At 41.7% G+C, this 72,089-nt stretch overlaps 2 protein-coding genes across 3 annotated transcripts in view; both read right to left on the bottom strand.

Annotated features, from left to right (window-relative positions):
* Positions 1–6,686: 6,686 nt before the first annotated feature.
* On the bottom strand, positions 6,687–52,128 carry LOC144593982 (cytosolic 5'-nucleotidase 1A-like). The gene is made up of 7 exons (XM_078400125.1): positions 51,997–52,128; positions 51,535–51,702; positions 43,181–43,310; positions 39,379–39,501; positions 36,132–36,316; positions 20,244–20,276; positions 6,687–6,986 (listed from the first exon to the last, which is right to left on the bottom strand). The coding sequence occupies exons 1-7, from the start codon at positions 52,126–52,128 to the stop codon at positions 6,687–6,689; spliced, it is 1,071 nt and encodes a 356-aa protein (XP_078256251.1).
* An 11,587-nt stretch (positions 52,129–63,715) lies between these two features.
* Positions 63,716–72,089, bottom strand: part of LOC144593575 (cytosolic 5'-nucleotidase 1A-like) — a 15,707-nt gene continuing 7,333 nt past the window's right edge. For both annotated transcript variants that reach the window (XM_078399337.1, XM_078399338.1), the window contains 2 exons: positions 65,800–65,984; positions 63,716–64,957 (listed from right to left, as the gene is read on the bottom strand). In XM_078399337.1, coding sequence (XP_078255463.1) covers positions 64,592–64,957; positions 65,800–65,984 — 551 coding nt within the window. In that variant the 3' untranslated portion in view covers positions 63,716–64,591. The remainder of the gene's footprint in view (positions 64,958–65,799; positions 65,985–72,089) is intronic.

Here is a 72,089-nt window from a genome sequence, read left to right on the forward strand (position 1 = left end):
AGATGCCACCTAACTGCAGAAACTTTGTGATGATGAAAGGAGTGGATGTGATAGGAGGCATTAGATGTCACCACATCACCACCTTTAATGATCACTGACTTTGTAATATGATTCACGATTCATAGCTTGAACCCCTCTTTTGAAGATGGCTCCAGTGGGTGTGGTGGGTGGGTGGAGGAGTGAGGTGCAAAGTTGCAGTTCTGAAGATTCTCCACCATTACATTGCTGCTATTGTTGACTGTACACCACTTTGTTTTCCGGAAGCGAACAATGTTTGCGAGTGAAGTTCAATGGCTTTTAGGTGATGAGGTTGCCATGTTTAATTAGTTAGATAGTGTGTTAATTATGAGATGTAGGTGATAGCCATGGAGTGCTCAGGGCAATGAAGTCTCACTGATAGGTTTTGTTGGTTAGTGAACTAAGGGATTTGGTGCACTGACTATTGTGTTAAATAAATGATTCAGTCAGTCTGTCAGTCACGCCATTTGTTGATGCATTCACTAATGAACCATTCCATGAGTCTGAAGTTACGGAGTTTATTGTATCAACATATTAAGATATTTGGATCTGTGCCCACATTTCCATTGATGACTGTCTGGTTCCATTGTTATTTTTACCTGTGCTTGCAAGACCACTACCTCTCTCCAGGTAGATAACCCCTTTCACTGATCATAGCCTCAGGTATTTCTGAGCATGGTGCCACTGTTCATGTTCAGAAAGATATTGAATGCTCTGGACAGTCTTTCAACACCTGCTGCAACTGCAATGTGCTTCTCTTTAAATGATGCCCTGGGTTAATGTCAACTTGGGCTGTTCTCAAGATATTGTGCCCTGAGGTGATGTGCTGAAGCAATCAGCAGTGTACTTAACCCTGGCTCGACAATGAAATCACGTTAATAAGCAAGCCACTTTGTTGCACTGTCTGCACTACATTGAGAGGGCAAGGTTACGTCAGTCGTTGTGCTCCCATCATTCCACTATCCAATTTAGTCTGTATGGGTTTCATAATATTTTGAGTTATTTTATTGCATATAACTGGGATCTGAAAAAATAAAAAAAGTACAAAACTGGCAATGGAAAGAGAAATGACATGTATAGAAATACATTTCATCTATATAGTTTTTCTTTAATCTTTATACTTTTATTTATGTGCGTGCAGACAAATATTTTTCTGTGAGCATCTGATTATCTCCCCATATGTGCAATATCTTGTTCTATTCCTAACAGCCTACAGGGAGTTGTGCATTGGTGACTTTTGCAATAATAATTTCCAGGAGTTTCTTACCCCACTCAGCCTCTTCACTCAGGACAAACACCACATTTGGAACAATGGCTTGTTTGTATTTTCCAATAAATCAATGAATATCATTCGCAGTATGAATATCTGCATCATATGAGGCCCATCTATTCTTTATGTGTACACTAGAAAGAACATTTTCATGTCTATTGCACCAATGGCATTTTGCTATCTCCATTCACACAAGACTTTAAATGCTTCCGACAACTTTTCCCTGAGGACAACAAGTGAATCATGATTCTGATCCAAATTCAGATTGTTCCCATTTGCTTAACTGATTGCAGTCAAAATCATTAAATTGCAAGGCTGTGGTACTTGGTCAATAATTTTGTGTTGAAAGAGAAGTTTGCGAATGGTCATTTAAAAAAAAACTTTGCCGCGCATGATACAACCGGTCAGAGCAGATGAAGCTTCATCTTCATTCACTGTCTCTTAATTGCAACTCCACAATATGCTTTTGTTGGATCGAGACAAAGAGGCCATACATATGTTATAAATTAGTCTTCTGTAATTGCCTCTTGGCGGTTATAAAGACATATCACAATTGATGATTTAATTTGGAACAAAAGTAAAGATCCAATCTGGACATTTACTGAAGGCATTGTTATTTTTACCATTGTACAACATGTTCCCTTTATTTCAAAATCCACATACTGGTTCTAGATTTGTAAATCTTATATCCAATTAATTGCTAGACTTAATCAGCAAAGAGCAATGCAGTGAACTTAATTTTAGAAATCTAAAAGAGACAAAATTAGAATTTGGGAAAAGTCCCAGCTAGCATGTGTTGTTCAATGGACACGATGATAGATTATTTGGGCATTTATCTCACTGTTGTTGTGAGGCTTTGTGTGAAGGTTAGTTGTTACACTTCCTCCATTATGACAGTGAACAACTTCACCAAACTGATTCTGCGGATGATCTATTTAACGAGGAAAGTTTGGATCACATGCATTCACTAGAGTTTGGAAGAGTGAGATAAAATCACAGTGAAACATACAGAACTCTGAGTTCAGATTGCCAAATTGGATAGAGAGTTGACATTTCTGTTGGCTGAGGGTCCAGTATATCATTTGGGATTGACAGGAGGATGGTGAGCATGTGAAATTGTGTGCCATTGAAGCAAAGTAAAAATTGTAGGAGATAGTGCAACAACTTAATAGAAAGTGATGAAGTTTATTTTATGCAATTAAATGTATTTATGCTTTTGATACACAGGAAAGGGAAACATATTAGAAAGGTTTTACATGGTAAGGTTTTGTGAAGGAGCTAAAGGTTTATGCAGGTTAAACTTTTTAAACTAAAGAACGCTTTCAAAATGTTGGCTAGGATGTTTTCTTGAAAGCAACAAAGAATTTTTCTGAAATGTGGTAGTTTAACCGTAACCATTAATGATGATACATTTCGATAGCATGAAAATGGATATCCAGGAATTCAACTCTAATCATCTATATACTAAAACTCTTGTTCGTTTGTTTGTTTGTTCATGAACTCCAGCCAAAACGGTTCACGATATTGCGCCAATTTTAGGCCCACCTTACTCACCTTTGGTGCTAATGGAAGTAGTTTAATTGAAATCGGTGTTATATTTTTTAAGTTATTCACATTTTAAAGTTTAAATCTATCTCCTAGGGAGGGAGGTGGGAGGGAGGGAGGGAGAGGAGGGAGGATAAGGGGGGTGGAGTGGGGGGAGGGGAAGGGGAGAGGGGAAGGGGGGATGGGGAGGGGGAGGGGGAGGGGTGGGGGGTGGGTGGTTGGGGGGAGGAGGGTTGGGGGGAGGGGGAAGGGAGTGGGGAGAGAGTGGAAGGGGAGGAGGGAGGGGAGGAGGGAGGGGAAGGAGGGAGGGAGGGAGGGGAGGGGAGGAGGGGGAGGAGGGAGGGAGGGGAGGGGGGAGGAGGGAGGGGGAGGAGGGAGGGAGGGGGGAATGTTGGGGAGGGGAGGGGGAGGGGAGGGGGAGGGGAGGGGAGGTGGGAGGAGAGGAGGGAGGGGAGGAGGGAGGGGAGGGGGGAGGGAAGAGGGAGGGGGGGGGAGGACAGGGCGCTGCACCAGTGCAGGAGAGGTTTGGGTTCAATGGGTCCACTTGGTCTAGTAAGCATTAAATGTTCTCTATAACAATACATTGCACCGTCTCTCCCTCTCTGAAATTCATTTCCAATTGAATTGCCGCTGCACATTTCATGTGAAAAGAAAGCTCTTTTAAAGTCCACACTGATAGTGGGGTTGTGAGAAACTGGGTTCATGGGACTGAAATGAGCTGCTAAACCTACAGGGTAAGGTCTTTGACCAATGAAGGTTCAAAATTAGGGGGGGAAAAAAAGCCGGACTAAGATCAAGAGTAAATCAAAGGGATGAATGCAATGTTAATGGAAAAAAAGTAATGAGTGAAAGAAAATTGTGATTATCAGCTGGGGACTTAAAGGCAAAGACATTTAAAAATATTTCCATAAAAATTGTTCAATTGCATGAGTTCAATTTTAATACCAAGCAAATTGCAAAGGTAGCTACAGATGTAATTGCAGAATGTATCTCCCTGCATTGAAGTTAATGCAATTTAGATGTAAATCCAGCAAGTATTTTAAAGGTTGTGTAAAATTTATTTTACAGTTTAGAAAGAAACACGTGGGGAGCACTATCTTCTGTGCCTATATACTTTGTAAGTAAATTTGTGTGCTGAGAAATAAAAATGAGTGTCTTTGGTTAGAAAAATCTACCCAGTGCATGACAGTGCTGCTAAGTTTAAAAATATGATACTGTGATTCATAGCTTTCTCTTTTCATGCCATGGGAAAAATATACTGGTCAACACTTCCTACATACATATATAAGTTGATTTTATAACGCTAAGGCAAAATCATCACAAGTACAGGAGAATCTTGGCTGGTTCCTTAAAGCACAATTTACGTTAATTTAGAATTCAATCATATTGAAGACCCAAACCTAGAAATTGGATGCCTTCAAATATAGAACAAAAGTCTGGTGTTAAGCATGCCACGTGCTTCTAATCTAGCAATGACGCGCAGTGCAAGATCAGGAAATTCTGAGACAGGTAAAAGTAACCTGGAGAGTGTAGGAAGGAACTGCAGATGCTGGTTTAAACCAAAGATAGACACAAAAAGCTGGAGTAACTCAGCAGGACAGACAGCATCTCTGGAGAGAAGGAATGGGTGACGTTTTGGGTCGAGACCCTTCTTCAGACTGGTAGAAGTAATCTGGAGGGACTTGACCAGTGGTAACTCATGGTTTTAATGTGTTAGTTGGAAGAAATTTGCAAGCACTTCTATTGTCACAACAAGGTGAGTTAAACATTTGAATCTGGCTTATAGATGACAGCCTCCACTGGCTCTCTGGAGCACTGAGCCAGCATCTGGAGTTCCTTCCTGCACATCATGATTGAAGTAACCTATCCCATTCCATCCCTGCATTCTGCAGTTTCTGACACAATTATACAAAAGGTTCCACTTCCAACACATCTGCAGCATCCTCCGGTTGGATATGAACACATTCACCCAGTTCCAGTATTACTCATCTGTCATTGCCTAAGAATCAGCACCGGTGGAATCGTTTTCTTCTCTCACATTATTAACTTTGGTCTTCTCCAAGAAGCTATAATTGGCCTTCTCCAATTACATAATTTTATTCTGCCTCTTGGCAACATCACCTGAAAACACAGTGTCACTCTTCACATGCAACCACACCCAGCTTCACCTTTTCACTTGTTTGCTCAACATTGTTTAACACCATGGGTGGGCCAGCTCACCCACTGAAAGTCTTGTCCCAAGCCTTGTTTACTTCTAGAATTGACAATTCCATTCCATTCCTATTGTACTATTCATAAATTAGCAGTCATCCAAAACACTGCTGCTGTGCTAACTTGTACACAGCATGGTCATGCACCACTAATATGCAGTGTGAATTATGCTGCCTCCTAGTTTTGAATCTCTCATGCGCTCATGCCTCTCTCACACATTGATCTCCAACTTTACTTTCCTCTGAGACAACTGTGCTCCTGAAATTCTGACCTCTTCATCTATTGGAAATTTAAAAGCTCCATGTATCCTCATCTAACGGAAATTTAAAAGCTCCAGAAGTATCTTTCGCCACCAAAGCTTGAAGCTCTGAAATTCTTAATACAAACCTCTCTCCCCTGGCAATTTTATTTTTCTACTTCCAGAAAACCTCCCCGTTTGACCAACCTACTTGAATTTCTTCATGCACCCCTTGGTATCATATTTTGTTTGATAATACTCCGATGAAAGACATTATAAATCCAGGTTGCTAAAATAATTGAAGATATTTCTGATTCTTCAATGTGACTGTTATTTGTTCTGAAAGATGAGTAGAAGGGTGAATATCGCAATGTTGATTTGGTACTTTCTCCATGATTTAATTCCAAATTCATAAATACTTAGTTCTTGTAAAATTAGTGACTTGGATTGAGAATCATTAACACTTGGCTACGTTACAACCAGGTCCAATATTAATACAATAGCTATATGAAAAACTTGAATTTTTGTAAAATGCTTTATTATTATTGTTAAAACTTCAGAAATTAATTCAAATTTGCCATATAAGCATTACTGTAATTTATTTCTTGATTTCAGCACGTAAGAGTTACATGATTTGAGATTTGAGACTCAAACAATGCAGGTTATTACGACAAATTGTCCAATTAATATCCAGTTAATTTTTGAGGAATAAACAATCTGCTGATGGAATTCAGCAGGAAAGGCAGCCATCTGTGATGGGAATGGACAAATCATATATCGGGTTGGGAGCCTAATTTTAGAGGTGAAATCAGGAAATTTATAGTATATTTCTTATCAGATTTAACTTAATTGTGCTTCTAAATATTCTGATTTTAAAGAAACTCTAAACCAGGAAAGAACATAATTCTATAATCTGAATGAAAATTCATTATTTCAGAAGATTATATTTAATTTTCTTCAACATCTATCACCATGATAAGCTTCTCTCTTTCCAAATAACACATAAAAACTCCCACAGGCAACTAATTACCCCTTTCAGATTGAAACTCACTTTTAAATCAAAGCAAAAAAACTTAAGGCAGACATTGCCAAGATACTATTTAATATTATACATGAATAATTGTTCCAACCATTTTAGAAACCATTATTATTATTGACTTCGTAAATAATGTTAAGATTATTTTTGTATTTAATGAAGCCAGATAGCCAATGCAAAATCAATAATAAAATAACATTTTAACAAGAGCAATGTTAATATGTTTTTTTTACCTTTGAATCTAATAGAACTGGACAAAACACACAGCTACAGAAACATACGGTAATGTAGCTTTAATTTTCCTTGCTGTGTACAGTTGGTATTCATAAAAACCACATGAATAACTATGAAAAGAACTATCCCATCCCTTAACGAGGCTTGCTTTGCATACCAGATGTCTCGGTAGATGGGTGGAGTGATTGTTCATCAAGGTAAATATGTGGGCATATTTTATTTAACAGTACCGTTGCTGATAAACCAGATAAGATGAATGCCTCGTCAACATCCAGCCCCCAGCTACGAATTGTCTTCAATGCTTTTAATCCAACTGCTGAACCGCCCTTTTTTATGATCAAGTATACTCGAATTGGGCAATCCATACGTTGATTTTTGGCATAGAACTTTTTCTGGATTTTTCCGATTGCTTCCAGAAATCCTACGAGGAGACCCTATTTGTGAAACAGGTGAATTACAATTTGGAGAAACAATATGTGTGCAATATTTTCCACTATGTGATCATTTACTTCAACCTCTGTTACATTTATACTCCATCACTTTAGATAATCCTTTCTCTTACTCTCTGTAATCCCACCTCCCAATTAAATACATTTAGTACATAACAATAATAAAGCATTTTACCAAAATACAACTTTTTCATGTAAGCCACATATCATTTTTCTATTGACAAATTTTGAGAGGATTGATCATGGTTTTTCAAATGTCAATAAGGTCTGTTTTTTTTCTAACTGTGCAGTATCAACCCACACATTTCACTACAAATATTTCCTTTTCCTTGGGGCAAAAACTTTGCTTCCATTCAGTAGGAGCCAATTCTGGACGGACCACCATCAGTTTTGTCGAAAGTTCCTGAAATCCTGTTGCATTGTGGAGAAATTGGACTCTTTTATTTCCATTTTAACATATTGACATCAATGCTGTAGCATCTGTTCAACTTCAATAGTATTCAGAAGTTTTCAAGACATTTAAAGCAAAGAAAATGTACTGGACATAAGGGCTTTAAGTCAAATGTCTTTTTGTTATTACTTTTAAGTAATATTGTTCTTTTCCAAATGCACACCTTCAACCATTAATAGTTTTACATAAATAGCAAAAGTTCACAAAATCTTTACATAAAACATTGTGATGATACATTTGGGGAATATTCCAATTACTCCATTAGCACTTTGAGAGGAAATGCAGGAGGTCAAAAAGAGATAAGTGTGTGAAGATCCATCATTGCCAGGTTCTACTTACAATTTCACTCTGGAATACTGATCAGTGGCTTGGGAAGAAGGCTGGAATTCCAATTGCCCCCAAATAGTTGCTGAATGCCAGAGAGTGTGGGGCAAGCAGTAGAATATCCAGATTTGTAATTTATTTGTTTCCAGGGATAAGTTTTGCAGCCCATCTAAGGACCCAAAGCTACATCCCTGTCAGAATGAAAAAACACAATCCTGGATTGAAAAACTAAAGACACAACTTTAAGTGAGGAGCTGGCACAAAGGGTAATTTTTTCCTAAAAAAAACAATATCCTAGTTACTTTTAAAGAGAGTGTTATCCTTTAATCATGTGTCTGAATATAAAAAGGAAACAGATTTACTTTTGTCTTCATTATTTACTGTGATTGATTATATTTATAACAATTTTTCAATTAATGTTTTTAAAATAAGTAGTGTATGGTACTCTAAACTGAGCAGATGACATTCTATTTGCCATGACTTGGATTTTCTAAGGTAATAAATGAAAATAGACTGCTTCATACAGTGTTTTGGCACACCAGCTTGCAGCAATACTGTGATTTTCAAATATCTTTGGTACATAAATAGAGTCAGAGAGAGAGGCCAAGAGTCAGTCATACAGCATGGAAACAAACCCATCGGCCCAATTTGTCCACACCAACCAACATGTCACATCTACATTAGTCCTACCTGCCTGTGTTCGGCCCATATTCTATTAAACGTATCCTATCCATATACCTGTCTAAGTGTGTCTTAAATGTTGCAATAGTACCTGCCTCAACTGCCTCCTCCAACAGCTCTTTCCATATATGCACCATCCTATGTGTAAAAAAGTTACCACTCAGGTTCCTATTAAATCATTTGCCCCCTCACCTTAAGTCTATGTCCTCTGGTCTTGATTCCCCTACTCTGGACAGAGACTCTGCATTTACCCAATCTATTCCTCTCATGGTTTTGTACACTTCCATAAGATTACCCCTCATCCTCCTGCACATCATCTCCTGCAATTCCCAAAGATCCAAGGTGACACAGATTGACTTCATGTTGCCCTGCTCTTCCTCAAACGTGGAGATATGTGCAGCTTATTTGCAAATACTGGTGGCACATCATGCAGATTTCCTGTCAGCTGCCTTGATTCATGATCCTTGGCTCATACTCCATCTTGTCTATGTTTGGCAGACACAAAATGCTGGAGTAACTCAGCGGCGGGACAGGCAGCATCTCTGGAGAGAAGGAACTGGTGACGTTTTGGGTCTATGCTTGGACTGTTAGGTCATGGCGTAGCAGGTTAGCTACAAAGTGTGGCAGGGCTGGGTTACAGTCAATGTACTGAATCAATAATCACCCTTGTTCAATCTGTAATGTCTGTTGTCTTCAACAAAAACAGAAAATGCTGGAAATACAGCAATTCAGACAGCATCTGTGTAGAAATACAGCTTCTTTTCGATGTCTGTAATCTATATTCATTTGCGTGTTTATGCATGTATGTGGTGTATCCATAGTAGTTACATTTTGAGAAATAGATGTGTCTTTTAATGAGGACACCTCACATGTGGGCATTAACCAAATGATTGAAAGAATGATTGTAAACTACAGAAACATGTTGTCTGCCATTGTAGTCTGACCATGTTGTCTGCCATTGTAGTCTGACCAAGCAACCTCAAGGGTCACGGGTGAAGTGAATAGTACATATTATATTATATTATATATCATATATATATATATATTATATATTATTATATTCACCCTGAGCTGGGACGACACCTTTTCTCATTGAAGCAATGCTAGTATCCTGGCATTACACTCGAAAATTACCTTTTTAGTTTGTTTTTGAATGCACATCTATTGCTGGCCTCAACGGATGTGGCTGGTTGTCTCGTTAGCTGTCATACCTAGATGTACACTGACAATATACATGCACAATGGTATTTTCAAAATGGTCCACACAATAAAATATGGTCAAGGATGAACTTTAGTTAGAACAAGGTGGGTAATTTTGTATGCATGCATGTACACTGATGAGCCAAAACATTATGACCACCTGCCTAATATGCTGTTGGTCCTCCGTGTGCCGCCAAAACAGCGCCGACCCGCCGAAGCATGGACTCTACAAGATGCCTGAAGGTGCCCTGTGGTATCTGGCACCAAAACATTAGCAGCAGATCCTTCAAGTCCTGTAAGTTGCGAGGTGGAGCCGCCGTGGATCGGACTTGTCGATCCAGCACATCCCACAGATGCTCAATCGGATTGAGATCTGGAGAACTTGGAGGCCAGGGCAACTCCGTGAACACTTCATCATATTCCTCAAACCATTCCCGAACAATGTGTGCAGTGTGGCAGGGTGCATTATCCTGCTGCAAGAGACCACTGCCATCAGGGAATACCATGGCCATGATGGGGTGTACCTGGTCTGCAATGATGTTTAGGTAGGTGACACGTGTCAAATTGACCTCCACATGAATGGCCAGACCCAGGGTTTCCCAGCAGATATTGCCTAGAGCATCACACTCCCTCCACTGGCTTGTCGTCTTCCCACAGTGCATCCTGGTGTCATCAATTCACCAGGTAAACGGCGCACACATACACGGCCATCCACGCGATCTAAACGAAAACGGGACTCATCGGACCAGGCCATCTTCTTCCACTTCTCCAAGGTCCAGTTCCGACACTTGTGTGCCCAATGTAGGCGCTTTCGATGGTGGACAAGAGTCATCATGGGGACTACGCAGCCCCATACGCAGCAGGGAGCGATGCACTGTGTATTGTGACACATTCCTCCCGTGACCACCCTAAAATTTTCTGTGACTTATGCCACAGTAGACCTTCTTCGTTGCCCTGACTGTTCACTTGCTGCGTAATATATCCCACCCCTTGACAGGTGCCATTGTAACAAGATAATCAATGTTATTCACTTCACCTGTCAGTGGTCCTAATGTTTTGGCTCATCAGTGTATAATAGCTCAGCCACAATAGCTCAGCTTCCACAACAATGTGACATTTTCCCACCAGCCATTTGGCAAAATTCCTGATACTGGCACTCCCGAATGAATTTAATGCTGGTGTTTTATTGGTATTCAGTATGATAAGGACTGTGTGAAAGTGTTGTGAAACATGACCATTGATGCTGTATAAATCTTTTACAACTCTGGCATTAAAATGGAGCCGTTGTAGGTTTTGTCTGGTCTGACTTTATAGGAAAGCTTATTGCATCCAGTCCATGGGAGACACTGTCCAGTCCATCACAGGTACTGAGTGATCGCGATGGGATGCACTGCCTCAAAAAGGCAGCCAATATCATCCACGGACCTTACCACCCTGTCCACACTCTCATTTCATTCCTACCATTAGGAAGAAAGTACAGGAGTCTGAAAACCATGACCAGTAGCTTCAAGAATAGCTTCTTCCGAGCAACCATTAGACTCTTGAACATGACACACTGCTGCCTGTCTTTGGTTGCACGAAGGACATTACGTTTTTGGATGATTTTGGGGATTATTAATTCATTGATTTTTTATATATTATATATTACTTATTCTATGTGTAGTATGTTTACAGGCCTGTTAGGTTACTGCAAGTAAGAATGTTATTATTACATTGTCAGTACATATGCCAATTAAACACTCTTAACTCCTGACTTGAGGAATCTGAAGATAAAGAGATGTTCTGTATTAATATTTCATCTCATTGTGAACAAAAAACTACAGGATGAGGATGACTAAGTAAAAATCTATATATAGAACTCAGTGTATTATTCTAACATTTTGATTTTACACAACTTATTTTTAAGTTCAGTCGTTACCACAGCATAGATCCAACAGAACAACTGAAAGATTAGTTCTTGATATTGTAAGGTTTAGGAAAATGACAGGTACAAAGATAAACAAGACAATATCCGTGCTTTGAAGACACAAAGTGCTGGAGTAACTCAGTGGTCGAACAGCATCTCTGAAGAACATGGATCGGTGATGTTACCTGATTATGTTCTCCAGAGGTGCTGCTCGACCCGTTGAGTTACTCCAGCACTTTGTGTCTTCTTTTGCAAACCCACATGTGCAGTTTCTACTCTTCTTCCTATTGTCCTTGATTTTACCATCTTAGAGGCTCAAGAAGGGAATAAGAAGCATTTCATATTCATACACTGTCAAATAAGATAACCCCCAATAAGCCTGGAGGAGATGCTGAACCTGCAAGACCTTGGCGTTCCAGGCAGCGACTTGATTAATTGCCCTGCTTTATTCAGAATAATCTATTTGGAATTTTTCTATCTATCTTAAAGGATAGTTAAGATAGATAGATAGATGAGTTAATACCTCACCCAAAAGACAATAAAAATGTCATATAGCATTAAGAAGATCAGCTATCACAGAACGAAACAGCTGGGTCAAAGAAAGATTCAAGAAATGAAAGTTAAGTTGTTGGCAAGTGAACTTTTGCAAAATTCAGATTTCAAATCCAACTACTCCTGTAGTGGGGCTAAAGACTCCCTTTGAATTTCCCGAGTGAAGAAATGTTCCAGTCCCCTGCCAGGTTACAATATTTTAGTTACTAGCCTGAAAGGTGCCTCGTCATCCTTCTTCTTTGAGAAGGGTGCTCTACATTGTGTGATTGTGTCTCACCCTAACATATGGCACCAAAAGAAGAATGGGTGCTAGAATGACCATAACTAAGGAACTTGGGATTTATTATGCCCTAAAGGCTGAAAGAAGGTGAGACAGAGGGAACGAAGATTTTAAAAAAGTCCCAAAGGCCAGGTTTGAGTATCTACCGTGAATTTCAGAGAGAAGCAGCAGCCAGAAGCAGCAAGAGCGAGTATTGGCTGAAAGAAGGTGAGTCAGAAGGTACGAAGATTTAAAAAGAGTGCCAAAGGCCAGGTTCGAGTAATTTATAAATTAGCCCCAGAGTAATTGATTAAGTAGCAGATAAAAATAAGTGCAGCTGCAGCAGAGCGGCCTTTTTGAGGGGAGATGCCTTGGTGAGTAAAGTGCGAGTCTTTGGCTCGAGAGTTTTCAGCGAGGAGACTACGCTCAAAGGTGGAGAAGGTCAGAGGCACAACCAGTTGAGATTTGTCTACTGAAATAATGGCAGGCAAGTTGCTGCAGTGTGACTCTTGCAGGATGTGGGAAGTCAGGGACACTGCTGGTGCCTCTGACAACTACACCTGTGGAAATTGTGTCCAGGTGCAGCTCCTGAAGGACCGTGTTAGAGAACTGGACAGCAGCTGGATGACCATCCGGGAAAATGAGAGCTTCCTGGACAGGACCTACAATGACATTGTTACACCAAGGATACAAGACGAGTGAAGGTGGGTGACGATGAGGAAGGGAAGTAAGTATGGAGTGCAGGAGACCCCGTTGGCTGTACCTGTTGAGAACAAGTACACCCTCTTGGAAGCTGGCGGGACAGATGACAGTTCCAGTCCTGGCGGCGGACAGGTCTTTCAAATCCTGGCACTGTGGCTCAATCAGAGAGACCTACATCAGGTAACGCCGTCATGGTAGGTGACTCAATAGTGAGAGGTTCGGACAGGAGATTCTGTGGCAACAGGCGAGACTGAAGGATGGTGTGTTGCCTCTCTGGTGCCAGAGTCCAAGATGCCTCAGACCGATTGCTGGGCATCCTCAAGGGGGAAGTGGTGCAGCCGGAAGTGGTTGTGCATGTCAGCGCAAACGACGTCGGGAAGAAGGGGAAGGAGGTTCTGCAATGTGTTTAAAGATTTAGGAAGAAGGCTGAAAAGCAAAACCTCTAGGGTGGTTATCTCTGGTGTGCTTCCAGTACGTCGTGCTGGTGAGCAGGAACAGGGAGATAGGGGATCTGAATGTGTGACTGAGGAACTGGTGCGGGGGAGGGGTCGACAAATTGGAAGTATAAGGATGGAGTTAAAGGGAAAGAGAGTACAGGAAAAGTTACGAAAAACACCCAAATTAACGGGACGGAAAGTTCAAGAAGGGATAAGAGAGTTAAGTCAGGTGAAATAGGAACCGGTGTGAGAGGAGAAGTGAATACCGAATTAAAAGTGTTATACACCGATCAGCCAAAACACTATGACCTGATAAGCAAAAACATTCAGACTACGTGCCTAATATGCTGTTGGTCCTCTGTGTGCAGCCCCATACGCAGCAGGGTGCAATGCACTGTGTATTGTGACACATTCCTCCCGTGACCACCATTAAAATTTTCTGTGACTTGTGCCACAGTGGTCCTTCTGTCCGTTCGAGCCAGATGGGATAGCTTTTGTTGCCCTCGCGCATCGATGAGCCTTGGGCGCCCAACACCCTGTCGCCGGTTTGTGGTTTGTCCCTCCTCAGACCACTGTCGATAGGTACTCACCACTGCTGACTGGGAGCACCCCACAAGCCTTGCCATTTCAGAAATGTTCTGACCCAGTCGTCTGGCCATAACAATTTGGCCCTTGACAAAGTCTCTCAGGTCTTTACTCCTGCCCATTTCTCCTGCATCCAACACATCAACTTCAAGAACTGACTGTTCACTTGCTGTTCACTAATATATCCCACCCCCTTGACAGGTGCCATTGTAACAGATAATCAATGTTATTCACTTTGCCTGTCAGTGCTCATAATGCTTTGGCTGATAGGTGTATATGAATGCGCGAAGTATAAGAAATAAATTGGATGAGCTTGGGGCTCAGTTCGAGATTGGTAGGTATGATGTTGTGGGAATTACAGAGACGTGGCTGCAAGAGCTGGGAACTGAATATTCAGGGTTATACGTCCTATCGAAAAGACAGACAGGTGGGCAGAGGAAGGGTGGGGTGGGATAGCTCTGTTAGTAAGGAATGAAATTCAGTCCTTTGCGAGGGGTGACAGAATCAGAAGAAGTAGAGTCATTGTGGATAGGAACTGAGAAATTGTAAGGGCTAAAAGATCCTTATTTGAATTATCTACAGGCCCCCAAACAGTAACCTGGATACAGGGCGCAAGTTGCATCAAGAGTTAAAATTGTAATGTAACAAAGGTAATGCTACATTGGTTATGGGAGATTTCAATATGCAGGTAGACTAGGAAAATCAGGTTGGTACTGGACCCCAAGAAAGGGAGTTTGTAGAGTGCCTCTGAGATGGATTCTTCGAGCAGCTTGTACTGGAGATTAACAGGGAGAAGGCAATTCTGGATTTAGTGTTGTGCAATGAACCAGATTTGATAAGGTAACTCAAGGTAAATGAACCATTAGGAGGTAGTGACCATAATAAGTTTTAACGTGCAATTTGAGAGGGAGAAGGTAAAATCATAAGTGTCAGTATTGCAGTTGAACAAAGAGGACTATGGAGGCATGTGGGATGAGCTGGCCATAAATGACTGGAAAAGGACCTTAGCAGGGATGACGGTGGAACAGCAATGGCAGGAATTTCTAGAAATAATCCAGAAGGGTCTCGACCCGAAACGTTGCCCATTCCTTCTCTCCTGAGATGCTGCCTGACCTGCTGAGTTACTCCAGCATTTTGTGAATAAATACCTTCGATTTGTACCAGCATCTGCAGTTATTTTCTTACACTACCCAGAAGATGCAGGATCATTTCATTCCAAAGATTCTAAGGGGAGTAAAAGGCAACCGTGGCTGACGAGGGAAGTCAAGGACAATATAAAAAGAAAAGAGAAGACATAGAACATAGCAGAGATACATAGATACATAGAAAATAGGTGCAGGAGTAGGCTATTCGGCCCTCTGCACCAATGTGATCATGGCTGATCATCCACAATCAGTTCCCTGCTCCTGCCTTCTCCCCATATCCCTTGATTCCGCTAGCCCTCCCTATCTAACTCTCTTGTGAATGCATCCAGTGAATCGGCCTCTACTGTCTTCTGAGGCAGAGAATTCCACAAATTCACAACTCTCTGTGTGAAAAAGGTTTTCATCATTTCAGTTCTAAATGGCCTACCCCTTATTCTTAAACTGTGGCCCCTGGTTCTGGACTCCCCCAACATGAGCGGGAAGCCAGAGGATTGGGAAACTTTTAAAAAACAACAGAAGGTAACTAATTAGGCAATACGGGGAGAAAAGATGAAATACAAAGGTAAGCTAGCTAAGAATATAAAGGAGGATAGTAAAAGCTTCTTTAGGTATGTGAAAAGGAAAAGATTAGTTAAGACAAATGTGGATCCCTTAAAGACTGAATCAGGTCAATTTATTAAGGGGAACAAGGAAATGGCAGATGAGTTGAACAGGTACTTTGGTTCTATCTTCACTAAGGAAGACCCAAACAATCTCCCAGATGTACTAGGAGACAAGGGATCTAGGGTGATGGAGGAACTGAGGGAAATTCACATTAGTCAGGAAATGGTGTTGGGTAGATTGAGGGGACTGATTGCAGATAAATCCTCAGGGCCTGATGGTCTGCATCCCAGGGTACTCAAGGAGGTGGCTCTAGAAATCGTGGACGCATTGGTGATCATTTTCCAATGTTCTATAGATACTGGCTCAGTTCCTGTGGGTAGGCGGGTAGCTAATGTTATTCCACTTTTTAAGAAAGGAGAGAGAGAGAAAGCAGGGAATTATAGACCAGTTAGCCTGACATCGGTGGTGGGGAAGATGCTGGAGTCAATTATTAGAGATGTAATAGTGGCATATTTGGATAGCAGTAACAGTATTGGTCCAAGTCAGCATGGATTTACAATGGGGAAATCTTACTTGACTAATCTTCTGGAATTTTTTGAGGATGTAACAAGTAAAATGGATAAGGGAGAGCCAGTGGATGTAGTGTATCTGGACTTTCAGAAAGCCTTTGATAAGGTCCCACACAGATTAGTGGGCAAAATTAGAGCACATGGTATTATTGGGGGTAGGATATTGACATGGATAGAAAATTGGTTGGCAGATAGGAAACAAAGAGTAGGGATTAACGGTTCCCTTTCAGAATGGCAGGTAGTGACAAGTGGGGTGCCGCAAGGCTCGGTGCTGGGACCGCAGCTATTTACAATATATATATTAATGATTTAGATGAAGGAATTAAAAGTAACATTAGGAAATTTGCAGATGACACAAAGCTGGCTGGCAGTGTGAACTGTGAAGAGGATGCTGAGGATGCAGGGTGACTTGGATAGGTTGGGTGAGTGGGCAGATGCATGGCAGATGAAGTATAATGTGGATAAATGTGAGGTTATCGACTTTGGTGGCAAGAACAAGAAGGCAGATTATTTTCTGAAAGGTGCCAGATTATGAAAAGGGGAAGTGCAACGAGACCTGGGTGTTCTTGTCCATCAGTCACTGAAAGTAAGCATGTAGGTATGGCAGGCAATGAAGAAAGCTAATGGCATGTTGGCATTCATAACGAGAGGATTTTATAGGAGCAAAGAGGTCCTTCTGCTGTTGTACAGGGCCCTGGTGAGACCACACCTGGAGTATTGTGTGCAGTTTTGGTCTCCTAATTTGAGGAAGGACATTCTTACTATTGAGGGAGTGCAGCGTAGGTTCACAAGGTTAATTCTCAGGATGGCAGGACTGTCATATGCTGAAAGAATGGAACGACTGGGCTTGCATTCACTAGAATTTAGAAGGATGAGAGGAGATCTTATAGAAACATATAAAATTATTAAGGGATTGGACACGCTAGATGCAGGAAACATGTTCCCAATGTTGGGGGAGTCCAGAACCAGGGCCCACAGTTTAAGAATAAGGGGTAGGCCATCTAGAACTGAGATGAGGAAAAACTTTTTCACACAGAGAGTTGTGAATTTGTGGAATTCGCTGCCTCAGAAGGCAGTGGAGGCCAATTCACTGGATGCATTCAAAAATGAGTTAGATAGAGCTCTTAGGGCTAGCGGAATCAAGGGATATGGGGAGAAGGCAGGAACGAGGTACTGATTGTGGATGATCAGCCATGATCACATTGAATGGTGATGTTGGCTTGAAGGGCCAAATGGCCTACTCCTGCACCTATTGTCTATGTATCTCTGTAAAGCTAAGGCTACATTTTTTGCATCTGCCATACCTCTGCATAGACGTCAAGGTCTGTATTGAGGTTTACTGATGGTTATTGAGGTTTCTTTACAACCTCACAAATCAATTATTGCACATAATTGATGGCCCCTTTAAATAGCTTACTCAACACTTCCTTTTACTCAAGACTGGGTCCTTGATGTGTTGCGTTTTCCCACCCTTTACAATTGGGCAATAATGAGGAATGCAAGGCAACTGGCACAGAAACCTCAGAGTAAATCAGCAGCTACAAAACCAAATAATTGCTGCCAAGGAACTCAATGTCATATCATAGATTTCTGTTAGCAATGGAGGGTGCAGGGAGGCTGAGGTGGGCAGTGAAATGTCCAAAGTCAAGAAATATTCTGAGCAATAAACAAAGTTTTGGAGGAACTCAGTGTAGTGGAGAGAAGTCTGTAAAACAGAGGTGGGGGTGGGGCAAAGCATGCCTTGTGGTAGACACAAAAAGCTGGAATAACTTAGCAGGTCAGATAGCATCTCTGGGGATAAGGAATAGGTGACCAGACCCTTCTTCAGACTGAGAGTCAGGGGAAGGGGAAACAAGAGATATAGATGGTGACATAGAGAGATATAGAACAAACGAATGGAAGATATGCAAAAAAGTAACGATGATAAAAGAAACAGGCCTTTGTTAGTCAAGTCAAGTCAAGTCAATTTTATTTGTATAGCACATTTAAAAACAACCCACGTTGACCAAAGTGCTGTACATCTGATTAGGTACTATGGAAAAAATGAAACATACAGTAGCACACAAACATAACAGCACATACAAAACAGTTCACAGCGCCTCCTCAATGAGCCTCAAACGCTAGGGAGTAGAAATAGGTTTTGAGCCTGGACTTAAAGGAGTCGATGGAGGGGGCAGTTCTGATGGGGAGAGGGATGCTGTTCCACAGTCTAGGAGCTGCAACCGCAAAAGCGCGGTCACCCCTGAGCTTAAGCCTAGACCGCGGGATAGTGAGTAGCCCCAAGTCGGCCGACCTGAGGGACCTGGAGTTAGAGAGGTGGGTTAGAAGATTTTTGATGTAGGGGGGGGGATGTCCATTTAGGGCTTTATATGTGAATAGGAGGAGCTTGAAATTGATTCTGTACTGTACAGGGAGCCAGTGGACTGAAGAAAGGTCTCGACCCGAAACGTCGCCCATTCCTTCTCTCCCGAGATGCTGCCTGACCTGCTGAGTTACTCCAGCATTTTGTGAATAAATACCTTCGATTTGTACCAGCATCTGCAGTTATTTTCTAATACTTTTTGTGCTCTGTTAAATTATTTTATTCTTATTCAAAGTCAAATATATTTTCTTTGTTTATTCAACTGGATGTGGGCATCACTGGCTATGGCAGTATCTATTGCCATTACAAGTCATCCTTCAAATTCAAAGAAATGCCAGCTAAATTTGTGCATTTAAAAATTACAATAGAAGTCCAGGAATTCTTGTGCTCCACCATGCCTTTCTAATGTGCAGCATCTAGAATTGACCCCAAAGCTCCTAATCAAACTTTAACACAACAGAAACCTTTGTTTTTCTCATTTATATTTCAGATGGCTTGATATTGGGGCTAACATCCAATTAGTTTTTTTTAATTATCTTTTATTGATATTCTTCATTTAAAATGGTCTTAAAAATGAGGCTTTTGTTCATCTATTCTGATATATTGATGGTCAAGTTTTGTTTTAGAACGTTCTTTGAAGTGCTCTAGTAGGTTTTACTATGTTAAAAGTATCAGAGCTGAATTTGTATACAATGATATCCAAATCGCTTTTTGCTTCCACAATTCCCAGTCTTTTACCATTGAGAAACCACTTCTGTTTTTGGATCCAAAGCGAATTAAACTTACACCTTTTCCCACATTCAACTCCATTTGTTCCATCAACTATCTCGTTTAACTATATTAAATACTTACTAATTTTGACCCCTTGTATTATTTTTAGATTCCTTTGAAGGGCTTATGATTTCTTCTCTTTCTCTACAACTGGAAAATTAGAAAAATCATCAGCCCTTCATGGGAATCTAATTACAAAATTTAAAATGTTTGTTATTTCCTTAATCCTGAATGTAGTCATACCGGCATCTGTCTTTAAAAGTCCACCTGTTCCCTTAACAGGTTTTACCTTGCATTTCAAACCTAATTTGCTGCTACCTTTGATAGTCCTTACAACTGCCTTGCAATTCAATTTTTATTCATTCAGATTTTCTCTAGTTACCCCAATCTAATGAAATTACATTTTCCCTAAATTTGTTTAAATCTATTTCTGATGTTATGTCTTACTTGATATTATTGTTTATTTTGCATGAGTTGACTTGGAATATGTACTGGTTTGATCAAAAATAGCTTTAGTTAATTTATTTAAGTTGAATTGTTATTCTCCCTTTACCAGCTCAAATCAAACAGCAAAATCAAACCGACTACAGTGATAAAATGTAAAATATTCACTTCCAATTAGAACATTAATTTAACATGCATTGTCCAATAGTTCTAAAAATCACTATCTGAAAACGGCTCGTTTAAAAATTTACCTTTCCTGGTTCAGTTGCTCCACCTCTTCCAGTCTATGTGAAAATAAACATTGCGTATTATAACCATGTTATTTCTGTCATGTTTTCTTGATCTCTGTATTTATACATTTCTCTCACCAGAAGTCAATTCTGCTGACTTACATTATTTCTTTTATCTTAGATTTACCCATAATGCTCCTTCTGCTTGATCACCCAATGAGAATGCCTTCCTTCTTATGATTGCAATTTCACTGTAGCTATATCTTTTATTATTTTTGCAACTCTTTACTGAAATTTTCTGTCCTATTTCCAAATCATGTACCTTGGAATATTTAGCTTGCAGTTACACCCAACCTGTCGCCAATATTCCCTGTGATGACAACTGCAAAATACCCTATAACACTTCAGTTTGAACTCATTTATATTATGCCCATTTTGACAATGTTTTGCACACAGTTGATTTAATTGGCTTCTTTCTGTTTGTGCTCTATATATTACTATACAATTATTTGAAAGCACCAATTATTAATGGAATGGCACATGGTGCAACGAGCAACATTAACTAAGCCCTTTGCCGTACCCTTCAGATCACGTTATATTTGCACTGAATTAACAATTCCACAACAATGGTATTTACAATCTAATTCACACCAAGGCCATAAATACATGCCTAATGAAAGGATTGGGAAATAATACACAGCACTGCGATAAGGAAAATCAAGGCTATAGAGAGGATGCATTTACAGAAAGGTGCCACAGATGAGAAACTAGCTCTTTGGAGAGATCAGAAAAACCCCCCAAATTGTTTTCTTCAGGGGAGAAAAGGCTAAGGGTAGATTTAGAGAAGATATTCAAGCTTATAGTATGTTTATGGTGCTGCCTGTCCCGCTGACTACAGTTTTTTGTGTCTATCTTCTGTTTATAGTGTAGGTTGAAAGAAACTTTTTCCATCTACAAGAAGCTTGGTAACCAAGTCTAAGGCAGTGGGAAAATGAGACTTAGTTTATCAAAAATATTGTTAAGACTGTCATTCAGTGCCTGAAAATGAGATGGAACATTTTTTTGAGAGCTGATGCAGGCAAAATAATTTGAATGGCCTGGGTCATTGAGTTTGATGATTCTAATTTGTATTTCTTAGTATGAACAATGGGCTTGTACCTTAAAATATTACTACCTTCTGAAATAGCAGTGTGCTTGGTGACCTTGAAACACTAGCAAGACAAACAATTCACCAAATGTGATAATTAAATTTTGTAGCTTTTGAAAAAAATCAAAAGAGAATGCTGTAAATACTCAAGTGTTATCAATTCTGACAGGCAATCGTTGACTTGAAATGTTAGCTCTATTTATATCTCTACAAATGCTGCTTGACCTCTGTGCTTTCCAGCATACTATTTTAATTTCATAATATTGTTCCCACAGCATTTATGTTATTTTAATCACACTTGCATGCTCACCTTTAGTTGTAATCTCCCTTTTATTGTCTTGTTATTATTTCCTTCTGGACCTTGCCCAAATCATCTAAGGTTTATATAACTTCTAAATTTGCTAAAGTTCTCCAAGGTAATGGATGTTCCAGGGAAAACACAGGCATATTAAATGAAGAGGCAGAAGCTGTTTGCCTGGATTTTGCAGTGCTTTGGTACTGATCTCAAGGAAGGCACTTCACAAAGATCCATTAATCTCTGTGGCATTTTCTGATGTCAGTGGTAGTCAGACATCAGTTCCTAAAGATTCCCAGTCCCCATGAGCTACAATATCATCACACTGTTGCTTCCTTGGGAGCAATGTCCAATGGCTCTAATATCCACTAGCATGAAATGGTTTGAGAGGCTGGTCATGGCGCATTCCGACAGCTTTCACTGCCTGCCACCACAACATTTCCACAGCAGATGCTATCCCTCTGTCCCTATGTTCATCCCTGGAACATCTAAGTAACAAGGACACCTATATCAGACTCCTATCTATTTGTTATAGCTATTCCTTCAATGTTATAATTACAACCAAATACATCTCCAAAGTCTTGGGCTTAGGAGTCTCTGTAACCAGATTCTTGAATTGCAGATCCATAAACCACAAACAGTGAGGACAAATGACAAAACACCGTCCATGATGATTCTCAACAACCTCAGCCCTTTACTGTACCTCCTATGCACTCAAGACTGTGTGGCCAAATCTCATCTAATTACATTTCCAAGTTTGAAGATAACACCACCATATGGGCCAGATCTCAAACAATGACCAGATTGAGTTCAAGGTTGGCAAAATGAAGGAGATGGTCATCGACTTCAGGAAGTGGGATGGAGTACATGCCCCCGAGTCTGCACCAATGATGCTGAAATGGAGATTGTTCAGAGCTTCAGGTTCCGAGGCATAAATATCACTGACAATTTGCCATAGTTCGAAAATATTGAAGCTATGACCAAGAAAGCATATCAATGCTTCTACTTCCTCAGAAAACTGGGGGAATTCATTGTGTCTCCAATGACTGTTGCCAATTTTTACACATGCACCATAGAAAGCATGCTAGTGGGATGCATCACACCTTGGTTTGTCAATTGTTCTGCTTTAGACTGCAAGAAGTTGCAGAGAATTGTGGATACAGCCCAGCTCATCATGCAAATTAGGCTCCCCTATTCCTCCACCCCCAAATTAGCATTACACTTCATTCTGTCTCGGCAAAGCAGCTACCATTATCAAGGATACTCAGATACCTATCATTCTCTCTCTTCCCATCTCCGCAAGGGCAGTAAATACAAAAACCTGCAGCATGTACCACCAGATTCAGGAACAGCTTTTTCCTTGTGTTATTTGACTACTGAACAAATCTCTCATTAGCTATGGATTCGTTTCTGATCTCTCAATTTTCCTTGTTGTGTGCGGCTCTTGCATTTTTTATTTGCACATTTGCACTGTAGGTGTAAAACTATATTCTGCACTCTTTCTCTCTTTGCACGGCCTATTATATCATATATTATATGGTTTGATTGAACTCGTGTTTGGTATGATTTGCCTGGATAGCATGCAAAACAAATTTTTTCCACTGTATCTCCGTACACCAATACACAAACCAATCAATCACATTGAAGATTTTTCTCACTAAGCAAATCAGTAAGCAAAACACATTATTTCATTCCAATATTTAAAATATATAATGGAATGTCAGATGATGACTGGAAGACACATGCAAGACTATTAGTAACAAAGTTTTTGTTTTTATATTCTTAGAATTTCACACCAAATTTTATTGTCAGTTTGATTTGCATTAATTTTGACTTAACGCACTTTAAAATCTCAATGGCTCTTGCAATAGAGCACAACATTTTCAGGATATTTGTCAAAAGGAACAGTCTAAATCCTAAATACAAACACATTATTTATTCTGAAAACTGTACTGTAGTTGCAAAAATAATGTGTCTGTGAAGAACAGTTACAGTTTAGTTTATTGTCTGCTGACCCAAGATGTATGAAGATAGTTCCCACAGCCAGTACATATTAGATGCACATCGGCCTGTTAGATGGATGAGAGTGACTGGTACATGGCAAAGTTCATTTCAGATGTATCCTGCCTTCACTGTATTTGACTACAAGATTTGTTTTCAACCTCCAAAAAATATTTGCATTCTCTCAGGGATATCCACTGTTCAATTACTTTAGACATGCCAAAAACAACTCTTTCAGTTGAGAAACTTGAGAATGTTTTAAATGAATTTCCAAGAGGATATGAGAGAGTGTTCAAATCTCAAGTTTCTCTACACTTGAGGCTAATATGTTGGAATCCCATTTCTGGGCTGTTTAGAAAACTCTCCAGGAAATGTGTTTAGGTACTTGCATCAATATTCCCAGTGTGCAAACCCATCATTATGTCTTTCCACTGCACAGTATAAATTGTCATCCTAGGAGGCTGTGAGTTTGGGATCGGAATAAATTGTTAAATTAACTGAATTAGCATTACACATGTCCTGGAAATGCTGATACAAGGTGTCAACTGCATTTCTTTCAGTATGAATTACTTTTCTTATATTAATGTGAACATGTACATTACTAAAAGATGCACTGTGGTTTCTCAAAACATTAATTGGCAGCAAGGAGTTCCATAAGCTTAAAATATATTTGCCAAAGAATTGGCACCAGAATGTTAGTCCTATCATTGATTGTACTATGCTAGAGTGTTGCATGTGTTTAGTTTATTTACATATACATTGAAAGGCATTTATTTTATTAATTGGCTTTCATTATCATTATTCACTTACAAGACCTTGGTGGATCTTCAATATATGGCATAATCAGCTCACAGCAGCATTAATTAACTTATGGTATAATGATCTATAGTGAAGACAGGTCAAACTGATTGTCTAGGGATGGTTCAACTGTTAAATCCTGAGGGTATTATTTAGTTGATATGTTTGATATCTATAATCATGATACCCCCCAGTTTAAATAAACCAATGTGTATTCCTAATGAGAATACTATAATCTAATTTCTTAGAAAGGGCCTGCAGATGATAAAAATGCAAATTTGGTGGCAGTAATTTCTGAAATGGCCATATCCTAATGGAACCAAAGCACATAAATGGAGATGCAACTCATTCAACTTGAACTTTCATGCATATTTTCCTTTAAGGCTAACATGACATTTTAATTTCCCTGTTTCTCTATGCCAAGTCTGTGTTCTCGGAAATGATGCACATCAACAGCAAAAAAGCGCACACAACCAAAGGACAAATAGTGCACTTGTATGCATTGACATATGTACTGTCTTGAACGTTAACTACCAATAGATATGAAGTTAGACACAAAAAGCTGGAGTAACTCAGCGGGACAGGCAGCAACTCTGGAGAGAAGGAATGGGTGACTCTGAAGAAGGGTCTCAACCTAAAACGTCACCCACTTGTTCTCTCCAGAGATGCTGCCAATCCCGCTGAGTTACTCCAGCTTTTTGAGTCTATATTTGGTTTAAACCCGCATCTGCAGTTCCTTCCTACACAATAGATATGAAGTTTCAGGCTCTAATAACCATCAAGGCCCACACTGCCAGTGTAACAAGGTATTTAGTTACATATTTAATGTACTTCTCTGCTTGCAGTTAACATTTCAGGCTCCATCCCAGTATTTAGCAATAGATTTACCATAGTAAGAACACCTGCAGAGAAGCATGTTCCAACCACTGGCCAATGTCAGAACACCACCCAACCACTCCACAGGGGAACTCAAAGCCCTTCTTGAAATATTGCCATTTATTTGCTAATAGGTAACTACTCTGACGGTTGCTCTTGGGAACTGGATGTCTGCTTGAATAGCATGGGAAGAAAATCCAGCTGCTATGAGATCTTTTAAAGATACAGTAAGTGAAATTTCACAGTGAGGTATGGTAGAAGACCAATTACCCGACCCCCTTAATATTGGGGAATCATAAGGAAGATTTATATATACTCTCCCAGCAGAAGTTGTAATGCCACTGTATATAATATGGAATTCCAGCCATGCCAAAATGAAACACAAAATCATTTCCATACCCTTTGCTCTATGTCAAGCCAATATTTACAGTAATTAATCATGACTCAGGATTTGCATGGATTATACAAGATGCATTGTATGTTAGTTTTGTGTATGCTTGCAGTTAATTCAGTTACACTTGAATAAACTGAAAACGTTTCTATATACATAAACCTTATTAAAAAAAATAGTTTAACATCTAAATAAGGTTATGTGATATTTAATGAAGTTATAGGAAACAGAAATTATATGAATGTATTTTAAATTGAATAGGATTTGGGCAGCATCTACTCATCCATTCTTCTATTTCAGCAATTCTTTCAATAAGTATAGACCTTGTTTGTAAATGGAGTATGTTTGTGGTTTTGTGGAATCTAATTACTAAAACCTGATCACTTCTTCACTCCTTTATTTCCGAAAAGTAATAAGATTGAGAGCTAATACTGGGATGTAGACACACTGCCTTCATCTTATCTCGTGCAATGAGCTTTAAAGGTGACTAGCCATGATCTTTTTATATTTTTATTCCAGTGATTATCCAATGAACCATTAAGATTGTCTTCTTCTTTGATGGAAGATAAATGTGTGGTGTAGAATTCTCATTATCATCATGTCAATCCACTGGGTACAGCACATCAAAATGAGTCCCCAGGGCTGTGGGGAAAATGTACGATGGATAATTAAATCTTCACCATCTGTTGAAAGATACAGAGAAATTAATTTGTTAAGTTGCAATATAAGTGATTGAACAATTTAATTTAAATTCCCGATGTTAATTCAGATTTTGTACCCACTAGCATCTTATTTGATATGCAACCTTTAGATTTCAGCTAGCATTGCTCAAATTATACTGCGTCTAATTTCCCTGTTATTTGTGAGTATCAAATCAAGGCCCAACTATTTTTCTTTTTTTCCGAGTAAAGAATATTTTCCATAAAAAAATAATTAAAAGTTGCAGAGGGAAATAGATTTTTTTTAAGCTAAACAGTTTAACATTATTTATGACTGACCTGTTTGTTGACTTCTTCTTTGATGGATGTAAGCAAATCCAATGCCTACAGACTGTACGAGAGGTAGAAGTGGTCCGATGCTCTTCTGATATGAATTTGTCTGCCCTCTCTTGCAGTTATTTTCCCACAAAGAGCCTGCAGATTTCATGCCTGTAGATGGCATCTAATAACTTTGTTAGTTCTTTTGACCTGGAAAGTGATATTCACTTTAGAAACGTTACCTCCCACACTGTTAAGTGAGGCAATTTATGGGTGTTCCAAATAAATTACATAATACAGTTTGAAACTTGTTCGTCACAATGGCCATTTATGCCTTCATGAATTGATTACAGAGGGCTTTGCAGAACTTTATGTTTCCTATTGAGTTTTGTTTCTGTGGAGCATTTTGCTTTTAATTATGTTCAAATAAATAATATATTACCATGAGATACCTTGCATCCATTGCTTGGAGGATACAGCTAGTAGCAGCAAATACCCGTAAAAACAAAGGCAGAGCATTTTATTTTGTTCCCACAGTAAGATTTCTGGTAGCACCATTTAGTTATAAAATGGCTGACAAATATATATAAATCATTGATTTCACGGATTTGATCAGCAGGCTGGGATTTTAAAAGTGGGGCCATTTTGTAATTTTGTGAAATTGAATCACACCTTGCTGTGAAAGATTCTTCATCCATTTTAATCAAAACCACAGCAATTTCATCAATTTGGTTAAATATTTTTTGCAATTCAATCTGTATTTTTGAAAATGTCACGAGTCCTTGTGTTAGGAACCCTTGTATAATTTTCATTACGGTCTAATGCAAGCTGGAATAGCGTGTTTGGATAAATTCATTGTACATATCTACATTTAATATGACAACAAAGCTTATCACTATTGCTAAAAGCTCACAAATGATACAAAACACACACTAATAGTTTATTTAAACCCATATAAAGATTTGATGTTGAATATTTCTAATTCACTGTAGATATGGGAGGAGGTTCAAAATCGTTCTAACCTCAAAAATCATCATCACCCATACTCAAAAAAGACAGTAATATTTAATAACACAATCTTAAGAAAAAATTAACTTAAATGAAAATTATTTTTCAGCAAAGGAAGTTAATCATTGACAAATCATATTGTAGATTATGTGGTCTTTGTTCCACTATGTATTAAAATGTAAAGGCATAATTGTCATATACTCATTTCCAATGGTACTGGGTAACTTAATGGGCTGGAATACCTCTATATTTTTAACATGCAGAGTAAAATGTTATCTTTATGATGTTATCTTATCTTATATATATATTACTAAAACTCGGTTTGTTTGTGTGTATATGTTTATATGTTTATGTGTTTATGTGTGTACCATGCCCTCTACACAGCCAAAACGGTACACGATAGAGCGACAATTTTAGGCTCATCCTACTCACCATTCCCCCATGGTCTGAATAAACCCACTTTTGTTACTTTTAAAAAACAATTTACCTAATGAACTTTAATAAATATGCTCCCCCCCCCCCCCCGGAGGACAAGCTGGAGGACCGGCACCTGTCCCGGCATGCCCTGCGCCTGACCTTCCTCCCGTGGTGCAGCGCACGGCAGAGGCTGTAGCAGAGGATCCACAAGATGGCCGTCCCCGCTGCTCGCAGCCGAGTTTCAGGAGAGGCTTCGGCTGCACGCCTGGCCCGCAGGAGAAATGGGGCCGAGATCAGTGCCTTCTCCCTGTCCACTCTCGCCCACCCACAGCCCTGGGAGTCACTCCCCGCCCATGCCTTCGCAGCCGTTCCCCGCCGCAGATTGCAGCCGAGCTGCATGAGACGCTTCAGCTCCACGCCCGGCCCGCAGGAGAAACAGGGCCGAGGTCAGTGCCTTTTCGCTGTCCCCCTTTGCCCGCCCACGGCCATGGGGGCACTCCCTGCCCGGCAACAGGCCACGGTTGGGCTGAGGGGGGAGGGGGGGAGGGAGGGAGAGGGGAGGGAAGGGGAGGGAGGGGAGGGACGGGGGGTGGGGGAAGGGGTGAAGTGGATGGGGAAGGGGTGGAGGGAGGCCGGGAGGGAGAGGGGAGATGGGAGGGGGGGGAGGGGAGATGGGGGAGGGGATCGGGGGAGAGGGAGGAATGGGGAAGGGGAAGCGGTGAAGGGGATGGGGAGGGGGTGGCGGGAGAGGCGTATTGCCCTTTTTAAAAGCAATGTTGAGATAGAAACAGTGTTATGTGATTGAAATGATTTTTTTCTTGCAGCAGGAAAACCATTTTCTGAACATTTGACTGAGCATTTCTCAACTTGTGCCTTGCTTACATGCCTCAACCAAAGATTGAGTACATTCCGAAGAGGGAGGTTGGCTCAAAAAAAATGTAAGGAGTAATTTTAAGATGTTTAAGTAATTTATATTGTTAACTTATCCTTGCCAAAGGGACAGCTTAAAATATATATTTAATTAACTTCCAACACTTAAGAAACAGGACCGGGAGCAAACTTTTTAATAAAATCATGGCTGATCCTCGCGCTCAGTACACAACACCCATCAATGCCTCATGCCCAATGATCTATCAACTTCCTTCAGCATAATTATCAACTTGGACTCAACAACATCTCCAGTCGAGAATTCCACAGGTTCACCCACCTGCGAGTGAAGAAATCTTTCGTTTATCTCAGTCCAAGGTGCATTATTCTACATTTTGAGTCTTTTGGACTCTCAAGCTTCTCAGGCAAGATAAACAACTTCCCCACATTTAGTGTAGTCCTGTTAAAGTGCTGCACATTCTGATGAAATCCCTTCCGAGCCTCTAACAATACACACCTAGCCAACCCAGTTCCTCCACATATGACAATTCTCCAATCAAGGGAGTTAATGTGGTGAACCTTTTCTGCAATCTTTCTGAGATTCACCAGACTGATTATCCCTCAACCAATACCTGGTTAAAAACAACATAGTTATTTCTTCATGTTCACCTACATTACAGTAACTTCAGTTTGTAAACCATCGTGATCTTGGAGGCCCACAAGGTAAAGGGTGCCAAAATAAGAAATAATTTTCATAATTAAAGAGTCAGGGAATAACCAAAGATTTCACAAGATATTTAAAAATCAAAACTTTTTCAAATACAGAGAAAGTACTATACCACGATAAAAGGGCTATAGATAGGGAAAAAATAATTGTAAATGAACTGCAAGTACGAACAAAGATATTCAAGGTGAAGCTGAATTAGACTGCAACTGAAGTGGATCTGTTTTGTTTTGGCATTTCGTTTTTAACCATAAAGCAAACATCATTTAGATGCTTCGGGAAAAGTAGCTTCATTTCTGAAGAAACACATGAAAAACAGCCATTCTTCTAACTGGAGCTGGAAAGAAATATCGGAACGTGATAGTCTTAAATTTTTTTGCAGTGCGATGACAAAGTAATCTGTGATAGCTTCCACAGGTTGGCAAGCTAGATCAAAAGATGATACAGTTTAAATTAGTCACTAAAAAGTCAAACAAAAAGCTGCAGAAAAAGATCTTTTCACACAAGAAGGGTTGGAATGTGGAATTTTTTAAAGAGCAAATTAAAACTTTGTCAAACTATACTATACAGTTAATTGAATATGAGTATTAGATTTGGGTAGGAGTACAGTGTTAGATTATTTGGTGTATATCAAGGAAAATTCTAGTACAGATTTGAAACCTCAAAGGGCCCCCATCTATTAGATTCTAGGAATCCAAAATTGTGGGAAGCACTACACCATTTTCTTAAAATGTGTTCCCAGAAGACAAAACTTCATGCCAACAATATTGAAAATTGGCTCCTAGTTATTGGCATTGCAAAAAAGCTTCACAAAAAGATTTGTTACTGCATTTTTATTAGGGTAATACAATTTATGGGAATAGATATTCCCAAATGGCTACAATATAATTTCACTTGCATGTGACACCCAGTAATTCAATGCTGATTTAAAAAAAATGTTCTGAGTACTTTAATGCCCAATTATCATTATTTTTCTGCTTAAAATCAAAATTGCAAGTAGTAGTTTATTTTAGTTAAGAAACACGGCGAAGAAACGGGCCCTTCGGCCCACACCAAACCAGCGATCCCCGCACACTAGCCTCTTAGGATGGAAAAATCCACATAACAACAAATGGTGTATAGAAGAAAAAAACCACCGGGTGGCGCCATACGATGGCAGCCTCTCCAACAGTCTGTCTCATCCTTTTCTACTTTTGTTTTTAGTCTGTTGTTAAATGTATGTTTTAGTGTATGTTTAGTTTTGTATTATGTGGGGGGTGGGGAGAAACTTTTTAAAATCTCTTTCCTCGACGGAGATGCGACTTTTTCCGTATCGTATCTCTGTCCGCACTGCGGCCTAACATCATGGAGCTGGCCGTCCCTTTGTCAGGGATCGACTTTGGGAGCTCCATTTTGGAGCCTATGGACTTAATTTCGTGGAGCTCGTGGTCCCTTGATTAGGGATCGACTTCAGGAGCTCCAACTACAGGAGCTTCGACTACGCCGATCGCGGGAGCTTCGATAGTCGGGACGCAGGAGCTTTGATCACCGGCTGCGGGAGCATCGATTGCCCTGACTGCGGATGGTTCGACTGCCCCGACCGCCCCGACCGCGGGAGAAAAGGCGGGAAGAAGATAATATGTTATTGGCTTCCATCACAGTGCGCTGTGGTGGATGTTTATGTTAATTTTTATGTAGTAGTGTGTCTTGGTGGATGTTTATGTTAATTTTTATGCAACAGTGTGTCTTGTTGCTTTTTTGATATGACTGTATGGCAAATCAAATTCCTTGTATGTTTTTACATACTTGGCTAATAAACTAATTACAATTACAATTACAATAATGTCCCAAGTTAGTGCACAACTCTCATGGCTTTTCAAATCAAGGAGATATTGTCAAATAGGCAAATGTGACATGGTTGAATGAAATAGGCAAGATTGGTGTGGAGGATTTACTGGAAACTCTTGCCAAAGAGCTCACACATTAGGATTTCCTAAAGGTTGAGCCATGGAAGTCACAGCCTTCAACTTAGTACCATCAGCATCACTCCCAAAACCACTCATCTCCAAGAGATATTCAGAGGTGTTCTTAGATGTAAGAAATACTACAGCCATCGACAAACACCTACATGGAGTATAAATGAGATGTAGTTGCATGATGAAAAGGATTATAGACAAAACGCAGCATTTATGAAAAGGAATAGAGTTATCCAGTATCCACCAACACCATCCTTAACCCCCACTCATAGGTGCTCCCCATGAGTAGACATAGGAAGAACCTTGGTCTTCAGCATTGCAAGCTCCATCAAACTCAGATTCACTACCACTGCCATCATTCAAACACCAGTGAGTGTCATCTCTGCCTCTCATTCCCCCCCCCCCCACCCCCCACCACCACGCAGCCCATGACCCCAGACCATCACTCAGTATGATTGGGGTTAATCTGCTCAAAACCCTTTCTCGTCTCCACATTGCTGCCTACGTGAGATGACCTCAAAGATTCATAAACATCAGATAGGAGAATTGATGAATTTTTAAACTAAAGTTTTTAGGTCTACTTTTCTGAAATGCTTGACTGATAGGTTTTATATTGAAATTGATGGGGCACTGCTTATTGGTTTATCAGTTTCCATTTATCGAGCAGTTGTTAGTCACGTGGTGCAATCCTTAAGGGGTTATGGACCCAGTAACATGATGACAAAAATCAACCGATTTTGGATACAAACTTGATAGGCCAATCTTTACATTAAAGATTATTTCCATTTCTGAACTGAGTAAATTTCATTAAAAGGGACCAATGTTTGCAAATGAAAACTTTTGCTATATATTGCAATTTTCACATTACTGCACCTGTGTAAATGCATGCCATTGTTGTAGAAGGTGAGTTAACGGTGGTTAATAGCTGTGGTAATGTCCAAGCAGGGATGTGAAGTGTTACCTTGAGCTGTGGAGTAAGTCTTTCAATGGTGAAAAGGCTGTCAAATGGGCACTTCAGTCCAAGTTACAAATGGGACTCTTACGATGGGAGATGTTTCTACCTGATCTTTTAAATTTCTCTCTCTTCAGTTATTCTTCAGGGATTGGAATCCTTACAGGGTCTGGCATATATGTGACTCCAGACCCATAACAATAATAATGTTAAATTTTGACTGCTCTTTAACATGGCACAGCATGTTATCAAGTTGTCAGTAACCCAGATGAGAAATAAATGCCATCCTATGTATCAGAGTAAATAGCCACTGACTCACAACTTCATAAGGGGGATTAATACTTTTCTCTGCATTTGGCTATTTCCATTTGTGGGTGGTCCAGGCATTGTGTAATTTGGTTCTTAGAGTGAAGCAAACAGCTCCATTTTTCTTTGGAAACCACCGTAAAACCTTGCGTTGACTGTATGACTGTAAAAGAGATTTATTTTCTCAGATATGGCACGTTTTGCTATAGTTGATATTTTTAGTGATTGGGTGGTCTGGCCTGTTTATTGTGCTTTGGATTCACAGGGAAGCAACCAGCTTTTTCTTGTTAAAAAAAATCCCTTGAAGACCAATTAGTAAACCGAGTTTTGGTCTGCTAAACTAGTTATTGGGGTCATTGGAAGGACTAATACATACGATTCTATATGAGTAATCTTTTCATTGGATGAATTTTAAAGTTGGTTATCTATTAAATCAGTATTTTATTGGACTTTAAATATTTGATTTTATTGAATGCTACAAATGAATAAATATGGCATTGGTTTATTAAATCTACATTATTGTTTGTTAGCCTAATTTATTTGCAGTGATTTTACATCTAAAGTTAAAAATCTAATGAAAACAATTATTAAAGATCCAGTTTATTTTTCAGACGTTCATGTTCTCTTGGTTTTCTTTGACAACAAATAGAAATAAAGATTCTGACTTTCCCGATAGTGTTGGACATGGGGTGGAGATTGGTAGACTTTTTACATCTCTCTTGATTTTTATTTTTATTAATTTCAATGGAAGTAAAAAAAATGGGATAAATGTTTTTATGGCATTGCACAAAGTCAGAAACAAACTCAAAGAATCAAGTTTTAGTCTTTGAGGCGAAGCAAAGTCTGAGCATGGAAGATAATTTGACTGGAGCACAGAAGTAATTCAGTTCTGTGTTCAATTCACATATTGTTAATTTTTTTTAAATCAATTTCAGTGCGCACATATAATGTAAACATCAAAGTAAATTTGTCACGCTATAGTTACACCCTGCTCTGGTGGTAACTACCACAGGTTGAGTGGATTGGTTGGCGATGGGATGCTGATTGTAGCTGGTTCGAGCGAGCCTTGGAAAGTGTCTCAACAGAGTGCAAAGACATTCTACCATTACCTGATATTTTATAGGGAGTAGGCTAACAAGGATCAGGTAATTGAATCCAGCCGTTACCAATGATGCTGGGGATTGGCCTCTCCTGGCCAGTGAACCAGTGATGGGGTTCAGAGTGACATTAATGAGAACACCTACATAGGCATAGAGGTAGAACATTACCAAACAATAACTAAAGTATATCCATTATCTACTGCAACAGTTTTACAACATAGCTGAATTTAAAGTATTAATTTCAAAAGACAATATGCTTCATTTGTCACATATGCAACTGCACAGTAAAATTCATTACGCATATATTATACATGCGGGCACTGGCATTTTTGGTGCCATTATTCAAAGTCCAAAGTCCGGTTGGCCAAAGTGCTTGATGTACAGGAGCAGTTCCCATGAACAGACGTCCCTCTCCTCTCCTAGATCGGCCATCTTTGTGTCCTAGGGACGTCTCCTGCAGCTTACCTGAAGGCGTTGGAGGTTCACCCTTCAACAGACCCTTGATCCTCACATCCAGCTACTCCAGCTCCTTCCCAGCGACCGACGAGCCTTCGGGTGAGGTCCTGCCAACCGACGAGCCTTCAGGTGGGTTCCCGATCCCGCCGGTGACCGCTGCGGGCGAGCCGGGCCTACCAAGCGGGTCCTCCAAGGTCAGTCTGCGGTGGGCAGGCCGGGCCTGCTTGCCGGGAGTGTCCCGGCCCGCTGCTTTTAGATCCACGCCAATATTCGTGTCTTGTTGCTTTTCACTTAGCATGGCTGTATGGTAACTCAAATTTCACTGTACCTTAATTGATACAAGTGACAATAAATTGATCTTGATCATGAAACCAATTCTTTTTGCTTTCCTTGTTTTTTGCTAGGTGTGAGCTGATTGCTTTCCTAGAATATGCTCCAGCAATTTTACTCAACACCAATATATGTTGAACTGCTCCAGAATGTTTATTCTACTTAGCTCCTGTTCCATTGTTTACATAGTATTGAGGAAAGGAACTCTGAACATTAACTCTCCAATATGAAGTAAATGCTCTAAAAGTAATGTCTTGCACTCTGTCTATTTTTCTTCAATTTCTCTAAGGAATCTATGCCTCGAAATAAATTGTTAACAATTTTGTTTTGTGGTAGCTCAGAGGAGATGACTGGACAGAAATAATGTTTTTCATTATCCAAGGTAGACCCAAAATGCTAAAGAAACTCAGCGGGACAGAAGGAAGGACAGAAGGAATGGGTGACCTTTCTTGTCGGGACCCTTCTTCAGAACAACTTGTTAAGGAGTATGATCTTTCCTCATAGCCAAATACATGGAGTAGTTCAACAACTGATCTAGTTTTTATTAGATATAACATCTGACTGACCACTAATCCTTATAAATGACCAGAGAAAAAAAATACTTCTTGTTTCAATAACCACTTGGATTACTGTTTACAAACTATACATTCAATTCACTTAGTCATTTATCCACAATGTTTTTGAAACACACTAGCCTTCATATTCTGACACAAAATATGAGCATTTTTGTCATTTTAATCATAATATTATTTAATACAGATTCCACTAAAATAGAACTGCTTCAGATGTATTAAGCATCCAGTTCTAAACCTGCAGCATTACCTCGAGGTTAGCACATTATTATCAATAAAGGGCTGTACATTAATGGCATAACCAGAGATTTTCTTATATGCTCATCATCTTTTCGTACCAATAACAAATTATTACAGGCCTAAGTATTTTTACACTATGTCAAACATGACACAGACTGGAAATGTAAAGTACAGGAAACATGGCAATAATATTAAGTTTCAAAATATACATTCTGTTTCTTTGTTCAATTCTTGAACACCAATTTAAAAGTTTATATTTCTAATGGTAGCCTGTGTCTTTTCATCTAAGGTCGGATAACTTTGCAAAATCTATATGTTCTGATATATACGCCAAGTAAAGCATTCTACGAACAACAATAAGTGCGACCTTTAGAACTCAATGTGATGAAATAATGAACCTTAGAACTCAATGTGATGAAATAATGAACTTAAGGCCATCAGGTAGATGCTACAGCAGCTAAAGGATTCTGGTTTAACAGCGGACTGTACCTGCTTACCTGTTGCATCTGTGGCGTTGGCTTGGGCTCATAGTCACACAGTGAATCAGCCAACATATAATTCTTTGAAGATTTCTCATTCGGTTCTTGACTCACAAAGGAATCTCCATCAAAAGCCACTCTTAATTGCTGCTCAGAGAGCTGTGCGTCTTTGTCCAGATGACATAGTGTAGCTGCTGCGATTCCTGAAATCATGAAAACAAAGAGTTAAATATCTCCAGGCTTAATGCAGCTCTGTCCTACAAATCCTACAGTGTGACCTTGCATGAAAAATTGTTTCTTTTGTGTCCTGAAAGTAACTCTCCTAATCTTTGTCATACATGTGGCTTGGATTCCTTCAGTTCTTACTTTGCTGTTAGGGACTATGGGATAATGCATTTCTAAAATGGAATAAAAGCTTTGAATGGGTATTTTGAGGATCCCAAACAGATGATAGATTTTGTTTTTTAAAAAGGAGTTAGAAGCAACTTTGAATTGCTCACTCTGTTCCAGATTCTTCAATGGGTCTGATGGATATACTAACACAATTACATGAAGAAACTTATCCAGGAGATGCACTTCGACTTCCTTAACATTCACCAACTAGAGTGTGAAGTGAGGGTGAATCTAGATAGATAAAATACTTTACTGTTACATATGACAAGTCACTGTGAAATTCTTTGCTTGCATACCAAGTTTTGCAAATAGTCGCCCATAAAGGGCACTTACAAAGTTACAGTTCCTCCGCCCCCGCCCCGCCCCCCCCCCCCCACCACCACCTGAGCCATTTCAACCTTTGTTCTTCCCCCCCCTCCCCCTCCCTCACAGCAGTCCCCCCCACGCTGGGTCCTAGCCCTTGTTGACTGGAGATGGATTCTGTGCAATTCTTTGCTTATGCGCTGAGAACTCTACAAAGACAGCATTAATCCAGCGCAGATGGAAAACAGACAAAAGCAGTGAAAATAAATAGAGATCAAACTTAAAGGTGCTGAAAGGAAAAATATAATCAAAATGCAAAATGGAAATCAGGAGGTGTGTTTGCTATGAAATGATCACTAATAACCACTGACAACAAGGGATGAAAAAGTATATGTGTTTATTAGTAAAGAGAACATCCTACAGAAACTTACTAGTCACACTAGTCTTTTAAGAGCCAGTAAATTTTATTAAATACTTTTCTCAAGACAACTGATAACCTCTCCTGTCAAGCAGAAGAAATGAAGCCATTAATCAGGAAGACTTATTGTAGAGAATAAACGATGATGGGATAGAAATTTACAAATGGAATAGAGATAGAAAATTGATTGGCCAACGAGAAACAGAGAGTACTCATAAGTCACACTTTATCTGCTTGATAAAGTGCAACAAGTGAAGTCATAGAGGGATACAGTGTGGAACCTACGCACTCCGGCCAACAATGTCCCAGCTACACTAGTCCCACCTGCCTGTGCTTGGTTCATATCCCTACAAACTTGTCCTATCCATGTACCTGTCTGGTTCTTAAATGATGGGATAGTCCCAGCATCAATTACCTCATGTAACAGCATGTTCCATACACCCACCACCCTTTGTGTGAAAAAGTTACCCCTCAGATTCCTATTAAATCTTTTCCCCTTCACCTTGAACCTATGTCCTCAGGTCCTTGATTCACCTCCTCTGGGCAAGAGATTCCGTGCATCTACCCGATCTATTCCTCTCATGATTTTGTACACCTCTATAAGGTCACCCCTCATCCTCCTGCACTCCAAGGAATAGAAACCCAGCCTACTCAACCTCTCCCTTTAGCTCACACCCTCTAGTCCTGGCAACATCCTCGTAAATCTTTTCTGAACCCTTCTAAGCTTGACAATATCTTTCCTAGATGCCCAGAACTGAACACAATATTCTAAATGTCTTAGACCAACGTCTTAGACAATGCACAACATGACCTCCCAACTTCTATACTCAGTACACTGACTGATGAAGGCCAATGTGTTAGAAGCCTTTTTGACCACCTTATCTACCTGCGACTCGACCTTCAAGGAACCATGCACCTGCACTTCTAGATCCAAGTGTGACAGAAAACGGTGCTAGGCCTCAATCTTCTACAATTTATATAAATCTTATTGACAAAGACACCAAAGATGTGGTTGTTAGATTTTCTGATGTTTTGAAGATGGGGGGGGGGGGGGGGGGGGGGGGGGCGTTACAAGGAATAGATAGAAATGTGAAGCCCTTTAAAATCAGATTAACCATCATTTTTATTTACTATCAGAGCAGGCTTGAAATACTGAGTGGCTTCTTATGTTACCAATCTGTATGTTTTTTAATGCAACACGATCACCTGAAGGTTCTCCTCCAAATTGCACACCATTCTAGCTTGAAACTGTTCTGCTGGTTCCAAATTCTGGAACTTCCTACCAAATACAGCAAGATTATATTTACCAAAAATGCTGCAATAGTTCAGGAAGGAGATTCATCTAACATTTGTATCATAAAAATGCGCAAGGACGTGTAATAAATGCCAGCAAACCCCACAATGAGTAAATAAGAGATAAATTGATGAAAATAATAATTTCATATTACAGTTGTATGCTCTGATCCAGATTCAGTTCTATTTGCCTAGCACGAAAGAGACATTTAAGCTCAGCAGGTACAGCAAAGTAGAACTATGAGGCAGATCCTTTGTGTTATGGATAATGAGAGGATAAACCAGGGCCTTTCAACCTAAAAAACGCATGGCTTGAAATGTACACTTAAAATTAGAATATAATTGTTTACATTAATTAAACAAGGGTTAAACAAGGGTAACCAAGATAAAACTAGTTTAAATCAAAAAATTGCAGATGCTTCAAATCTAAAATAAAAACAGAAAATGCTGTAAATAGCAGATTAGGTTGCATGTGTGAAGAGAAACAGTATATTAACATTTCAGGTTGAAGAAATGTCAGAAGGCACGCAAAGCAACAGAGATATATTAAAGAACTATTTAAGAAATACATAGAATTCACATGAGAAGGAATTTTTCTGGATGGGTGAATAAAGATCTTATTAAATGACAGAGCTGGGCAGAGGATAGAGGAAACAATGTTCTCTCAGCTTTTGCTTCTCATATTAATTGTCTTGTAATTTTACAAATAATTTACTGTGCATAACTGCAGGCTACAGCTTGTATTATGTACAAAATTTGGTAGCCAAGAAATAATACTGTTGATTTTTTTCCTTCTAAATTACTTTAGTGAGGACACATTTTAAATTTCTGCTTTGCACTGTATTCATTTCATCTTACCTTCACTTAGAGCCTTTGCTACTTTAACAGGATCCGATGAGAGATACAAGTTGGTGTGATATGCTTTTAGGTAACTAATAGGACTTGTTCCACCAGTCAAACAAAATCTTTCAATTGACAAACCTACAAAAAGATATAAATCATTTTATTTCTTTAATTGCAACTTAATTTTAGATTGTTTAATTAAGAAACATTAAGATAAATTCACTAAAGCAATGTTAATTTGTTCTCATATAAGTAATTCACAATGTGAAATAAAATGTCTCCAAATATTGGACACAAAGAAACGCACGTGCTGTAATCTTGACCACTGACAAGTGCTGGAGGAACTCACTAGGCTTGGCAGTATATATGGAGAATGGACAGATGATGTTTTGGGTCAGGATCCTTTTACAGACTCTGAGCCGATTCTCATCACCTTCACCCACCTTCAGGCCAGGGTGATTGACCTTTCCAGATCCGACAGTTTCCCTGGCTACTTCTGCACCGTGGGCACCAATGCTGCTGACTCCTACCGCTCCCCTGGCTGCCTGCGAGCTGGGCCTATTGACTCTTCCGGGTCCTACTGCTACCTGGATGCCTTCAGGCCAGGTCCCTTTATACCGACATGGCTGGGTTCTACTGCCATTCTTCCTATGCTAACTGCACTACTTCCCCTCACCCTCACTCCTAAAATTCCGCACACCTCTCTCGCTGCTCTCTGTACCCCTCCAGCCCTCTGCCCACTTCAAACCTTGTGCCATACCTCAGCCCCGATCCTTCATGTTGTTCCCATTCCCCCCGAGTCCCCTGTCAGCAATGCTGAATGGTCTGTCGTCAGCAGAGGCTTTACATTTGTACCCATGCCCACACCTCAGCGAGTTCCTGCCACAATGTCGAGCTCTTCTTCTGTCGCCTCCGCCTCTGGGCCAATTTCTCTGGCAAGGAGTCCTTGCCACCCAACGACAACCCCTTCAGCAACATTCCTCTCTGTCCTGGACTCACCCTGCCAGCCTTCTATGTGCTCCCTTGACAAGTGGTTATCACATCTCCTTCCAAGTTATATACCCTCATGACCTAAATACATGACTGTAAGAAAATAACTGCAGATGCTGGTACAAATAAATACATGACTGTATTTACATCACAAAATTTTAGAGCTTTTAAATAAACATTATTGAGAGGGAACAATCCTCATCGAATAAATCACAAAGGTTCAAGAAAGTAACTCCCCACCATCTTCTCAAGGGCAATTAGGGGTAGGGAATAAATGTGGTTCTTGCCAGTAATTTCCATTTTCCTTGAATGAAACAAAAAATAAATATACTGAATATGTTACTGAATGAGTTATGTACTTTTGCATTCTAATCAATGCATCAATAAATCCCATAAAAGTTTTCTAAACTAAATTGTCACGTGTGGCGGCGCCTAACGGCTGCGGCTCGCTGGCAGTCTGTTTGTCTGTTTGTCTTTTTTCCTTTTTTGTTTGTGTGTTGGTGTTGGGATGGTTTTTGTTTTTGGCTGTGTGTATGTGGGGGGTGTGGGGGGGTGGGGTGGGGTGTGGGGTGTGGGGGGGTGGGGTGGGGTGTGGGGGGGTGGGGTGTGGGGGGGGGGTTGGGGGGGGTGGGGTGTGTGGGGGGTGGGGTGTGGGGGGGGTGGGGTGTGAGGGAAACCTTTCTTTTTTTAGGTCTCCTCCTCGGGGCGCGGCTCGGCCGCGGGGCCTAACATCGCCCGTGGAGCCTTCCATCGCCCGGCGCGGCTCGGCCGCTGGACTTAACATCGCCGGCGCGGCTCGGCTGCGGGACTTAACAGTGCCCGGTGCGGCTCGGCCGCGGGGCCTTCCATCGCCCGGTACGGCCGCGGGACGTTTCAGCGCTCGGTGCGGCTCGGCCGCGGGGCCTTCCATCGCCCGGCGTGGCTCGGCCGCGGGACTTAGCAGCACCTGGCGCGGCTCGGCCGCGGGGCCTTCCATCGCCCGGTATGGCTCGGCCACGGGGCCTTCCATCGCCCGGTACGGCCGCGGGACGTTTCAGCGCCCGGTGCTTCCATCCCCTTGCTGGAATGTAATTTCGTTCAGTATCTCGGTATCGAATGACAATAAAGCTCTATATTCTGTATTCTGTATCAATAAATCCCATAAAAGGTTTCTAAACTAAATTCAGCAAAAAGCGTGTTTCATATCCTTTGCAAGGTTCCATGTGGGTGATTTAAGAGTCAAACTACATGAACGGCAATGAGATAAGAAAGATTTATTCACTAAAGTTCTAAAAAAGATTGCTGGTCCTTGCTTTAATGAGACCTTGTCAAAGGCCTTACTGGTGCCATGTAAACACGTTCATCGGTCTGCCAAAATGCTTTGTTGCCTCTTCAAAACAGAGTTCAAGGCATTCTCTTTCCCCTTACCTCTCAGAACAACTCGGGACAAATCACTGCAGAACTGCAAGAATTGCAGGTGTTGCTTTACAAAAGAAAAGACACGAAGTGCTGGAATAACTCAGCGGGTCAGGTAGCAGGTAGCAGGATCCGAATTCTTCCAATTTTGGGTAACTAATAGAATCATAGAGTGATACCATGTGGAAACAGGCCCTTCGGCCCAATTTGCCCACACCGGCCAACATGTCCCAGCTACAGTAGTCCCACCTGCCCGCATTTGATCCATATTCCTCCTGTCCTATCCATGTATCTGTCTAAGTGTTTCTTAAATGTTGGGATAGTCCCTGCCTCAACTACCTCCTCCGGCAGCTTGTTCCATACATCCACCACCCCTTGTGTGAATCTATAAATCTTTCCTTCATTTACCCCTTATACCCTCCCTCCCTCTTCCCTTTGCCCAACTTGGACATGCACCCATTTTTTCCCTTCCCCCTCCCCTTCCTCTGGCTTCAAAATTTGCACCTCTTCAATCCTGATCTCACACCTTTTGTCATTCATCTCTGGCCTTTGTCCAACCATTTGCCTATCAAAAGTCTCCCCCCCCCCCTGCACCTGTATCCACCTTTCTCGCCAGACTTTGTCCTGTCCCTGCTGTCTACCAGCTTTCTCTATCGCTCCCCCCACTTCCGGACCGCAATCAGCCTGAAGAAGAGTACCAAACTAAAATGTTCTCCAGAGATGCGGCCTGACCTGCTGGGTCACACCAACAATTTGTGCCTTTTTCTAGGATAATCTCATCCAGTCCTGGAAATTTATCCATCCTCAAGACCAATGGCATCGAATACCTCCTCTTTATTTATCGTGACTTGCATTAAAATTTTCCCTTTTCCTGCTCTGAATTCTTCAACTATAAATTCCATTTATTTTATCAAAATCAATGAAAGGTGTTATAGGCGAACACTGTTTTTGTTAGATCTCTCAATTATTTGCTACGCATCTATTTCCCTCTGATGATTGTTAATATTTCAATCATTGTCTATTTGTTTACTATAATATATGCTCACGCTTTCTAAACATCTCACTGTTATGAACACTTGGAGCCTTTTGCCATTGAAATGCCCATAATTCCTTCCTAAAGCAGCCAGCCTCATGGCAGCAAACGCACGTTTTGTGAGGTCTATATCAGGCTCACTAACTCCCACTGATTTGGTAATTATTACATTTCTATTGTTATTGACAGGTTTATTGCTATTGCTAATAAATCAATTGTTCCTGGAATCGTACTGGCAAACTATGTGTTTCTGACTCTCTCAACGGTTTAAGGTATTTGAAAGAAAACAGTATTTTCAACATTTTTTATTTATTTAAAAAAGCATCAATATATAGGTCCTCAATCTGGCATACGGCTGATAACTAGATTACATAGCCTCTATTATTATTGAGTACATACCATAGTGATTGATGCTGTTTATCAGCCTCACTCCTACTTGGGCATGGTTATTTGTCATTAGAACTACATCAAACATTTCATCAGTCCCAGGATAAAGTTCATGTAGCCGTGAATTAACTGTTTCCAGTGCCTAGGCATAACAAAGATTTCCAATTATAATATAATAAATATGCACATAATATAATGTTTATATACACTTATTTATTGTAGAAGATGCCAAATTTTGGGCTAGATTTTATACCAACGTTACCCATTGCCAATTTCAACAACCACATTTATTTTATCAACAGACCTATGTAATCATTAGCTCACTGTGTGTCACTCAGCTATTGTATTCCTAAAATGCTTCCCTCCATCATTTTATCCATTGTTTTTTATATACTTTCTCATAACACATTAAATCTGCCCCCACTATATTTTTCCAGAATCTGGGTGTCACACATGAGGTTGTACTTCACGCTAACACAAGTTAGTTGTGCTACTTATTGCAGATAGACAGAAAAAGCTGGAGTAACTCAGCAGGTCAGGCAGAATCTCTGAAGAAAAGGAATTGGTAATGTTTCAGGTGGAGACCCTTCTTTATTGCTATTCTCTCAATAGAATTAATACTTGAACTGTTACAATCATTGGTTCAAGGCCCACAATGGTGTTGGCTGAAAAGTTGGAGGCAAAATCTTAAAATGTGTATCTGTGTGTTGCTTTTTGTAAGCAACAACCATTGAAAAGGCAACAAAATTATTAGAAGCAGGGGAGGAAAATTTGCGCTGATTTATGCCATAAAATGTGCAGGTAATCAGTATATGCAGCAGGAGATATTGGTCAAAATTGTGCTCCTGCCTTTCTTTAGATTAGACACTGATGTTAATTAAGTGATTTGATAAGCAATTTCAGCCAGCTCCAGGTCAAACCAGTCCAAGGTTCCAAAGTCGAAAATATGGGGAGGTGGAGAAAAGCCTTGGGCTCATTTAAAGAATAAATACAGAAATGAATGTGCTGGGTTAAATGATCTATATGCGGAGATTCAGAATTTATAAAATAATGTGTTTTTTAATTTAATTCTCCCATAACTTTGTTACAGTCAATGAAGTCCTGAGGGTAAAATGTGTGTTTAATATTATTTAATACAAGTAACTGTGGTGGGGTTTGACTTACAAAGCAGAACAAGGGACCTGTTTCATGGAAATGTACAAAATCTTTACAAGGATTTATAAGAAAGATGCAGGGATGATTGTCCCCTGCAAAAGGTATATAAGAACGCAGTGTCATAAGTGGTAGGAGTAGAATTAGGCCATTTGGCCCATTAAGTCTACTCTGCCATTCAATCATGGCTGATCTATCTCTCCCTCCTAACCCCATTCTCCCCATAACCTCTGACACCTCTCAACTGTGCAAGAACGTTTGTGGAGATTCAAGCCATAAGTATATTCAAGACAAAAATTGATAGCTTGTTCGTTCTGTCATAGAACAATACAACACAAGAACAGCCCATTTGGTCCACAATGTCTGTGCCGAACATAATGCCAAGACCAGCTCATATCTGCCCTCATATAATCCATATCCCTCCACTCCCTGCATATCCATATGCCTATCCAAAAGTCTCTTAAATGCCACTACGGTATCTGCCTCAACCACTATCCCCAGCAGCATTTTCCAGACACTCTGTACCAAAAAACCTGCCCCACACATCTCCTTTAAGCCTTCCCCTCTCATGTTAAAGCAATGTCCTATTTTAATGATTCACAAGTACTGGGGACTGAATAGCCTGCTCCTGCTTCATTATCTTCTGTTCAAGGCTTCTCTGTGTCTGTTCAAGATTCTTGTTATCATTCTTTGAACTTCTAATGTTTCCACTTTTTCTATCCAGTGTACCTTTTCCTCTTTCTCAATAATTATTTACATTTTACTCTTTTCTCTTCACACGTGGCTATTTAGAGAGACAGTGAAAAACAAAGCAACATGAACGGAACAGGCAAAATATTTGGGGAGTGGAAATAATGTAATCAGTTTAAACATATGCAATTAAATTGTTTTACAACTTGGACCTCCAGTTCTTTAATTTTTTATTACAAAGTCTCAAGAACGTCTATATGTTAGAAAATCCCGTTAACTTGTCACATTTCCATTAGATCTTCGTGCCAGTTTAATGTATCATTTGCGACTTCCAGTGCGTTAGGTGACCATCTTAAATTCTATGAATTAGAGAGAATTGATGCAAATATTGTAAATTAATTCAGTGCAATTTACAGATCTGAGAAAATAAAACTTAATGTGCAGCATTGAAGTAATCTGAAGCAAAAGGGAACAAATGTGGGATGTTTGAAAAACAAGCATCATTTGCTGGTAAAGTTTACAGGAGGTGTCTCTATTTCGCAATTAAGAGATTAGATTAGATTACCATAATGTGTTAACTATTCGTTGTTATTGCCATGAAATTCATGCACCAAATAAATGGTCCTTTGGCTCACCATTGCCCATGTTATCCTTGTGAGACTGTGTTAGCATGAGGAACTATAGTTCAATTTGTTTAAAAACCCTGATGTCTGCACTTCCTGAAAATTGAAGTTTGTTAAATGTAAACATCACGCACGATGCTGCTTGAACACTGTGCAAATCCAAAGAATAAATGGATTGAACAAATGCCACATGTTATCCCTGTAATGTCCCGTCATATCTGTTAGTCTTGTGTCATGTTCTGTGTTTAGATTCTCATTTCAGGTCCCTTGACTTCCTGCCATTGTAATTGTCAGCCCCGCCTTGATTGTTTCCACCTGTGTGCCCTTACCTCATGTATATATAGTCCACGCCTCCCTTTGTCCTGTGCCAGTTCGTATTGTGATTCATGTGCTCTCGGTCGCAGTATAGCCAGTAAGTAATTTTTGTGACTAATGTTTTTGTAGCTGAGTAAGTTTAGAGTTTTTGGTTCGAATCGCAGTGTTCTTTAATGTGAAAATTAAAGAACGCCTTTATTTTCTCCAAATTGACTCTTGTGTGCGAGTCGTGCGTTTGAGTCCAGTTCCTGTGTGCCCCAGAGCATAACAGAACGAACTGGCCATAATATGGACTCAGCCGACTCTAAGATTTGGAAATCAGCCCTTGCCTACCAGGGCACTAAGATCCAGCACCAGGAGGAGCAGCTGCGCTCAGTCAGTCACGGGGTGCGCGAGCTGAACGATAGACAAGACGACCCAGATTAACCACCTCGCTGTACAACTCCATCAGGTTCTGGCTCATCTCGACCCAACCTCGGCAGCTTCTCCACTGGCTCAGTTTGAACCTTCGGCCGGCCATCCGCCTGCTGTTCCGGCCACGCCTGCGAACCCCACGCTGATTCTACGCCTGGCTTCACCAGATAAGTTCTCTGGAGACTCGGAGAATTGTAGATCATTCCTTGTACAATGTGATCTCCACTTCAAGCATAACCCTGCACACTTCCCCTCAGACCAGGCCAGGGTAGCATTTATTGTGTAACATTTATTGTGTCCCATTTGACGGGACGAGCCGCAACATGGGCCACTGCGGAGTGGTCTCGGGGCTCCACAGTCTGTCAGGATCTAGACCTCTTCCAAAGAACATTTAGCAGTATTTTTGATCACACTTCCTCTGCTAAGGAAGCTTCCCGAGTCTTACTGCAGCCAAAACAGAACACTCGCCCAGTGATAGACTATGCCATTGACTTCCGAACCCTTGCAACAGACAGTGGGTGGAATATGCCTACACAAGTGGATGCATTCATGAATGGGTTGTCGGAGGCTATAAAGGACAGACTTTCACCTTTTGAGTTACCCAGTGATCTAGAGACATTAATTACCAGGGCTATTCGTGTCGATAACAGGATAAAGGAAAAGGAAAGACACCAGGCTGCTGATCGTCCTCCCAATCACCAGGGGGGCTCCTCCGGGTCCTTCACACCGAATAAGTCATCGTTCCCTGTCCATCACTGGCCGGAGAAAACAGCGTCCTCTCAGCCGTCGGAGGAACCCATGCAGCTAGGACGAACCAGGCTGACTCCGGAGCAGCGACAGCGCCGCCTGAAGGACGGAGCCTGCTTTTACTGCGGTCAACAAGGACACCGTCTGGCCGACTGCTCGGTAAAAGGGGTGGCTCACCAGTGAAAAGGAGGACACTGGTGAGCCAATTCCCCGTTTCGGACTTACCTCCTCGACCTCTGACACAGGCCACCCTCACTCTGAATCAGCAAATTGTGACTCGGGGGGGTTTTGATCGACTCCGGAGCCAACAAGTGTCTCATGGACTGGACTCTAGCTCGATCGTGTAAGGTTAAATCTGTGCCCTTGTTGCAACCTATTGTGGCGAGCGCTTTAGATGGACGTCAGTTGTTTGAGATAACTCATCGTACGGAACCTGTCAAAGTCATGTTCAATGCTAACCATGTGGAGATAATGTCTTTTCACTTGTTTGACTCAGCTCAACATCCCTTGGTCTTTGGTTTCCCTTGGCTGCAGAAACACAATCCTCAGATTGATTGGCGATCTGGTAAGATCAGACGATGGGGGGTTGAGTGCACACAATCATGTCTTGTTGAACCAGTGAACAAAGGGGTGAGTTACGGGAAGATCGGGGCGGTTTTGGGAATAAATGTTCTTAAATCTGAAGAAATAAAGATTTCTAATGATGATGATGACCATCCCGATCTGTCGAAGGTTCCACCATGTTACCATGAACTGAAGGAGGTGTTCAACAAGTCCAGGGCCACCACCCTACCTCCTCATCGACCTTTTGACTGCGCTATCAACCTGCTGCCGGGGGCCCCTATTCCCAAGGGGCGACTGTACTCCATATCCGGCCCCGAGAGGAAGGCGATGGATGAGTACATTGAGTCCTCCCTGAGGACGGGCATTATTCGCCCGTCCTCCTCGGCAGCAGGCGCGGGGTTTTTCTTTGTGGAGGTGGATGCCTCCAACGAGGGGATTGGGGCGGTACTTTCCCAGAGAGCGGAGAAGGACAACCGGATTCATCCCTGCGCCTACCTGTCACGTAAGTTGACCCCCGCAGAAAAAAATTACGATGTCGGAAACAAAGAACTGCTGGCGGTCAGCCGCATTGGGGGAGTGGAGGCACTGGCTGGAGGGGGCCGAGCAGCCTTTTCTGGTATGGACAGATCACAAGAACCTGGAATACATCCGTAAAGCCAAGAGACTCAACTCACGTCAGGCCAGATGGACTCTGTTTTTTAGTAGGTTCAACTTTTCTCTGTCTTACAGGCCCGGATCCCAGAACACAAAACCAGACGCCCTGTCCCGACTTTATGACCCTGAACCTGATACCAGAGAACCCGAACCCATCCTGCCACTTAACCGTGTGGTAGGAGCAGTGTCTTGGCAGATCGAAACAGATGTGAAGCAGGCTAATGATGAGACTCCAGCACCGAGTGGCTGTCCTACTAACTGTTTGTTTGTTCCTGTGACATTGCGCCCCCAGGTAATCCACTGGGCTCACACGTCCCTGCTCACATGCCATCCAGGTGCCAAGAGAACTGTTTTTGTGGTTAAACAGCGTTTTTGGTGGCCTTCACTTGAGAAGGATGTAGCTGAATATGTGGCCGCCTGCCCTGTCTGTGCAAGGAGCAAGCCCTCCAGACAAGCCCAAGCGGGCCTGCTGCACCCACTTTCAGTCCCTCAGAGGCCCTGGTCCCACATCTCCATTGACTTTGTTACTGGGTTGCCGGCCTCCAAAGGTAACACAACTGTCCTGACGGTGGTAGACCGATTTTCAAAGATGGTACATTTTATCGCTGTGGCCAAGCTCCCCTCTGCCAAAGAGACGGCAGAGGTAATGATGTCTCACGTTTTCCGTATCCATGGTTTCCCTACAGACATTGTCTCGGACCGAGGTCCTCAGTTTGTGTCCAAGTTTTGGAGTGAGTTTTGTTCCCTCATAGGTGCCACCGTAAGCCTGTCTTCTGGTTACCATCCGCAATCCAATGGCCAGACTGAGCGGATGAACCAGGAGCTCGAGACCTGCTTGCGCTGTCTGATCGCGCAGAACCAGACCACCTGGAGCGACCATCTCATCTGGGTCGAGTACGCACGCAACACGCTTCCTACGGCTGCCACGGGACTCACACCCTTCCAGTGTGCCTACGGCTACCAGCCCCCCTTGTTCTCGGCTTATGAGGGTGAGGTGACGGTGCCTTCTGCCCACGCCATGATCCGACGCTGTCGCCAAATCTGGGACGGAGCTCGGAGGGTTCTACTCCGGGGTCAGTCCTGGATGAAAGCGGCAGCCGACCACCACAGCAGATCCGCTCCGCATTATCGCCCAGGCCAGAAGGTATGGCTGACAACAAAGGACTTGCCACTTCACGTCCACGCCAGAAAGCTGGCTCCAAGGTTCGTGGGTCCATTTCCCATTTCGAAAGTCATTAACCCTGTTTCGGTCCGTCTACAACTCCCCAGGTCATTAAGGGTTCACCCTACATTCCACGTCAGCAAAATAAAACCGGTCAAGGAAAGTGCACTCGTGCCCGCCTCCAAGCCCCCTCCACCCCCCCCCCCGGCTCGTCGACGGTGGTCCGGTCTACACAGTAAGGCACTTCTTGCAGTCCGCAAGAGAGGTCGCGGTCGCGGTCGCCAGTTTCTGGTCGACTGGGAAGGCTACGGTCCTGAGGAGAGGTGCTGGATTCCTGCCAGCTTCATTTTGGACAAAACTTTGATCAAGGACTTTGACAAGACTCATCCTGACCAGCCTGGACCGTCAGGAGTCGGTCCTAAAGGGGGGGGTACTGTAATGTCCCGTCATATCTGTTAGTCTTGTGTCATGTTCTGTGTTTAGATTCTCATTTCAGGTCCCTTGACTTCCTGCCATTGTAATTGTCAGCCCTGCCTTGATTGTTTCCACCTGTGTGCCCTTACCTCATGTGTATATATAGTCCACACCTCCCTTTGTCGTGTGCCAGTTCGTATTGTGATTCATGTGCTCTCGGTCGTAGTATAGCTAGTAAGTAATTTTTGTAACTAATGTTTTTGTAGCTGAGTAAGTTTAGAGTTTTTGGTTCGAATCGCAGTGTTCTTTAATGTGAAAATTAAAGAACGCCTTTATTTTCTCCAAATTGACTCTTGTGTGTGAGTCCACACCTCCCTTTGTCCTGTGCCAGTCCACACCTCCCTTTGTCCTGTGCCAGTTCGTATTGTGATTCATGTACTCTGATTCATGTGCTCTCGGTCGTAGTATAGCTAGTAAGTAATTTTTGTAACTAATGTTTTTGTAGCTGAGTAAGTTTAGAGTTTTTGGTTCGAATCGCAGTGTTCTTTAATGTGAAAATTAAAGAACGCCTTTATTTTCTCCAAATTGACTCTTGTGTGTGAGTCGTGCGTTTGAGTCCAGTTCCTGTGTGCCCCAGAGCATAACAATCCCCCAAACCTGTTTCTAAAGAGCATGATTCACTGATCCTTTGTAAACCATATGAGGAACAACCTATTAATTTCCAGTTAACAAAAACCACAATTAAAACAGGATCACCAAGCACATCTGTTGAGCTGAATGTTGGAACATGAGTTTAGAAACAACCAATTTAAACACAGAAGGGAAAGGCAAGTCTGTGGCTACACACTTGGGCCTAACCAAGGTGTTTCTTTTGCGAATATCGCATTCGCTTCAGATTAAGGCAGAAGAACCAACGTCAGTGTGCTGAATGAAGCAAAAACATCAAGCATGCAAGCCTTCGTCTACTAAGATGCAGCGGTCATGTTGTTCGGATGGAAGACGACCGTCTACCAAAGCAAACCTTCTACTCCCAGCTTAAAGAAGGCAAACGTAAAAGAGGCGGACAAAAGAAGAGATTCAAAGGCGCCTTAAAAGCCAGCATGAAGAAATGTGAAATCGACATTGAACATTGGGAAACCAAGGCCAAGGACAGGAGGCTCTGGCGAACCATCATCCAAAAGGGAACAGCGACTCAAAGCCAACAGATGCGCAGAATTACAAGAAAAGAGAAGTAAACGGAAAGAGAGGCAGCAACAACCAAAGCCCGATCTGACAGCTGGAATTATCTGCCCTGAATGCCAAAGAACTTTCAAAGCCAGGATTGGACTCATAGGCCACCTGAGAGCTCATAAAGACAACGGAACGTAGACCATCATCCTCGACCTCGAGGGATAACCACGACGACTTCAATGCCACGCCTCAATCTTTATTTCTCAAATCTGAAATTTACACTGAATTGATCCCCAATATTTGCATCCATTCCCCCTCTCCCCCTCTCCCCCTCTCCCCCTCTCCCCCTCTCCCCCTCTCCCCCTCTCCCCCTCTCCCCCTCTCCCCCTCTCCCCCTCTCCCCCTCTCCCCCTCTCCCCCTCTCCTTTTTTCCTTCTTTGTGTATGTACACGTGGCCATACCTTCATTAAGGCGAATGCTAATCCTTTCTTGAGTGGTTCGTTCTCGTGTTCCTGCTGAAACTTGACGTAGGACTCCAGGCCATCAGTCTCATAGATGGCCCGCTCCTCGGCCATGTTGAAGAGTGTCCGTGAGGACACGGCGATGGTGATGGCGTGCGGTAACTTGTTCTGCAAAACAACACCCAGCTTTGTCAGCTTTGTCTCCATTGATGTACATAATACATAGAAGGATGCCAATAAGTAAAGTTAAAGGTCACTCCATCCCCCAGTTTGAGTGAAGTCCCTGACATGTCTCTAAGCTTGTGTGGGAAAGAACCGAAGGGAGACACAAACTGCTGGAGTAACTCAGCGGGACGGGCAGCATCTCTAGAGAGAGAGAGAGAGAGAGAGAGAGAGGGGGGGGGGGGGGGTAGGTGACGTGTCGGGTGGAGACCCCTCTTCAGACTAAGCTCGTTGCTTTACCCCTGCGAGAGTCTTGGTCGATCCGCTGGATCCTCGGCTCCGCCGGGTGGCGGAGGCTCGTTCGGGGGGCGCGGGAACGGGCACGGAGCAAATGTCCATGTCGTCCAGCGAGTAGAGTCCAGTATCGCTCATCTTCTCCAGTGTGGCTGCCTGCCTGCCTGCCTGCCTGCGGCTGGCCCAGAGCAATGGTCCGGTGGAATGGGCTGGTGGGTGGGGAGGAGGGGGCGAGTAAAGTCTGCGCCGCTGATGCCCAGGCTTTGCTTTGTGAAGGTAGGTGTTGTTGGATGGATGGTCGGGCGGGGACGGGGACGGTGCCGCTCCTCTCCTCTGGCGGCCTGAGTGTCGGCGGCTTGATCGTCACAAACACCACCCCGGGGGCTGTCACAAGGAGCGGCCGCCCCCCCCCCCCCCCCCCATATTGTCCACCTCAAACACAATCGCCACAGGCAAACTGGAGGGCCAGCCAGCACCTCATCCCAGTGTTATCAACATTGAATTCTGCAATTGGAAGTAATACCCTTCCCCATCCTCTGTCGCTCTCTCATCCCTGTGGTGCGCACTCATTTCTCCCAATATTCAAAACTAATCAATCTGCTCCTTTTCAGCTTGTACTCGCTGGAATTTAGAAGACTGAGGGGGGATCTTATAGAAACATATAAAATTCTTAAGGGGTTGGAGAGGCTAGATGCGGGAAGATTGTTCCCGATGTTGGGGAAGTCCAGAACCAGGGGTCACAGCTTAAGGATAAGGGGGAAGTCTTTTAGGACCGAGATGAGAAAACATTTCTTCACACAGAGTGGTGAGTCTGTGGAATTCTCTGCCACAGAAGGTAGTTGAGGCCAGTTCATTGGCTATATTTAAGAGGGAGTTAGATGTGGCCCTTTTTCCTAAAGGGATCAGGGGGTATGGAGAGAAGGCAGGTACAGGCTACTGAGCTGAATGATCAGCCATGATCATATTGAATGGCGGTGCATGCTCGAAGGGCCGAATGGCCTACTCCTGCACCTTTTATCTATGTTTCTATGTTTCCCCTCCTGTGTACATTAATCTCCCATCACTGAGTTCCTCATTGCCCTTTTATCCAACCTCTTTCCCTATCCCACTATCCCCTTCCATCCTCATACCTCCCTCTGGTATCACGTTATATTATTATTATTATTATTATTATTATTATTATTATTATTATTATTATTCCTGGTCTAACACCCTTAGTTCCCTTTTCACCTCATTAGTGCCTTTGTCATTAATGCCACCATTTGTAAGTTAAACTCCCCTCACCTATCAATAGCCAAGCTTCATCCCACTCCCCAGTCCGCAGGGCCATCCCGCATCCCGTATCTTATCGAAACGTATAAGATTATTAAGGGGTTGGACACGTTAGAGGCAGGAAACATGTTCCCAATGTTGGGGGAGTCCAGAACAAGGGGCCATAGTTTAAGAGTAAGGCCATTTAGAACTGAGATGAGGAAAAACTTTTTCAGTCAGAGAGTTGTGAATCTGTGGAATTCTCTGCTTCATAAGGCAGTGGAGGCCAATTCCCTGAATGCATTCAAGCTGGATAGAGCTCTTAAGGATAGCGGAGTCACGGGGTATGGGGAGAAGGCAGGAACGGGGTACTGATTGAGAATGATCAGCCATGATCACATTGAATGGCGGTGCTGGCTCGAAGGGCCGAATGGCCTCCTCCTGCACCTATTGTCTATTGTCTATTGTCTATCCCCAGCGCCAGCCCGCATCCCCAGAGCCAGCCCGCATCCCTAGCCTGTATCCCCAGCGCCAGCCCGCATCCCCAGAGCCAGCCCGCATCCCCAGCCCGCATCACCCAGGTGCCCCCAACCCCGGGCTCCCAGCCTTCCTCCAGCCCGGCCATTCCTTCTTCCTCCTCTCATCGTGCAAACAGGTGCAGTAGCCTGAAGGCTTACCACCAGACTCAGGAGATAGACTCAAAATGCTGGAGAACACAGTGGGACAGGCAGCATCTCTGGAGGGAAGGAATGGGTGACTTCTCGGGTCGAGTTCCTCCCGCATTTTGTGTCTATCTTCGGTGTAAACCAGCATCTGCAGTTCCTTCCTACACATTTCGTCTATTCCACCGGACTCAGGGACAGCTTCTTCCCCTCTGTTTTCAGGCGTGTGGGATCAACATTCTCCAGTGAAGTTAATGCTGAAGACTCCATCACTCCTCCCTACATTCAAAACCTGGAAATATTACCCTGAGTTTTATTTTAAGATTTATAAATTATCATTGATATAACCCAAAATTTATATAGTAATAAAATTAATATAAACAAAACTCTTCTGGAAAGAGGTCTAATTCCCCAAACTGCAGTATTTCTTTGAACAATAACTTACTAACATAATGAATTGAAGCATTACATTGTCCTCTAAATGTAAACTTGTTTACACTGACACAATAATCAATGGAATGGTCCTCCCATAAGCCAGAGAACTGTTTGATTCATTTTTACCCCATTGTAGACAGTGGACTTTGTCAATAGACGTTCGGGGGGCGCGGGAACGGGCACGGAGCAAATGTCCATGTCGTCCAGCGAGTAGAGTCCAGTATCGCTCATCTTATCCAGTGTGGCTGCCTGCCTGCCTGTGGCTGGCCCAGAGCAATGGTCCGGTGGAATGGGCTGGTGGGAGGGGGGCGAGTAAAGTCTGCGCCGCTGATGCCCAGGCTTTGCTTTGTGAAGGTAGGTGTTGTTGGATGGATGGATGGGGGCTTGGGTGGTGGTCGGGCGGGGACGGGGACGGTGCCGCTCCTCTCCTCTGGCGGCCTGAGTGTCGGCGGCTTGATCGTCATAAACACCGCCCCGGGGCTGTCACAAGGAGCGGCCGCCCCCCCCCCCCCCGCACCGCCAGCCCGCATATTGTCCACTTCAAACAATCGCCACAGGCAAACTGGAGGGCCAGCCAGCACCTCATCCCAGTGTTATCAACATTGAATTCTGCATTTGGAAGTAATACCCTTCCCCATCCTCTGTCGCTCTCTCATCCCTGTGGTGCGCACTCATTTCTCCCAATATTCAAAACTGATCAATCTGCTCCTTTCCCCTCCTGTGTGCATTAATCTCCCATCACTGAGTTCCTCATTGCCCTTTTATCCAACCTCTTTCCCTATCCCACTATCCCCTTCCATCCTCAGACCTCCCTCTGGTATCACGTTTTTATTTTTTATTATTATTATTAATTATTATTATTACTATTATTATTCCTGGTCTAGCACCCTTAGTCCCCTTTTCACCTCATTAGTGCCTTTGTCATTAATGCCGCCATTTGTAAGTTAAACTCCCCTCACCTGTATCGGCCTATCAATAGCCAAGCTTGATCCCACTCCCCAGTCCGCATGGCCATTCCGCATCCCCAGCGCCAGCCCGCATCCCTAGCCTGTATCCCCAGTGCCAGCCCGCATCCCCAGCCCGCATCACCCAGCCCGCATCCCTAGCCCGTATCCCCCAGCGCCAGCCCGCATCCCCAGCCCGCATCACCCAGGTGCCCCCAACCCCGGGCTCCCAGCCTTCCTCCAGCCCGGCCATTCCTTCTTCCTCCTCTCGTCGTGCAAACAGGTGCAGAAGCCTGAAGGCTTACCACCAGACTCGGGAGATAGACTCAAAATGCTGGAGTAACACAGTGGGACAGGCAGCATCTCTGGAGAGAAGGAATGGGTGACTTTTCGGGTCGAGTTCCTCCAGCATCTATCTTCTAACTTCGGTGTAAACCATCATCTGCAGCACGTTCCTACACATTTCGTTTGCTCCATCGGACTCAGAAAGAGCTTCTTCCCCTCTGTTTTCAGGCGTGTGGGATCAACATTCTCCAGTGAAGTTGATGCTGAAGACTCCATCACTCCTCCCCACACTCAAAACCTGGAAATATTACCCTCAGTTTTATTTTAATATTTATAAATTATTATTGATATAATCCCAAATTTATATTTGTAATAAAATTAATATAAACAAAATTCTTCTGGAAAGAGGTCTAATTCCCCAAACTGCAATATTTTTTTAACACTATCTTACTAACATAATGAATTGAAGCATTACATTGTTCACTAAATGTAAGCTTGTTTACATTGACACAATAATCAACGGAATGGTCCTCCCATTAGCCAGGGAACTGTTTGATTCATCTGTACCCCATTGCGGACATTGGACTTTGTCTCTGGAACTTATGCACTACAATGCTGAGAAGTATATTCACATTCGGCATCTTCCCCTTTGCTCAACTTAGTGGCACACGGGCAACACGGAGGACTTCATTGCCCTCACTCTCACCATGGACTATCACCGTCTGTGTCAGTCAGACCGCCTTGGCCTCCACCCAATCATAGACATTCCTTTTATTCTCTCCACCCATTTCCCCTAACTGCAACTTAAAGCAGGCTTGATTGTAAATGGCTTCAATTCTGATTTGTACCGGCACAGTAGTGCAGCGGTAGAGTTGCTGCCTTACAGCGCCAGAGACCCGGGTTTGATCCTGACTACGGGTACTGTCTGTATGGAGTTTGTATTTTCTCCCTGTGACCTACGTGGGTTTCTCCGGGTCTTCTGGTTTCTTCCCACACTCCACGAGGTACAAGTTTGTAGGCTAATTGGCATGGAAAAATTGTAAACTGTCCCTAGTGCTTGAAGGATAGTGTTAGTGTGTGGGGAACGCTGGTCAGCACAGACTAGGTGGGCTGGGGGCCTGTTTCCGTGCTGTATCTCTAAACTAAACTTAAAAACTTAACTAGACTGAACTTCTTGTATTTGAGTTTGTAAAACATTCCTGTAGGTGCTATTTGCACTTAAATTAGGTACTGTCATTATATTATGGCTATGTTTAATATTTCTAGTTTCTGTCTTTTTTGCTTACTGGTGGGTGAGATTTGATAAGTAATGGGGAGTGTCCACATCTGAGGAGGCCAGCGTAGCCACAGAGATTGTGGGTCAGTTTAGTCTCGGAGGATGGAGAGAATAGAGTTTTTTACCACAAGCACCATGACCACACGGTAACGACTACACGATCTTTACTGTATTGTTTGAAGAAGAAACAGTTGATAAGAACGAAAAGTTATGAATTACTCCTTTGATTTGTGCTACTTTAATAAAGACCAATTAATCAAGAAACAGCGTTTGGAAGATTCGTTTTTGTTATCTCAGAGTGCGGTGTGTGCGTAAGCTATACCTCCACCACATCCCCGGGCAGTAATGGCTGTCAAAGTTGGACTTTGAGAAGGTATAGAAACTGCCATTATAATTCCCAAGAGTAATTCCCCCATCAACATTTTTAATCCTCTTATCTGGTCCTTACCATGTTGTTTGGAAGAACTTGGTAAATGCAACGCTGACATTTACAAGGGCCCGAAACTTCAAAAGTATGTCATGGCTTTGAAGGTGCTGTTTGATTGCCTGAAGTAGTCACGGGATGTCCAATGTAAATTAAAATGTTTTATTACACCAGAGGCCAGATTGGATAGCCATTAAATGTGACAGAAAATAACGTTCAAATTATAGGTTTTAACCAAGAGCTCAGTGATTTGTAAACATTGCACGTGGGTAAATATTCTCCAATGGTAAGTCATAGTTAACGCTGAAAACTCCATACACTCCGAACCTGGAAATATTACATTCATTTTTATTTAAATGTTTATAAATTCTCATTGATGTGTTCAGAGGTATATATTTGTGTTAAAGTTAATATATTAAAAAACATCCAGAAAGGGGTTTAATTCCAAAATCTGCAATGTTTTTTCAACACCAAGCTATTAACGGTATCAATTGAAGCATGAAATTCTCATCTGAATGTGAGCTTTTTTACACTCATAGAATAATGATCTAAAATGTTAGTCATCCTGAGAATTGGAAAATGCAAAGTACAAACCACTGCGCCTGTTTCAACTCTGCAAAATACAATTTACACAATCAATTAATCTAATCCCATCATATCATATCATATCATATCATATATCTACAGCCGGAAACAGGCCTTTTCGGCCCTCCAAGTCCGTGCCGCCCAGTGATCCCCGTACATTAACACTATCCTACACCCACTAGGGACAATTTTTACATTTACCCAGCCAATTAACCTACATACCTGTACGTCATAGAGTCATACAACACAGAAACAGTCCCTTTGGCCCAACCCATCCATGCTGGCCATCACCATATCATGTCACCATAGTTGATAGAACTTCTGCTTGATTAAAGAAACAATGTGGAGCTACTTAAGAACCAGGTCTACTAGAAAGGCACTCAAACAAGCTTCTGTAATCCAGAGTGATTCTTATCACTGGCAATCAGTCAATTGGTCATGTGTAGGAAGGAACTGCAGATGCTGGTTTAAACCAAAGGTAGACACAAAAAGCTGGAGTAACTCAGCGGGACAGGAGCTTCTCAGGAGAGAAGGAATGGGTGACATTTCGGGTCAAGATCCTTCTTCAGACTGATGTCAGGGGTGAGGGAGATAAATTGATAAGGAGCTTACTTCAATCTGGATTGAAAGAATAACTGAGTCCAAAGAAAAATCAAAATTAATTAGATGGAACCAACTTAGAAATTAAGGTAGGTCATGGCTATCAAACCTAAATGTCTTTTTTAAGGAAGTAACTAAGGCCATATATAGCACTAGTCTTCCTGTCTCCTACTACATCCTATCTTAGTCCCACCCCCTCCCGACATCAGTCTGAAGCAGGGTCTCGACCCGAAACTTCACCCATTCCTTCTATCCAGAGATGCGGCCTGTCCCGCTGAGTTACTCCAAAATTTTGTGTCTATCTGCAGATCCTTCCTACACATCCTAGACTGCTCCTACAATAGACTGGGAGAGTAAGCCAATGCAGAGAAGAAAATGATCAGGAATAATCAAGTGCATCCATGTGGTTTCAGGTATAAGAGGCAGTGTTCCCACGATTTGACTGCATCCACAGAAAGAATACTGCTAAAGAAGTACTAAAAAACTGAAACTCCCATTCCAGGTGGTTAATTAAGAAAGGTACAGATGCTTAGCATGGGAGATTTTCCATTTATGTATCATTTTCACTTTGTTCTAAACTCATTTCAATTCAATAGTATCCTTCAAAAATGCTCTTTTCGGACACATAATATCCTTCATATTACAGAGAAAGCTCTCAGGAGTGTGGCAGCTACAGACATTGCTGTAGATTCTGCAAAATGTCACTTAATAAGCTTGCTAATATCATGCATTTCATGTTAATATGCTCAAGGGAAACCTGAGTTATAGCAAACATTGATGGATACATTTCTAATTAAAATAATAGCTTATCTGCAAGTGAAACATGTGCTGGTGAAATTATGCAACCAATGCTAAAACTGCCATGTTAATCAGGCAATATAATTAGAATTCCTCTATTCTGTACATTTGACTACAATGTAGATTCACACAATATTATAAGGACTCAAAGACCAAACTGAGTACCATGGAAAGAGCGAGCCTTTCTGCTGGATGGACTTCTCTTAAATTAGAATGGGAATAGAGAAGGTTTCAAACAAATAATGGAGTTATGGGGCAGGAGCTATGCATTTGGTGATGGGAAATTTTGGCGAAAGAACAGAGATAGTTTCTTCACTGAAGGATATAGTAGCAATTGTAACAGTTCATGAAAGATTATTGAGATTGATTCCCGAGATGGGCAGGTTTGTAGCATGAGGAGGGTGTGAGCAACATGAGCCAATATATACTGTAGGTGATATCATTGAAGCAAACCCAATTCTCAATAGGCTTGACAGTGTAGATACATGGATTAAGTTCCCCTTGGATAGAGTATCTAGAACCAGGTAAGATTTTCGTTATTAAGATATTAAAGGCATATGGAACTAGTTGAGGAAATGTGACACAGAAGTAAAAGATCAGCCATGTCCTTACTAAATGGAGGAATAAGTATAAGAAGCAGATTGGCATTCTTTTGCTTCTATTTCTTAGTTTTTATTTTTATGTAAACCTATCTTGTAATCCCAGGGACATATCAGGTGAGGGGACAGTTTGACTAAAATGCTTGGGATTGTAAAATGAATTGACATAATAAGGAGAAAGCCAATCAGTTAGAAAAACTGGAATCAGCAAGTACTTTGCATTTGTATAGGGCATTTAATACAATAAAATATCCTGGGCTGCTTCACATAAGTATTATCAAATATACAGGAGTTTTATCAAACAAGATTTGACACTGAATACTTAATAAATTAGGACAATCAACAGAATAGATTTTATAGAATGTTTACAGAGACAGAGAGGTTTAGGTAGGGACCTATATAATAGGCCTTGATAGCTGAGGGCAGTAAGGAAATGGAATAAGTATTAATGACCAAAGCATTTTACCCAAAGAGTGGTCAGCATGAAAATTGGACCCCCACAGTAAACTGCTTCACATGATAATTTTAAGTCTTGAGATTTACAGTAACCTACACTTTTCTGATAACAAGGAGTCTTGGAACTTCAATTATATTTCCCTAACATTGTTGTTTGCAGTGCAAAATGAGCCTGTAACTTAGTCACGACTGAGATATTAGTTCCTGCTGCGGATAAAGTAACTGCGGATGTGCACTACTATCCCTCCATGTCTGCAAATGGATCTGTATCAACTCATTCTGGAGTCTGGGTCCATTTAATGGGTAACTAATGCTTTTCCTCATGGACAACTGAAATCCAGAAAGGGTTGCAGACTTCTGCCAAGGCTTAACCAAGCAAGTGCACAGCGTTCATAAATTATAAAGGTATCCATCCATTGCATTTATTTCCAGCTTTACCGAAGCCGCACGATTCAATCCTTTAATGGTACTCATCCTCCTGCAAAGTCTTTGCCCCACATAGCAAGAGTACAGTAGACAATAAAGCACATCAGGAACTCATGCTTGATTGAAAATGACAAGTCAGACCCATCAGTCAAAGGAGTTTAGTTTATTGAGTTTAGTTTGTTGTCACGTGTACAGAGATAGTGAAAATGTTTTGTTGTGTGCTAACCAGTCAGCGGAAAGACAATACATGACTTCAATTGAGCCATCCACAGTGCACAAATACATGATGAAGGGAAATATTGTGAATAACGTTTAGTGCAAAATAAAGTCCAGTAAAGTCTGATCAAAGATAGTCAGAGTCTCCAATGAGGAAAAAATAATTTTTCGACAGTTGGTTTTGCTGCCACCGTAGGCCTGGTTATTTCCTCCACTCGTCACTTTAATTTCATGTTTCATGTATATTGTGTTTTAAGACTGTTGGCAGATCAATTTCCCTCCTGGGATAAATAAAGTTTTTTCGTATCGTATCCCACAGGAAATGCTTCACACCATAACTGCATTCTGTGGGTTGCACAGCTCTGTAGTGCAATCAGACGAACACAGAATGCAACTGTTGGACATTGCACTAAATAATGCAAGGGTCTACCCTACATTTTTAACTCTGAAATTTAGGTCTAGGTTCACTTGTGAAGCTTTGGCCATCATTGTATTTCCAGTGGCCAGATCCTGCAGTGTTTTCACAACTTCTTTTCCTTTTCTCAAATGTTATAGTTATTCTCTATTTTATAGATTATATATTTTATTCAAAGTCATCCTTTAATTCCTTAATACATTTTAATGGAGAATTAGTGTAATATTAGTCATGATTTTTCATAAGCCATCTTTATTTAAATTTAAGATAGAGTACAGTAGTTTTTGGAAACAATCCATAAAGGTAAAGACAAACAAAACAAATATGAAACACAGAAGCTATTCAATAACCACAACAGTCAAAAATATTACATTTGGACTGAAATAATTATCTCATTTCATACTGTTGAACTTAAAAAGAATTTGTAAGTATAAGCCCCCACCTAAATTGCAAAGTTTATGCAGAGGATAAGAAGGCAATTTCCTGTCCGACTCACTCCCTCTGTTCCACACAGCCACTGGTGAGTGACAGTCAAAAAGCAGAAAAAATGGTACATTGTCTGCAGAGATTCTAAAGTTAGTTTGCCCTGACCAGCAGTTGCTGGAATCTGCTTCCAAGTTAGAGCAAGGCAACCCGTCATTAGTTCCACTCATTACCTGGTCTTCACCAAAGGTCGGATAATGGATGGTTCATAACCTACAGCTGCTGTTCCCCAAGAGGAAACACAAGGCAACATAATACAAATTAGTTTTTATCAAAGTATAAAATGTTTATATGTAATTTAAGCTATTCTCCCCTCCAATGAACAATTCCACAAACAACTATGTTCCAACCATAGCAGGTTACTGCTACTAATAAAAACAAAATCAGCATTTTCCACAATTTTGTCTGCCTTGTCTGAAATTCTTGAACCCCATCCAACAACTTCAGTTGGGTCTTAGTAAGGAGGTAATGAAATAATGTTTGCCAAATGTGACTTGGATAAAAAAGTGCCATTGACGTGACAGATGTCAAAAGTTATCAACACGCAAACCAAATAAAGGCAATTTAGTAGTTCAATATTAAGAACTTGAAAATCCTGAAATGATCTTCATGATTCATAAATAAAATATTTTTTTCTGCTACTCATCCCATTCAACGTGGTGCTCTGCACGGCAGGCCCAAACAATTACCGAGGTTCTGCAAAAATTAATCTCTGAATATAAACAATGTTATTTTAGAAAAAAAGGTGCTCCAACATGAGATCTACTGCTGCTGCTGCAAAAAAGAGGAATAGGAGTAAATATAGAACAGTACAGCACAGAAACATGAGCTTTAACTCATACTTTCTGTGCCAAACATGATGCCACTGTAAATTGATCTGTTCTGCCTGCATACGATCCATAGCTTCATTTACTGCATATTTGTGTGCCTATCTAAAAGCCTTTTAAACCAGTCATATATGCTTCCACCATCGCCCCTGGCAGTGAATTCCAGGCACTTAACACTTTGTGCAAAAAACTTGTCCTGCACATCTTTAAACTTTCCCCATTTCAACTCAAAGCAATGCCCTCTAGTATTTGACATTTCCAGCTGGAAAGAAGATTTGAACTACCTTATTGATGCCTCTCATAATCTTAAAAACTTCTATATCAGGTCTCCCCTCAATCTCCAATGCTCTAGAATGAACAATTTAATGTGATCCAACCACTCCTTATAGCTAATACGCACGGTTATGGTTGATAAACTTGTAGCAAGAGGTCAAAAGTCACGAATATTAAAGTAAACTACCTTAAACAGCAGAGGATTATTAGGGCAGAGAAAATTATATCCATGTAACACCTATTGATCACCACTTGCATTTCCTCCCATGGTTGGTAAATGGAGAATAAACAGGCTGGTGGTAAAGTTGCAGGAAACATGCACATATTTCTGATCAGAACAGTGGCATCAGCAAAACTGGAAAAGACAGAGAAGATATTTTTTACCCGTGTAAAACATAGGGATTACGGTGTTTGTATAGGTGAATTGGAACTCTAATCCATCCAATTACTGGTTTAACAGAGGTGTTCATCATCACTATTGCTTCAATTCACAAGAGCAATCACCCACAGCTTTAATTCCCACCCAAAATCCTCACTCCACCCATCCCTCCCTCCACAATTCCAGTCCATAAGCCTGACTCATCCCTTTTCCTTCTGATTCAGAGTTTAATCACAATTCTATGCCCCAGTCGCTAATACCTGCCTCCTCCCAGAAGGCCATCTTCATTATGAAGTCTGAGACTGAATATTAGGGAACAGCAGACCACCATTTGTATGTGGGCAATAAGTTAAAAAAATAATAACCCACCCCCCCCCCCCCCCCGACCCGCAGAAGGGCATGCAATACTATAACTGTTGGTACAAATTTAGTAAAAGCATTTAACTGGGAAGTGAAGGCAATATTTGCAACAAAAAAAATTAGAAAGGGCAAAGGAAAAAAACCATGAAATGGTCTTGCATGGATTGAGGTGGCACAGACTGACCTCATTCTGCTTTGTAAGATTTTGATTTTTGAGAGATTCCTTTGGCCACTTTCGAGGTAATTTAATTTCCAATCTAAGCAAGTAATATCAATTACACAATATGCCAAGAGCACTTGTGTGCAGCAGGATAAAGAAAGTTAAAGTATGTTGTTTTAACTATTGCAAAACACCCAATCAGAAAATCTATATCATCCATATGTCCTCTTGGATCATTACTATTATGTAATTGTAAAATAAGTAACCATGTACGTATTTTGGACACAAAAATTAAAGAAAAAGTCACACCTAGTGTTTGCCTTTTCTTAAATGTGATCAGAATTAAAAGTGGCTTAAAAATGTAAGCTGATTGTTCATGCTCTTCTACCCGTCAAGCCTGATAGTATACAAGATAAGTAATTTGAAATACATTCTGGGAAGTCTGGAAAAGAAGAAATAAATAAACGACTTATCATATCATATCATATATATACAGCCGGAAACAGGCCTTTTCGGCCCACCAAGTCCGTGCCGCCCAGCGATCCCCGTACCTTAACACTATCCTACACCCACTAGGGACATTTTTTACATTTACCCAGCCAATTAACCTACAAACCTGTACGACTTCTATGTGGAAAAGGCCCAACTGCTGAATGAAGTTAAATTTTCTCATTCCCTGAATTTTAGCATTTTCGTATTCCACTTGGAATAAACAGCACAACTGTTTTTTTGTTTTTTTTACATAGTTTAACTTTTTTTAGTATTTTCAGTTATGGGAGTGCTCTTATTGTACTTTTGTCCAATGCCGTATGGCACATGTGCTGCAATGGTTCCCAACTCCTGTGCTCCTTTAATGTGGAACATTTGATCATCAAAGAAAATATGAGGGCGAATCTTTTCTAACATTGGCCCCTTTGGTGCCCCAGCGAGGAAGAGTGCTTCATCAATTTCCAGCCCCCAGCCTCGGAGGGTCTTCAAAACCCTTGCTCCAGAACTTGCAGCACTTCTTGCTGTGACAAGATAAGTCCTGATCGGGCAGTCGCAACGTAAATCTTTGGCATGGAACTTCTTCTGGAGTCTTCCCAATACTTCCAAAAATCCCTTGAGAGGACCCTAAATGTAAAATAAATGGACAAATTATACTTTATACTGGGTAAGGTTTGTGTGTCCCGGTCCAACAGCTGCAGCATTTCACAAGGACCCTTCCATAGCACATAGTTCCCCATTTCCCAATAATCACCCCCTGCTCCATTTTCCCTTTCAATTCTCCACTAACTGTTTCCTTTCTTCCTCTCTATTTATTGATTCCCCTCATCCCCCATCAGTTTTCCTTGTCTCCATGAGATCCTGTTCAACTGCCAGACAGAGAACTCTTTAGTATCAGTAATCTGCTTTTCAGTGCAATGGCAATTGTGAACTGGCAGCATCTGCCTTTATGATCACTCAAATCAATGTCCAGTTTTCTAGAAAAATAATACACCATATAGATTTCTCAGAAATTAAGATGTCTCAATTTAGTGATTTCTTTTGGAGACAAATGCGTGAGTAGCGGACAGATAGACTCGGATGGAGGAGAGTAATAAATCTAGGCATAAAAGGTAGGGGATTGTGCAGTTCCTCGTATTGTAAATACCTGAAAGCTAATTTGCAGAAAACGTTTCAGGCAAAAACTGCATGGAATAAATGAAAATCAAACAGCTCCTCTGTGAACAGAGACACATTATACTGCAGATGCTGAAATCCGAGGCAAAAAAAACTGTTGAAAGAATTAAGCAGGTAAGGCAACATCAATGGAGGCAAAAGGATGGTTAACTTTGAGCTGGGACTCTGCATCAGGACCATCCCTCTGCCTACACAGCTGAAGTTTAACCTGCTGAGTTCTTCCAACAGTTTATTTTTTAGTTCCTCTGTGAAACTGTAAACAAAGCAGAAAGTAGTGTGCGCATCAAATTTACCTTTGCAAGTGGATTGTCTTCATACTTCTTTTCATGCTCAAAAAAGGTATCCAATCCATGAAGTTTTACAATTTTCTCTGACTCGTCAGAGAAAAGAACAGCATCACCATCAAATGCAACCCTCAGCTGCTTATCCGAAAGATTCCGTTCCGTCTTCATCTGAAACATGGTGGCAGCTGCAATTCCTGAAATCACGGAAAAGGCAGAGTATTATTGCAGGCCATAAATGCTAACTACCACCCTAGAGTCATAGAGTGATAGTGTAGAAACAGCCCTTCAGCCCTACTTGCCCACACCAGCTAACAATGTCCCAGCTACACTAGTCCCACTTGCCTGCGCTTGATCCATATCCCTTCAAATCTGTCCTATCCATGTAGGATATCCTATCGTGTAGCTAACATTCCTGTTTAAGCAGTGAGGAATTCCATTTAAAGCCATACAGTAATTCAACAAATACTAAAGTTTGAAAATGACTTAAACTTATGATGTTTAGAGGCTGATACTAAATTTAGAAATCAGAATACCAAGTTCAGAAACAGCTCAATTCCCCTTTTGTTAGCAGAGTACTAAATGGACCGCTTCTCAGCTGAGGGTTGACCCCAATCTTCCAGCCTACCTCATTGTGGCCCTTGCACTTTTAAAAATCTGTACTTTCTTTGGAACTGCAACATTCTAATGCTGTAGTACTGTATTCTGTACGATAGTTATTTTTCTCATTTCGCTACCTGTTGTACTTGCACATGGCTTGATTATACTCATGGGTAGTATGTTTTGACTGGATCGAATACAAACAAGGTTTTTCACTCTGTCTCGGTACACATGGCAATAATAAGTCAATACGAGTCCTAATTCCAAACATTCTTTTAGACCTGTAGATTAGAGGGATCAATCCGAAGACAAGCCAGTTCATGGTGAAATGTATCAATTCCTGTGCCCATTGCCCTCTTTTCCCCAGCATTTTATTCCGGAAGTTGCTTTTACATGTGGGAAAAGCACCCCAGCCACTGGAAGATCTTTAACCTCCTCAAGCCAACTAGTAATGGTAGCAGTGAGCTGAGAGTAATGTGATATCAACAGGTGCAAGACTCAAAACTATATAATGTACAGTTCAGAGAACAGTTAAAAAAAAATCAAACCACAATTCAATTTCAAAGCCATGATTTTAAAGCAGGTTGTGAGCGTGGAATGTGAATGTGATAATGTGATTAATATTGTGGTTAGCTTCACAACAAAGGAAGAAAAGATGAACAACAGGTATGTCACGTTTCCCTCACTTCGTTGACATATCACTTGATGTCATTACTGGGATATGCAAAAGGCTGCATTCACTGTAAGGCAGCAACTGTGCCACTGCGCACTGAGTCTGAAGCTGCTGAGCACCTGCTTAATATTTATTACAAAAGATAGATACAAAAAGCTGGAGTTACTCAGCGAGACAGACAGCATCTCTGGAGAGAAGGAATGTGTGACGTTTAAGGTTGAGACCCTTCTCAACCCGAAACGTCACTCGTTCCTTCTATTCAGAGATGGTGCCTATCCCGCTGAGTTACTCCACCAGCTTTTTGTGTCTATCTTCGGTTTAAACCAGCATCTACAGTTCTTTCCAATACCAATATTTATACCATTTTACTTTCAGATCCAGTTGAAAATCACTAATTTACAGGGCTTAAAATGTATTGAGGTTTGTCCTTGTGCCTTCCAGTAAAAACTCACACAGGAGAAGCATAAGTGTAAATATAATGTGACACTATACTTTTGAGGTATAGCGTGCCTGGTTATGGCATAGAAATTTTGACAGCATGATACAATATTGAATATACCCTGTGTGCTCAGATACTGCACATTTTGCATACATAACATGTTTGATATTGTCTCCAAAGTACCAAACTAAGTTTTATTAATAACATCTACCCAATACGTGAAGTAATGAACATTACATCACATTAGTTAAATGTAACCACAGCACAGTAAAATATCGGATCACGCAGGGAGGAAATGTTAATAATATCAGAATATCCTGTCATTTACTGAATCTCCATGGCTAAATTTTCAACATGCAAAATTCCTCATTTGCAATGTAAATTTATGAAATCTATCTTTGAAGTTATTTGTGATGACCATTGTACCAGTTCAACATTCAGAGACAACTAATTCAGAGTAAAACCGCATTGCCCATTATGCTAAATAAAATGACTTATTTCTCTTGCATCAAACCAAAGGACAATTTTTGCACGTGATGACTTGCAGTGGATTCATCACCTGCCAGTTGGCGATGAACTGTCACACATTTGTTGACTTGCTTTGTTGTAAGGTCAGCATTTTCTCATGACTTGGCAACTGCAAACAGGTTTGTCCAGTTCTGCAACATCTTGTAGAGAAGAGTGACAAAAGGAAGTGGCATTGTGAACACACTTTGGGGCAGGGGGAACCAAGGATGAAAGGTAATTCATGGATTTAATGTATAGGGCTCCAATCCCTGCACAATGGCTTGTTGTCCCAAAGAGTGCTTGGGAGTGGTCACTTCCTGGACAACGGTCTGATTTCCCTCCAAATCCTCCAGGAAGAGCCCTACACGAGGAAGCACTTCATTCTGACACAAAGATTGCGTTGGCAGAATTGCATTAGGGAATGACGTTACATTTCCAGAGTGAATAGTTCAGAAATTATCATTTCAGGAAAAAAAAGCAATTTAAATTGCATAATGCTGAAATATGTTGTCAATCAATTTTTGAGGCAAACATATTTTAATATTTTTTCTAACACAGCCCAGCCTATTCCACAATGCAGATATGAGTGGCAATCTGAGTGTAGCAATGAGTAGCAATAACTCACAGCGTGACTTTTTTTATGAGCTGAAAGAAAAATGAACTTAAGAGGGGTATTGGATGGGAAATGACTATTTGCTATGAAGGAACTGCCTGGCCAATTGCATCATCTTTCCTTCCTTACACCAAGCCTTTAAGCCCTGCGTTATATCCCTCTACCTCAGACCTGCCATGTTCCGGTCTCCCACCACCAAATCCCTCTCCCACATCATCACCATGCAGGCCAGTCCCATCACTTCCCATGACATTCCCATGACATTCCCTGCCAGCACCACTCAACAGCTCCCCCACACCATCCCCTGGTAGCCCCAATACACTGGCTTGTTACGCCATCTTAGTCGGGATGGTTGAGTTGGGCTGAAAGGCCTGCTTCAATACCATATAGTTCTCGGACGCTATGACTCTTTCCTGGCTCTTCCCCAGTCGTAGTTCCCACACACCTGATTTCCCCCCTTTCCCATGGGATGCTTATTGTCCTTGAAATTTGTTGCAAAGCATCCAACGGAAAAAAAAAGATAAGATGCAACTACATCTCGTGGGTCGGCGGTTGTCTCAGTCTCCACAGGGTGGATCACCCCCTGCCCTTGGTTTATTTTTCCCGATGGCAGCATTGTGCAACGGGATGTGTCTTTGTCTTCATCCTCGTCCTCATCTGGGCGCACATGGAACTCGTACTTACATTTGGGTACTACTGAGGGGTCGGCATCCTTTCCGCTGCTCCAGAATGCAAACACCGCCCGTCGTTGCTGGTCCTGGGTACTGTCCGGTTGGTCTTGATTGTGCCGCTAATCGCGCGGGGAGGCATTGCATCAAGATTGCATTAAACTGTGCAGATTGTCGATCTTGGTTAAAGGTTTCGTCTCCTGCATAGGTGCGATACACCGTTGTAAACCTTCCCCAGAAATCATGTGCCGATTCCTTGGGTAAGGGTCTACATTGGAGGACTTTGCCAATGCCAATGGGTCGTTTTAGGCATTGGGTTAGGGCGGTGAGCATGGCCTCGATTCACGCCGGGTCGCTGTTGGGGTATAGTACTTCGAGAGCCTCCCAAGTTGCAGCTTGCAAGAGGGTTTTCCATCGCGCGCCCTCGATCGGATTTAGGATAGCAGGCGTTAGAACGAACACATCCCTCGCGGCTGCACCGTACATAGTTAATGTTGATCTTATATAAATCACGAATCCAGATGGGTCTTTAACGTGGGCTGGGGCATTTTTAGAGATTAACAGCATTTCCTGTGGCTTCCACGGGGTGTATACATGCATTACTGCCGACACCCCATTCTGTCCGGCTAATGTTTTCTGTTGGTTCTCGGCCTCGCGTTTCCTTTGCGCTTTTTGTTTCACTCTCTCACCGATGAATTCAATTACTGCTCCTCCTGCCTCAGCCCTTTCCCGGTCTACCTCATCCTTCTTTTCAGTTTCCCAGTCGCTATCGGTATCATCTTCTTCTGGGGGTGCCCTTTCCTGTGGGGGTGCCGTAGCCCCCCCGATGGGATCTTAGTGGGAGAGTTCCTGCTCCTAGGGGCTGGTGGCCGGGGGCATATGGGGGGAGACACCATTCCCGACTTTGTTCCTCATCCCCCTCTTCTATAAACAGGGTCTCCATACCAGACAAGGGTTTTTTTCCGCTTAGGTTTCTGTTTTTGCTTTACCAAGTGTTTACTATTCTGTTGGCCAACTGGATTTTTTTCTTGCTCTAACCTTTTCACCTGATCATCATGCCATTGGCAGTCCGCCTGTAATACATCCCAACTTTTCAGCATGCCTTCCTTTGTACGTAACTGTATCCTTCTATGGCTAGCATTATCCATCCAACTCTTACGCCGAGACGCATCCCACTTCTTTTGCGCCTCATCTTTCTATTCCTTAATTCTTTTCTTCCATTTCTTGCCTACCTCTCTTTCCCATAGCAGCTGCCCCACCTGCTTAATGGTTTCTACATTCCACGTTCCCCCCACTGGCCAAGCTTCGTCTCCTAGTCTCTTGGTCAATAAAGCTGACAAGTCTGTAATCTTTACTTTTTTCTGGGTCTAAGTAACACATGTGCTGTACTGGAGCTCCACCATCACTCTTATCCAGGGCTTGTCCCATTTTCAGTCCTCTTTATTACTACTACTTTACTGTCCCCACTTTCCTCGGAACTCTCCCGGAAACTCGTTTCACAGTCTGAACTGCTGAATTCACAAAATGTTCTTACCTGGCGTTGTCTTCTATAAGATCTCTGCAGGGAACCAGATCTACCTCAGACGAGGGACCACGGTGTTCCAGGGAACTTGCTCGGGAGTTCAGACTCAATGGATCCGATAGTGCACTATTACTCCCTTCGAGGTTCCGGCCAGACTGCAGCCACTTACTCCATCATCGGAAGCTGTCCCAGTGAGAAACTGCCGACTACGCCAATGTTAGAGCTGTCCACATATCCCAGGAAGTTAATAAAATCAGGGAAATTGGGAGCCAGATGCATGGCTACAATGATGGGGGCAGCTGGTGGTCATTTAGCAGGTTCAGAGGTCTCTGGGGGCCCATACTACATTACTGCTCTATTTTTCTGTTGGTAATTGCATTAATATTTCTAATGCAGTGTATCCGACCACACTGTGCTTCGCGGGGACTTTAATTGTTATCATGTTATGAGGGAATGAATGAGTTTAGGAACTGAAAGGGTGAAGGGTGTACGTGGAGAGGAGCATGTCCGAGCAGGTCTAGCACGAGGGCCGTTGCTTTAAATGCGCTGATGATGAAATAGGTATGTAACCTCCCTCCAGGTATATAAGCACGGCTTTTGTAGCGGACCTTTGAGTGGGACCACAAAGGACAACGAGTATGTAGCCAACCTCGGGGTTGCTCTGCCACTCCAGCATGCGTGAATAAATAGGTATTGTTACATACTTAAGGTGACTAATGTGTTTTTCGTTGTCTGATAGCGCAGATAGAACTCTAACATATCTTTCCGTCAATTGAAGACTTAAGATACATCCCACCCGAATCATCTGTATGAAAATGCCATTAAGTACAATCCCAATCTATTTCAGTCTTCGCCATCTCTCTTTTCCCCTAAATTTTAAAACAGTCCATGCCTCTAATACAATGAATACCAAATTCATTGGTTACAAGCAAATGATAGGAATGTTATCAAATAAAATGCAAATATCTATCACTATCTTACTTCACCGATTCGTGTTTCACCAAACAAATCCACATGCCTACTATCAGTGTCAGCAACTCTGGAGGAGTGGAGTAATCGATAAAACACCTTCCCAAAATTCTACTCCTCAACCCACACACCAAACTGTTAGTGGAGCTCCAGAGAAAAATCCTGGCCAAAAAATGTGCTACTATTTATTTTTAGTGCAGTGATTTCACGAGCAAAACATATCACAGAGCCAGTATTTATGTTGGTTGGTAAATTGGTATTTTATCTTATATAAATAAAACTTCAGGCAACAAACAGGAGTAAAGGTTGAT

Source organism: Rhinoraja longicauda, chromosome 5 (genome assembly GCF_053455715.1).
Source record: "Rhinoraja longicauda isolate Sanriku21f chromosome 5, sRhiLon1.1, whole genome shotgun sequence".
NCBI classification, from domain to species: domain Eukaryota; kingdom Metazoa; phylum Chordata; class Chondrichthyes; order Rajiformes; family Arhynchobatidae; genus Rhinoraja; species Rhinoraja longicauda.

Bases quoted from the DNA above. Each gene is read 5' to 3' on its own strand.
- LOC144593982 (XM_078400125.1), bottom strand. From the start codon at position 52,128: ATGAGCGATACTGGACTCTACTCGCTGGACGACATGGACATTTGCTCC. The intron at 36,317-39,378 runs GTAAGATGAAAT...TCATGATTTCAG, and splicing joins AGCAAAGGCTCTAAGTGAAG to GAATCGCAGCAGCTACACTA. The intron at 6,987-20,243 runs GTAAATTTTTAA...TTTCACAAATAG, and splicing joins GAGCAACTGAACCAGGAAAG to GGTCTCCTCGTAGGATTTCT.